Source organism: Gossypium hirsutum, chromosome D06 (genome assembly GCF_007990345.1).
Source record: "Gossypium hirsutum isolate 1008001.06 chromosome D06, Gossypium_hirsutum_v2.1, whole genome shotgun sequence".
In the NCBI taxonomy this organism is placed as follows: Eukaryota; Viridiplantae; Streptophyta; class Magnoliopsida; order Malvales; family Malvaceae; genus Gossypium; species Gossypium hirsutum.
The window spans coordinates 20,473,883-20,545,971 of record NC_053442.1 but is presented as its reverse complement, the minus strand read 5'-3'; the positions used below and the strand labels follow the sequence as shown (position 1 = coordinate 20,545,971).

Here is a 72,089-nt window from a genome sequence, read left to right as displayed (position 1 = left end):
AACCTATAATGGGTGACAAGGAAACACCGAGTGAGTTTATAACTCAGTAAGTCATAAGCAATGCACTACCATCCATCAATAACATTATCACAAGAGGAAACAAAATGGAACGAGACAATTACTCCATCCATACCGAACCATACCATAGTTCCTCCAACCTATCGATTCAGTTTCATATCAATTCATGCATTCACATTCCATATACTCATCAATAGGACATTGAAGCATTTTCATAAATCAATTTATTTTCGTTACAATCAAACGACTAAACGGCCTTTCACCCATCCTACGATAAATTTTATGCACGTGACTTCAAGTATATTTGTCACATAGGTTCAAACTTACCGAGCTCAACACCAAGTATAAGCATAGCACCTATTAGCCATGTACTCAAGACACTTACCCGATCCGCTGTCCGCGATCGACTCAATAGTGCCGCACACATAGTGTCCATAATGATTCACGAATGTATATTGAGTCCGCACACTCAGTGCTATATAATCAACTCGCACACTTAGTGCTACGTAATCAAATCGCACACTTAGTGCTACATAGTCAAACTCGCACACTTAGTGCCGCATGGTCAATTCGCACACTTAGTGCATCATATTCATTTCGCACACTTAGTGCAACATAGTCAAATCGCACACTTAGTGCTGTACAATTTAATCCCGCGCACTTAGCGCCAATCTCATGGTCATAAATGGTTATACCCGCACGTTTAGTGCCGAGACCAACAACTCAGTACATCTTACCTCTTTTCATTCAACAATTTCATCATCACATCCGTACATGCATATATATATGTATATTTATTCATTCCATTCAGCATCAATACATAAACATTATGACCATTTGAAATAATACCAACTACATGCTTAATGACTTACCTCGTGTTGGGTAAGACGGTTCCAACTTGGCTACTCGATGACCTTTTCTTTGCCTTTGCTCGATTCACCTCCTTTAACTCCTTGAGCTTAATCAATAATTTAACTAGTTTAACCACCTTGCTAAATATTTACAATCCAATTTCACATGTATATGTATGTTAGTATATTCGGCTAATAACCTCATGCAACTACCATATCATCAAAAATCTAATCACACATGCACATGCATTAGGTAAGTTACCTTTGCTAATTTTAAACCCAACATCACACAAGCTCTCAAGTGATGGCCGAATGCTTCTTTTGTTACCCAACTAATCATTCGACAATTTCATCCCCTTTACCACCCTTTTATGCCTAATTATCTAAATCAAGATAAGATCATTAACATGCCTAACCATAGCCGAATGTGCAACATTAATCTATCACCTCTATCTCTTAAATACTATCAAGTTCATTTACTTCTAATTTCTTAAGTTCAACATCTTAATGCCCATTATACATAATCAAATTTAACATCATCTATATATTTACTCATATGGCCGAATATACATACCCCCATATAATATCATTTTCATTCCATTTAACACTTAATTTCTACCACATAAACACTTGGCCGATTTTGCTAGCACACAAGCCTATGACCGAATGTCCTTGACCTCTAGTCACCTAGATTTTTATTCTTTAAGCCTCATCCAACTCATGTTTTTCATTGACAACCTCCTTAACTTCAATTTATTCACATCTTTAATCATGCTACATTCGACCATTATTTAACAATAATTCATGCATCCTTTTTATTAAACACTCAAAATCAACCATCTTCATACCTCATCACCAAAGACATCAAAATACCAACCAAGAATGTAACATTCATGGCCGAATATCATCTCCATCAATTAACAAAATTTGAACCATGGCTAGGTAGATTTTCACTTACAACTTAAAATATACATGAATCTCAAAGAATAATATCAAACATACCTTAGTCTAGCAAACCACCATAGCCGATTTTCTCAAGCTTTTCCCCTTCCTTTCTTTCCTCTATTCGGCCAAGGATGTTCAAGAATGAACACTTTTTTTTTTGTTTTCTTTCTTCAATTCACGGCAACAAGGGGGTATGGATGAGACCATGTTATTTTTTTTTCATCACCCTTCCTTTCATTATTTAATCACCATGCTCATTATTTTATTTTTCTTAACATACATCACTAGCATAACATGTTGGAGACATGTTTCCACCCATAGCATGGCCGGCCACTACATATTAGGGAGGGGGAATTTGACATGCAAGTCCCCTTTTTCTTCCCCATGCACTAATAGGTCCTCATGCATTGACCTATCACATTTTAAAATTTTCTCATATAAGTCCTATTGACTAAATTCACATGCAATCGACTAAATCAAAGCTTGAAATTTTCACACAATCATGATTACATATTCTAGACAATAAACATCACATTCAAACCTTTCGGTGACTCAGTTTAGCGGTCCCGAAACCACTTCCCGACTAGGGTCAATTTTGGGCTGTCACAAAAAACATGTCGATTATACTAACAAATAGGTTGGTTATTTTATACTTTACTATCTGCTTGGTGGTGTATTGTATTTTAGGTCTTTACTATTTTATTCTTGGTGTTCTATTGCATTTGAGTGGATTAGTATGTACTCTTCTTGTAATTGACACCATAAATTTTAAACCATTTTTCTTATGCACAATAGTTGTTCCTTTTATTCTATCTCAATACTAACAAAGGCACAATGAAAATTTAAACTCAAGGAGCCATAACCACCTAGCTTATCCAACTGTTGGTTATAAAACCAATCCACCTAGTATAAGTAGTTATTAAAACTCGACAACCTTTCTAGGAAAAGCTTTGAGCAATTAAGGTTGCAAAACCAACAAATCGGTCACTAAGCAAATTAAGCATGATGAATCACTGACATGAACAGAAGAAAACCAATGGCCATGCATCGGGCTTCCCTATAGGTAACCTAAGAACTAGCGACTCTTATCCGGATTATCTATATTTTTTAACTCTTTACTATTAGAACCAAAAAACTTTGATACAAAACTTAATAAACCAAGATCTATCATGTTATATCATTAAGAAAAAAAACTAGACGATGAAGCATACTTGAATCCATTGATATCTTGAAATCTTCAAGTCTTGTGGTTTAGACCTTTCAAATTAACACATAAGTATTTTAAAGAAGGTGACTCTCGTTTTTGAAGATGAGATGTTAGAAAAGTTATTTCTGTGTAATTTAGGGACCATAACCCTAATATATAACTTTTGCACATGAATCTTAATTTCTAATCAATCCATCATCAATTAAAAATTAGTTACTAGAGTATCTACACATATTTGATTCCTACTTTATCTAATAATTAATCCCAACAAACCTTAACCATGTTAGATCACTTTTAATTTGGGTTTAGGGTTTAGGGATAGTACATAATAACGTATAATTATTCTTATTATATATGTGACGTCCATATTATCTAACAATCTCACACTTGGACCAAACATATATACTAATTACCTTATAACTACATGTTATTATTTAACCTTTTGAACTCAAAACATTGATATCATATCCAAAAAGTATTTCGAGCAATCTTGTCCATCACTTACGTCTATATATATACTAATTACCTTATAACTACATGTAATACCATTGATGAAAAGCCTGCTTAAGCCTACAGATGGATTTCTTTAATTTGCAAACCATTGACTTTATATCATTAAACACTGTAACAGCCCCTTTTCAGTAAAATCGGAACAGTAGTTTCGGGACCACAAATCCAACGAGAAAATTTATATTTTATTAGTATTTTAAAGTCTATGGAATGTTAGTAATATTTTATTAAAATTTTGTTAAGAAATTTTGATGTTTGCATGATTAATTAAGTGAAAAGGACTAAATCACAAAAACTGTGAAAGTAGAGTTCCATTAGTTAAAAGGTTCAAATGGCTATGAAACTTTAAATTGAGTGGACTTAGATGGTAATTAGACCATTCAAATAGTTATTGGACTTTTATGGACACAAATTAAGTGATTCTTAAGTTAAAAGCTAAGCTTAAAATAGTAAATTAAAAAAATAAACTTAAAATTAAAGTAAAGAAAAGATGTATCATCTTCTTCATTTAATTTTTCCACTAAAATATTGAAGGGAAAGAATTTGTTTTAGGGAGCATTCGATTGGTTTTCTCTCTTGCATGTAAGTGTTTCCGAGGCCTATTTTTAATGATTTTTATGTTTTTGAAGTCGTTTTAACTTAATCTAGCTAGCCCGGGGGTCAATTTGTAACAATTTTAAAATTGAGGGTTATGCCATGAATGATTTTGTATGATTCTTGATGTTTAATAATAGATTATGAGTCCTTGTGGATAAATAAATAAGTTTTGTAAAGTGATTTTTGATGAAAATTGCAATTAGGGACTTGTTTGTAAAAATAGTAAAATTTCATGTTAAATTTATGAAATGATGATTGGTATGGGTTGATTTAAGTCCCTATAGAAATCAATTAGCTTGATAAGAGGATTAAAATGCTTAAATTTCAATTTATGAGCTTAAGGATTAAATTGTGAAAAGTTAAAATGTTAGGGGCAAAATAGTAATTTTGTATAAATATGAAATGTGGACTAAATTGAATACTAGGGATATTAAATGTATTGAATTTTTCTATTTATATCAAGATAGGCCATGTACGAATTTAGATCGGGGAAAAGCTAAAGCCTCGGATTAGTTCGACTTCGTTTCTACGCCCTAGTCGTCAAGGTAAGTTCTTGAGAATAATTATCGTTTTAATTTTGTTTCAAATTATATGTTATTTATCATGCAAATAAATGATGTATATCCAAAATAATGCTATAATGATCTATATCCAAAACAATACTATAACAGTTATTAAGTCTCGGTTGAACCTTAGGAATTTATAGGATACAAATGACATGTGATTAGGGACTTCATGTTTCGGGTGCTAGTCTTGAATGTCCTACCGATAGCTGAGGTCCTGTATTTGTTGTGGATACTCCACAGCTCGTGTGAGTAGCATTGTGTAGCTTACATTCTAACCCACACCTCATGTGGGCAGGCCCATTTCACAGCTCGTGTGAGCAATGATGTAAAGGAAAGGTTACGGTTATATGTTTAAGCACACTTCGTGTGAGCTTTCCCGAGCATCTGATGATATTCTAGTTGGTTCAACAGGTAAAAAAATGGATTGAAATGGTAAGTTACCAAATGGTATTATGCATATGTTCATGGAATGGATTAATGATTCAAATGATGTATTTTCATATGGAAATGACTTATCATGTGGTTAATCTAAATGAGTTATGTATAAATGCACTAACTTATGTATTGATGATGATATTTAGGCTTGTGCCAAGCTTGTGGTTGAATTACATTATGCTTATACTTCATGTTTTATAAATGAAATGACAAGTTATATTTCATGTTCTACGAACTTACTAAGCATTATGTGCTTACTTAGTTTCTTTCTTATGTTTTATAGATACTCGGAAGCTCGATCGATTTGGAAGCTTGTCGGAGATCTATCACACTATCCAACATATATATTGGTAGTTTTTAAATGTTTTTGCCAAGGTTATAATGGCATGTATAGTTTGTATTGTAATGTCATTATGATGAATGTTTGTTTGGTATTTTGGCTTGTAAAAGTTGTAAATGTTATCTTGTTTTGGTATCTTGATGCCTTAATGACTTGTGTTATTATGCTATTTCATGTTGCATGTTTTGAAAGGCTTATGTGGTATGTTTTGATATAGTTAGAATATGGTAAGATTATGGCATGTTTTGAAAGGAATTTGCACTAATAGTTGATGAATAAGAAGTGGTATAATAAGCATGTTTAGGTAAGTTTTGGATGATTGAAATTGAGGTGCCTTGAATGGCATATTGGTTGATTGATTTAGGACTATTGAATTGGTCACTATATGCATGTTTTGATAGGGTTTTGATGCCTTGATTATGTGCATAAAAGGCCTAAAGATGTATGCATGGATTGGTATTGGAAATGGCTTGATTATAGGCAAATTTATGTCCACACGGCCTGAGACACGGGCGTATGACTCAACCATGTGTCACACACGGCTTGGCGACACATCCATGTGTCTCCTGTAGGTTCCTTTGTATGCAAGTCAATTAGTTACATGGCCTAGCACATGGCCTGGCACACGGTCGTGTGACACGGCCGTGTGACCCTACTCAATTAGTTACACGAGTGAGGACATGGCTGTGTGTCCCTAGTTCAAAGGTTACATGGCCTGAGACACAGGTGTGTGTCTCAGCCATGTGAGGCACACGGCCTAGCCTCACGGCCGTGTGACCCCTGTAGTCAAATTTTTGTAACTTTTTCTTATATTTTTTAAATGTTTTCAATTTAGTCATGAATCATTTGTAATGCAATTTAAGGGTCTCGAGGGCTCGATTTAGGGACGATATGTATGTGAATGATTGTTTTATAATGTGTTTATGATAATTTATGAAATATATGTTTTAATGTTTCATTTGTACGGTAATGTTCTGTAATCCTAATTCGGCGACAGATACGGGTTAAGCGTGTTACAGACAGAAAATTTTCTAATGGCACCATATAAGTTGTTTCATCCATGTCGCCATTAAGAAATGCAATTTTGGCATCCATCTAATGTAGCTTAAGGTCAAAATGTGCTACAAAAGCCATTATAATCCTAACAGAGTCTTTCCATGCAAAAGGCTCTTTTTAATTGAAGTTTTCTTTCTAAATAAAGTCTATAGCAACAAGACGTTTCATGTACCACTCCACATTTCCTTTTGAATCCTTTTTGGTTTTAAATATCCATTTGTAACCAATGGGTTCACACCTTCTAGAAATGGAACAAGGTCTCATAAATCATTCTCTTTCATAAAATTTATCTCTTCAATCATGGAATTTATCCACTTTTGAGAGTTAGAACTTTTCATAGTTTGACAGAAGTTGATTGGATCATCTTCCATCACTCCAATGTCAACTTCATGTTCATAGAGAAATACAATATAATCATCTAATCTTACACATCACTTTTCTTTGTTATCTTCTTAATAGCATTAGTTATTGAGGTTGTAGAGTTTGTTCTTTTGAAACAATTTCTTGTACTTGATTAGGAGGTCCAGTAACATTGTCTTGATCCGGAGTTGTCGTTTGAACAATATCATGTATAATATACTATTCATGATTATTGTTAATAGCAATTAAAGAAATGTGCTAAGGAATATCAACATATTTTTCCTCAAAGACAATATCCTTAATTCTTTCTCCATGGCAAACTCAACATCCTTAAAGAATCAGGCATGAATCGTCTGAAAAACAACCTTATGCTGGAAAAAAAATCCAATTTGAAAATGATTTTCTTGCACAATGAAAAATTAAAATTTTGAAAATTGACACGACCTGTGATATTTATAACAATAAACCTTAGACCGAAATCGTACATGTCTTTTTAGATAAGCGGGTCCTTAATATTTTCTGGATTTCAACCAAGTAATCTTCTCTGCTATTCTTGTACCACAAACTGCTTCGAGTGTGGGCTCGGACCAATTGAATCAAAACACAAAACTAGGAAAAGTATTCTTTCTTTTGGGGGTGAAAACAAAAATTCTCTCTTCTTTAATAGAAACCGGTAGAATTTTTTTCTGGAAAAATATATTTAACAATTGAGAATAAATTCTCTCTATTTTTTAGTAGAGTAACAATCTCTCAAAGTTGTGCTAACAGCTCTACCAATGTCATTTATTTATAGGAAGATAAAGTAAAACCCTTATTGAGTTGTAGTGGTTTATTTCCAATAGAAAAAAAAACTTCCTACTTAGAGTGGAAGTATGGTGGACGACACACCTTAGTATTCCTACTAGGGTTTTCGGCCCCTTCAAGTTGCATGAGAGGATTTTGGGTCTCTCTCATATCGGGTCCAATTACGAGTACTTCCCAGAATTTTTGACTCAATACTTTGTAATTTGATCCAACCTGATTTTCTTTTTCTATTCCCCCAAATAAAGTTCTATATATTTATATTAAATAATTTTCTCATCTCAATTTTACCTCCGATAAAATTATGATGATTTTAACCCAAGTAAAATTTCAAGAAAATATGTTTAATATTTCACCACTCAACAAGTTCACTATGACCAAATGGTTTATTTTCATTTTTGAGATTTAAAATAGCTTAAAAATATAAACTCATTCTTCCAATCATTTTTTAGTGATCCATGTACATTTGCAAATGAATCATTTCTCATTTTCATTTACATTTCCATTTCCATTTTCATTTCAATTTTCATTTGGAGAAAACCACATTTATTTTCAAATGATTCCATTTCTCCATTTCAGAGAAAACCAAAATCATTTCTGAATGTTTTTCATTTCTCTATTTCTATTCATTCTGTTCATTTTGATTCAAACAGGCAATTTATTTATGGTTTCAATGAGCTAGTGGAGGGGTCAATTAGACATATGTAATTAGAACTTAAATGATTTATAATTAAGTTCTAGCTTTTCACCTGTTAATTATAAACTCATTTAGTCACGAAGTCATTCCACTATAGTATCATGACTGAGCTCTCCCTAACAACATACCATTACAAAAGTAACTACTCAATGTTCGCCCAATGACCTTGTCATAATTGTGTTACCCTTATAGGATATCCTTAATATCTTTGGGACAATATCCGTCCTCCTAATATGATCTTATTTTATCTCATTGTAACCACTACATCTTCCTTCATGAAAAGTCAATCACTATCAAATAGTGATCAAGTCATCCATCACAAATGTAATACCCGATTTTGCCCGGGTCTAACCAAATAATAAAAAAGGGCCCAGTAGGCCTATATGGCCCAAACAAGACAGAGGCCCAACGTTTCCAGCACAGAAGAAACCCTAGAGATCCTTCCATGTTCGCGCCGCAGCAAAGCCTCCGGATCTCCATGTCTTAGCCTGCAAGAAATAAACAGCAAAAATAGAAAGAAAATCAAAGATTTCGAAATCAAATCAAATAGATACTAGAAGATTTCTTTGTATTCTTTTTACGATTGCTATAAAAGCAATCTTAACATACTGTAATAGGGGATCGAAAATTAATACAAGAAAAGGCTATTATTTTTACAAAAACAAAATACTAGAAGAGCAAAGAGCAATCGGAAAATCCAAAGGTTGAATCTTTTTTTGGAACTGCTTTTTTTTATTTTCTTTTTCGCATTTTATTTTAAATATATAAAAAGAATAAAAATACAAGACAGAAAACGGGTTTGAAAACACCTGTGTTCGGGTCTATCTCACCGTGGGAAGATTGAGGGAGCCACCCCCAAGGATCGGTGGCCGGAAACCGAAAGGTTTCGGGTTCTTTTCGCGTTTTCTGTTGGTTTTTCGGAGACTTTGAACCCATATTCGGGCTTGGAAGGGTCGAGCGGATCGAAAGGGTTATTTTCCCCTTTTCCGTCCACTGCAGACGGCGGTGCTGTCGCTGGAGGCCGGCGGTCGGCGCGGTGCCCGACGATCGACCGGTGTCGGACCTAGGCCGGATGAGCTGGGGGGAAGAACTTTTTTTTGAAGGTTTTTTCTGTTTTTTTAAACAAAATGAAAAAGAAATTTTTTAAACTAAATTGTGGCTTAAATAACCTGACGAAACGGCGCTGTTTTGAAGGGGCCAGATTCGCTCGTTGACCCGACCCGCAAGCACGGTCCGAGCATTCTGGCCCTAAATGGGGAATTTTCGCGTTTGGTCCTTCCCCTTTCTCGCTCATTTTGATTCAGTTTTTGTTTATTTTTAATTTCGGCTCTAAAATTTTGTTTAATTTCGACTTAATCCCTACTTGTTATTATTATTATTATTATTATTATTATTACTATTATTATTATTATATACATATACATTATTTTTATAATAATATACATACATTATAAAAAAAACAACTTTTATAAATACCTGCACATATTTTATATATATTTTATCATTATTCTATTTGCATAACTTTTATTTTTACATATATACATTTATATTTTATACGCATATACATATTCTTTATTATTTTAATTTTTGTATACATATGTATTTTTTTAAAATTAATAATGTAATTATTTTTTTTTATGAAATTATTTTTGAATCTATATATAGATATGTACATTTATTGTTTCCTTATGCACATATTTATTTTCCTAATTAATACTTTTCTCATGTACACATGTTTATTTTTTATTATTTAATTAATTTTGATAATGTAGATATTATTTAATTATTTTTAACATATTTTATGTGTACATATATATATTTTCTAATAAATATTTTTATATTTATATATATCTATGATACCCATGTTGTTTTTTTTTTCAAAAATGCTTAAATATATACTTATATTTTTAACACATATTTTATAATATATATTTTTTATTTATTTTCTTAAATGCATTATGACTTTTGTTTATATAATTCTAGAATCCAAAATTTTATAAGTAAATCATTTTTTTCTCATAATTTCAACGTATATATTATGTACCCTTTTATTCTTTATATTTTTTGTTTATTTCTTTCATTTGTCTATTATTTTGTGTTTTCATTTACATTATTTTATCTTAACTCGTTTATTCGATATTTTGCATGTCATTGATTATTTTCTTTCTTATGTATATTAGTATAGTTTATTTATTTGTTTATATTATTTCTATGCCATTGTTATATTCATTATCATTATTTGTTAAAGCGGCATTTATACATGCATTCAATCTAATATTACATCATTTTTTTACTCGATTTTAAAAATAGAAAATTTTCAAAATAGAGATAATACTCGTATTTAGGATTTTCAAGAAAATTGAGCCCTAACGTATTGGGTTCCAATTTTCTTCATAAAATCTAACAATCGAGGATTGCTCTTTAATCAAACAAAATAAAACTTGTCATCGAGAATTCAACATGTTGTGTCCTAACGTATTGGATGTGACACGTTGATTTCTCGAGATAAAGTTTTTTTTTTTAAATAAAGAAAATATTGAATGTTTGAGATTTTAAGAAATTGTGCCCTAACGTATTGGGCTACGATTTTTTCATAATTTTAAACAATTAAATATTTTCTTAAATTTTATTACTCGAGTTTTTTTGGACTAACTCATCTTGAAGAGAATAAAGTGTTGTGCCCTAACGCATTGGGTGTGATATTTTTCTTTTCAAAATGAGAAAGTCTTAATAAATAACTTAATTTAACTAAGGATAGTATTTATTAACTCTCGACATTAAGACACTAATTAATCAACTTGGTACCAAATCTTAGGCGTTATGAGGGTACAATCCTTTCTCGTACGTAACTGACTCCCGAACCTGTTTTTCTAAAACTCGTAGACCAAAGATATTTTAGGTGATCCAATCACACCTCAATAAAAGATTAGTGGCGACTCCAAATTTTCACCGACAACTAAATTTTTGTTTTTTTTCAAAAAAATAAAAACGGTTTCAACAACAAAGATGAACAACTCGTGGCCACGTTTACTCTTCATCAACCATGTAATGCCAATGAGAGGATATTATTTACCCATGACTCGTGCTATAAATTCCATTATTTTGAATGACGCTACATATTGTAGAATTCGTACACCCAATGCACCAACTTTTGGTTCCTTATCTATTTGAACTCAAGCTTTTACTTACATCAAAATGTATGAGTCACGCATGCAAAATCCATCATCCATTCAGGATTTAGATATATCACACTATGAACATTACAAGTGAATAAATCCATAAACAAATTCAGGATCTATTCTTCTTGGGTCTAGTTCAATGCACTGCCAGTCCAGTCAGTCTTATCTATGTCTCTATCTTTTGAGAGTCATCCGCTCCAATGCCCAAGACAAAGCATCTCCCCAATTGGATTTGATAAACAAGATATTAGTCTTTCAATCAGTTTTCTCATTTCCAGTTAGACTAAGGACATGTTTAGGTTCGTCTACTAATACAAGTTGCCTTTGTGTATTACGATCCGACCACGTAATACCGCTTAATATTAGTTAAACAGTAGACAACCAATGAGCAAAATTTGCTTCCATTTTGCTTTGTGTTCAAAAACCATGTCAAAACAATATACAAATTATTAATATAATTCATCAATAATTTTATTAATCAATCTGTTCAAAAAATTACAACTGTACTTAGACACAAATACTACACTTAAGGCATTAGATCCAATACCTTAATGGTAGGATCATAAAATTTGTAACCCCTAAACCTTTCAAAGTATCCTAAGAAATAGAAACTAATAGTACATAAGTCCAATTTCCTTTCATTTGGCCTATAAGGCCTAGCCTTAGACATCCCCAAATTTGCAAATGCTTTAAGCTAGGTTTTTTACTTGTCTAAAGTTCATAAGAGGTCTTTTCAATTGCTTTAGTTGGAACACTGTTGAGTATATAAGCTATATCCTTTAATTTTTCTCCTTAGAGTAATACAAGCAACGTATAATGACTAATCATACTCCTTACCATGTCCTTAAGTGTTCTATTTCGTCTTTCAACAACACCATTCATAGTGGGCAAACTTAACATAGTGTACTATGGAATGATACCACTTTCCTTTAGGATTTTTGCAAATGGTCCTATACGTTATTCAGCTACATCGTCGTATCTGTCTTAATATTTACCACCACCTTCATATTTACCACCACGATTAGATCTAACACTTTTAATTCTTTTGTTGAGTTTATTTTCAAGTTTAGCCTTATATTTAAAAAAAACGCATCCAACGATTGCAATTTATCATAAGTGAGATAAAGGTAGCCATATTGGAAAAATCGTTTATGAACGTAATGAAATATTGTTGACCATTCCAATAAGTCGTAGGGAATGTTCCACAAATATCTGTGTATTAGTTTTAATACATCTAGTTTCCTATTGGCATCAAATCTCTTAATATTTGTTTATTTCCCCTTAATACAACACACATATCAAAATCCAAAAAAGTAAGGGGAACAAGAATACCATCGAGCACAAGTCTCTCAATTCTCCTTTTGGAGATATGACCTAATCTCTTGTGCCACAAAAAAGTCAAATTCTCAATGGTTAATTTGTGTTTCTTACCTATTATGGTATTATACAATGATTCATTAAATAAAGCAATAATATCAAGTAAATATAGATCACCATAACCTAATAAAGAACCAGAACCAACCAAATTTGAATTATGGAAAAAAACTAAAATTTTAATTTCCAAATGAATAAGGATAATTGAATTTGTCCAAAGTTGAAATGAAAATCGAATTCCACCTAAAAGATGGTACAACAAAAGTTCATTCTAATAAAAACAAAGTTCAATTCTTAATAATAATCTAAAAAGTTCATATTGCTTCAACTTCTACTTAATTATTGTCACCTATGCCGATGTATCTTTCACCATAATTTAACTTTCGATAGTTCTAAGAACCTCTCATAGACATAATGGTGTGAGTTGTTGCATCGGAATCTATCCACCAAATGTGTTTAGGTACCAAAGTCAAAATAACCTAAAAATTAAAAAGTGCATATGTCACACCACAAGATAAACAACCATCCTTAGTTGATTCCTTTTATTGTTGTTGTTGTTTTTTGTTTTTTTTCTTTTCTTTTGCATTGTTATATCTACAAATTTGTTTATTTTTCTCTGCATACCTCATTGAAGTTAGATTTGTTAAGAATGTACCAATCCCAACCTCTTTGTTCTTAACAAACCCGTTTTCAATGTCAATCATGAATTCCTTAGCCATGGTAATTTTATCAGACATAGTGCCCCTAAATATTTTTGGAATGACATTATTCATGATCATCATACACATGCGATTTGATCTCTCCCACCTTTTCATCCCCCTATTTTGACTAGAGGTACTCTCATAAGTAAGCGATGGGGGAGAATCAATCCTTAACTTAAGGTCGAGATTCATTACTCCTAGAACTATCATAAGATTCTCTTGTCATGATTAAAGGTCATACCATTCAACAGGGAAATATAATCAATGCATGTGGTGATATTAGCAAGTATATAAGTAGTTGAATAAAAAAAAACAAGTTCACTTAGAACTTCAAATATAAATTGAAATCTTCAAATATAAATTGAAATAATAATAAATTCAAATAAATGTAAACTCCATCTCAAGATACTAAGTACTTCATTAATTTCATCTTTGGATAAAATATTAACTTATGAGTGATATCTTGTTATAGTAATCAAATACTAACAATAAGAACATGTTGAACAAAATATATTTATTTTGACCGATTTATTACTCCATTTAAAACCGAAAAATCATCACATGTTTATTATCGCAGTTGCACATATAATTTTGTTAAATATTCACCTTCGTTTGGGCTAGTCAATATTAACATGGTTTAAGTTACATGCACACCATTTTTTATATTTTAAAACAAAATAATTTCAACAATATAGGTCATTCTAACAACTTATTATTTCAACTAAGTCATTTTAAAAATATATAAATATATTAATATTCAAATTAAAAATTTCTATAACATCCAAAAATCAAAATTGAAATTTCTAATCACACTGCAAATTCTAAAATAACAAAAAAAATAAATTTTAAGAATAATAATAATAATAATAATCAATATTCACACGAAACCATTAAAGCCGAATATGCATATCAGTTAAATTTTAAATCAAAATGGTGCACCAAACCAATTTTTATTGTTAAATTTGAGTGGCACCAAAATGATTCCTGGCCGAAGTAATTGTGTAAAAACACAAAATAATAATTGCACAAATAAATTTCTACATACGATTATAAATATTGAATTCCAGCTCAAGCGTCAGTTGTAATATATTGCACAACCATTCTAAGCTCAATTATAATTCAAATTCTTGATTAAAGCATTACAATCGAAAAAATCCCATATTTAATATCAAAACTCTCAAACTTTTATCATCCTATATATACTTTGAATACCAAATTAAAAAAACCAATTTGTTTCAATGATTCGACGCAATCATATCATATCTTCAAGAACAAAAATTAGATATAGAAGCGTACCTAAATCAATCGATATTTTAAAATCTTCAAGTCTTGTGGTTCAAATATTTTAAATTAACACACAAGTATTTTAGAAAATGTGACTCTCACTCTCTCTCTTCTGAAAATAGGATATTAGAAAAAATACGTCTATATAATTTAGGGACCATAACCTAAATATATAACTTTTGCACATTAAATTTAATTTAGAAATTAGTTACTAAATTATATACATATATTTGGCCAATATTTTATTTAATAATTGAAATCTAATAAATTTTAACCATATTAAATCAATTTTCTTTTGGACTAATATTTTATAATAGTAAATAATAACATGTATTTATTTATATTATAAATGTCGACTACAGATTATTCAACATTTATCACCCTATGCTATATCACCTCCTTCTTTCTACTTTATCTTTTACTTAATTAAGCATTATAACACGTATCAAACATAAAGCTCAACACCTCCAATCACGTTTATATTGCAAGAACATTTCTAACTCAATCGACCTCCTCCTTGAAACCTTTTTCAAACTCAGATACATTACCAAAGAGGCATTAACATGTATAACATAACACAAGAATTTTGGGTAAATGAGAAAGTAGTACTTGTCATGCACCACAAGATTTCAAAACCTCGGATACCTGATGAGGCAGAATCTAATACGAAAAGCATCAACCTTTGGCAACATTAGCAATAGCATCCCCAAAACATTATTGCCGGGGCACCAAGGACAAACTAAATGGCAATATTTAAGTGATAAGTAGTACTTTATTTTTCTTTTTCTTTAAAGAAAAATGAACCCACAATATGATTCCATCCCTATATTACTCTTGTGCCAAAAAATGCCAACCATAAATATACTTAATTATACATATAGTAAACCTCCCATTTCTGACCATAAATATACTCGAATTACTATGTCTTGTAGTGCAAAGGAATTCCACCAATCAAGATTCCGAATATTGTTTCCTTAACCTTCTAACTTTTGCTCACCCCCAAGCCGTCCTATAAATACCATATGGTATTTACACCCTTAGTTAAAACTATCACAAACCCTTTGTTCTTAAACACACACACACACTCTCTCTCTCTCTCTCTCTCTCATGGATTCCCTATGGTTTTCAGATATCTGCGGGCACCATGTTTCTCCCTTTACCATGTTGGATTTTGATCAATCCTGTCATAGAAAACATGGGTTTTCCTTGGAGAACAAGCTTGTTTTTGGTAGACTATACAAGCAAGCCTTAACAATCGCCCGAGTCGTGAGTCCATCGCAACTAGCGATTGTTCCGTCTCCGGATAAAGAACCCGTCGACCCGGATCACAACCATGTTGCGTGGACGAGTGTGAAACAAGAACGATGGGAAGGAGAGCTGGTTGTGCAAGGAGAAATACCTTTATGGCTGGTACGTAAATATATAAATTTTACCATATATATTTAAGGTTAATATTTGATGCTCGGATCATCGGACATCATCTAAAGAATCAAAGGAAACGTCCAAGCTAAATACATTCTGCTAGCTAGGTGTCATAATTAGGTGATACTGAAATATAGAATGCCATTAATTCATAACATTACGCCAGCTAGAATATTCTTAAAAAATCTTCAACAACTGATCATCACACATAATCATAATGTCCTTTGTCAGCTATAAAAAACTATAAACTAAATGCAATAAAATATCTTGACAACATCAATATTTTATTACATTAAAAAAATTTTGGTTGATCAATTTTTCGTTAATTAATTATTTATGTAGAAAGGAACGTACCTCAGAAACGGTCCAGGTCTATGGCATATAGAAGATTACAACTTCCGTCACCTCTTTGACGGCTACGCCACACTAGTGAAGCTCCACTTTGAGGACGGCCGGTTAATCGCCGGTCACCGCCAAATCGAATCGGAAGCCTACAAGGCCGCAAAGAAGAACAAGAAGATTTGCTTCCGGGAATTCTCGGAGGTTCCTAAGCATGAAAACTTCATGGCCTATGTCGGGGATCTATCAAAGCTCTTATCTGGGTCATCTTTAACGGATAATGCCAACACCGGCGTCGTGAAGCTCGGGGATGGACGAGTGGTTTGCCTGACGGAAACTCAAAAAGGGTCCTTGGTTATCGACCCCAACAGCTTGGAAACACTTGGGAGGTTCGAATATAGCGATAGCCTTGGGGGATTGATACACTCGGCTCATCCTATAGTGACCGATGCCGAGTTCTTGACCCTGTTGCCAGATTTGTTGAAGCCTGGGTACTTAGTGGTCCGTATGGAGCCAGGGACCAATGAAAGGAAGGTGATTGGAAGGGTGAACTGCAGTGGCGGACCAGCTCCAGGTTGGGTCCATTCATTTCCTGTGACTCAACACTATGTTGTGGTGCCTGAAATGCCATTGAGGTACTGTGCACAAAATTTGCTCCGAGCTGAGCCTACTCCTTTGTACAAATTCCAGTGGCATCCTCAATCTAAAGCCTACCTGCATGTTATGTGTAAAGCTAGTGGAAAAGTAGTAAGTTCCCAATTTTTTTTCTTTTAATCTTTCTTTGTTTTGAACGGATTTCAACACGAATCCTTTATGAACGGTTCAAATCTTGAAGGTGACGAGTGTGGAAGTGCCGTTATTCGTGACCTTTCATTTCATCAATGCATACGAAGAGGAAGATGAAGATGGAAGAGTGACTTCTATTATCGCTGATTGTTGTGAACACCACGCCGACACCTCCATTTTAGATCAGCTTAGGCTTAAAAACCTCCGGTTCTTCAAGGGGGAGGATGTTCTACCAGATGCAAGGTAAGATAATATATCATTTTTTTTATAATTAAGTTATCTTTTATATTCATGTTATAATTAAGGGAATTTAAGTTCTCTTGCCTGATTTATACATACATGTAGGCTATAATATTGTTAAAAAAATCTAGTAAACCATATATAATGATTTATTTAGATACCTTTTTTCCATCTATATTCCGCATGAATTGTTGATTCATGTCAAGTATTTTTATTAGAATACAAGTAGTCAATATGTATGAGGGTTTATTTAGCTAAAGGTTTTTTATTAATTTAAGCATACAAATAAAATATACATTCAAATGAAAATGAGCATGGCACGTCAAGCTCTGAATACTGCATGCATGTGTTTACAAGAATATGGGAGTCAAGCTCCTACGTAGCTTGTTAGGTGAGATCAAAAGATGGAAAAATCTCATCCTTAGGTCATATATAGACTATTTTACATTTTTTGCCTGTTTATAGGCTTATTAGATTTTTGTAAGAACATAGATTAAAGGATGTATTCAAAAAGGTTGAAATTAATTAAAAAATAATGAACATAATAGGGTGGGAAGATTCAAAATCCCATTGGATGGGAGTCGGAATGGGAAGTTGGAGGCTGCATTGGATGCAGATGAACATGGAAGAGGCATGGACATGTGCAGCATAAACCCTGCTTATTTGGGTAAAAAATATAGATACGCTTATGCTTGTGGAGCTCAACGCCCATGTCATTTCCCTAACACCCTCACCAAGGTATTTTAACTTTTTATCATCCATTATCACTTAATGCGAATCAGAATAATGGGGTTGAATTACATCCATTTAAATTTGAAAGTTTTCAACTTAATTTTTAGATCCTACTCCACTCTTATGTCAAGTTGGGTTTATTTTTGAATTCGTATGAGTGTGGTTTTTTACTCTCTCTTTTTTAATTTCATCCTTACAAATTTGAATCATTTTATATTCTCATCATTTACTTGTTTGGACGATTCCGAATTTGAATCAAAGATAAAATTAAGGTACAAATATGGGTCTTAACCTATTCTTGGTAAAGTTACCTATCTTAAGCATTAATCATTTAATTTAACCTTTTTAGTCATTTGAATAAATAAATATTTTGTATTTTCAGGCTCTCCTAAACATTAACTATATTTTTCTTATAAATATAGCAAGCATATAAATCTACATCTTAGTTATATCATAAGAAAAGATATAAAAATTTAGAAGAGAAAGTGGCCCATTATCGAGTGTCCGCCAAGTGATAGTCATCTCGAGTTGCCAGGTCTGTTGTTTTAACAAGGTTAATCAAATGTTTAATGCCAATGATCCATGGTTGCAACATTCAACTCTATTTTCCTACTATATAATCTAAGCTGTTTTGAAATAAATTTTTTAGCTTCGTCCCCTTGAATTTTAGAATTTTATCTTCCCAACCCCCTCACCCCACACAGTTTTTGGCTTCAGGTGTGAGTTTGGTGGTTTTAGGCTGTAAACTCTTATGGTCAATTTGGGTTTTTAAGTTATTTTAAGTTTAAATTATTTTTAATTCAAATTATAGGTTATTTCAAGTTGGTGTTAATCTAGAGTTTAAACTTGAGAGGTTTAGATTATTAGCTTTTTATGATTAAATTGAGTCTAATTTTTTATTTCAGTATTATGTTTCTCGCATAACACTTAAAAACCTCTAAAGATGTCCTCAATGTTTAATTATTTATGCCAATGGCAGCTTGATTTCGTAGAGAAAAAGGCAAAGAACTGGTACGATGAGGGAGCTGTGCCATCGGAGCCATTCTTTGTGGCTCGACCAGGTGCCACCGAGGAAGATGATGGTGAGCTAATTCAATCATTGTATGCTTTGCAGTTTCAATTTTGGTTGGACTATTTTATTTTACCTTAAAAAACACAAAATGTTGCAGGCGTTGTAATCTCCCTAATCAGTGAGAAAAATGGAGGTGGATATGCTTTATTGTTGGACGGTTCAACATTCAAAGAAATTGCAAGAGCAAAGCTCCCTTATGGTCTACCTTATGGCTTACATGGATGTTGGGTACCCAAGAAATAATACCTCTGCTTGGTTTTTTTTAATGAGTAGCGATTGTCTTGGTGTTAATTAAAGATTTGGACACATTCTTTGATCACTCCACCTTTGATTCAGTGCATAAATTTTATGGATATGATATTATTAAATTAGTGTGATTTATGTATATATGTCTATCTTAAGCAATTAGCAAGAAAAAAAAAAGAAAAGCATATATAGTGTAGCATGTGGAGGATGAAACCAGAGTGAATATTTGGATTGTAATATCATGAATTTATGTAAAGGAAATTTAGTGTATTTGTTTTCAAGGAGGATATAAAGAGAAGCAAATTAAGACTGTTTTCAGCCAGTTGTGTCGATTTTACATAAAGGCTCAATTCTACCAAGCGTCCCTAAATTGTTGCTAATATTTAAACTGAATCTTAAACTTCAAAATGTTCTAAATTAAGCATCAGTGCAACTGTATTGTATCAATCAAATCCTTCCGTCAATGCGGTCATCACTTTAGGTATTAAATACTAGTTCGAATCTAATGTGGAACATAATGAAAACACGCTGATCAATTTGTAAACATAAATGTACTACCAAAAGACGACGTTGGATCTGACTTGTTAAACAACTAAATAGTGCACACATATTTTTACAATTTGATCAATGTACTCTAAATATTTCACATATAGAGCATATTTAAGACACAATAATAAAATAATTTGTGAAGTCAATTAAAATATTTTGAAGTTGGAAGAGTAATTTAAAATCTGGGTCATCTTTGGTTGAATTGGCCCTTACATAGAATAGAAGATTATGGGAATTATGCGCAACTTAAAATCAGCCACCCCTTTGATTTATGCACTAAAACAAATTCATAAAGTTAAATTAAGCAGTTTAAATATAGAGTCAATATCAGCCACGTAGAAGAAAACAAAATCCTGAGTTACCATAAATCAAAGTCAGATTACATAAAATATCAGTATTATATAGATGACAAAATATCTCAGGAGTAACTCTGGTCTATTTAATATTCAAGTTAATTTTAGGTAAGAATCTAATTATTCAAGTAGTATTATCTTGAATTTAGATCACTTATTTTATTTCAATTATTTTATATTTAAATCACTGGTTCGAGTTCAATCAAATGGTCCAAAATATGGGACATTAAGGCCTTAACAATTGCATCGCAAAAAGAGTGGGACTTATATTTCAAGCCATAGCATGCAAATATCAAAGCCATTCTTTTTCCCTTTTTTAGCAAAATTAAAATTTTACTTTAAATTTATATCTATCAAACCCAACTCTTTTAGTTTCATATCATGTAATTACAAAGACTTCTCTCTAAAATATGCCAAGTTGGGTTTGCTTGTGATAATCTCAAACCTGAAAAAACAATTATGGAGGTGGACAAAGGTTACATACTTTAAGGGGCTCATTCCTCTAGGATTGCACGTCCAAGATTCGTGCCAAGAGCTAGTCTAACAGAGTTCAAGGCCTGGGGTGGTAACTCAGATTCAATAAAGTCCGGCCGAAGCCTTGCCATGGATAATTCTTGTAGTTTATTTAATAGAAGATTTGTCTGAGACACATTCAACAAAGGACGTTCCTTCCAATTAAGCAGCTTCAACTGTGGAAAAATTTAGAAAAAAAAAAATCAATACTGCATGGTACAATCTGTAATGAGATAGATATAAAAAACTTCGTGAAGATCATTGCTTACCGAATCATAAAGAAGCGGCAGCCAAAAGCGTTGAGGCGTAGAAGGGTTTTTCATAAGCTGTAGTAAGAAAAGAAAAACAGTCACATAACAATATTTGCTCTTGTTATGATTTTTGATAATATGATGGTAACTTGAAGTAATAGATTATAAGAGATGATATGTACTGATATGAGAGATTCCACAGCTTGCCGAGCAGAATCTGTAGCCTTTCCGTCATGAATCTGCCGAAGAGATTTCTTGAAATCTCTATATCTGTGACGCATCAAAGGTTATGGATTGGGGCTCAGAATATTGAAGAGAAACTAATGCAATGTGCTTTGTAATTATACATAATAATCCAACGGTAAGCAAAGATGGAAAATTCTTTACTTGTGTAGGAACTCTAGTCCACCAGCAGTCTTAGAATCTGAACCCAATAACTGAATTAAACCTTCCCATTGCTGCAAAGATAGAGGACGCACTAAATAATATCCCATAATCTAAATACCTTAAGAATATAAAGATCTTTTAATTACTGAAATGGAAAGTAAAGAAGCTTCAGAGGTTGTCTATAAAATTTACCTTGAAACTCTCATCAGAGATTGTTTTTCCAACTGAATCAAACAACTGCAGAGCTATCCTATTAAGACGATATTCATCCCGAGCTTGCTGAAGCCAAAAGACTCCAGAACCTTTCCGACCATGCTTCCAGTGGTGTACTCCAGCAATCTAAACATGGACGGTGAGAATCTTTAACTGACATGCTAACACATTCAATCATCATGTCTAACAAAATATTTTTCTACAGGTTATGAAACTGTGTTTCCAAAAACAAATGCCAAGCTTTATATGTTTTCCATCACCAAAATAAAATTATGCCTTCATGGATGCTTATACCTTCATAATATTTGAAGTTACACTATGGAGTTCATAAAGGCGGCAAATCTCTATGCTCTGCATACAACACAGAATTTGATCATCAATAAACTACTTTATAAGCCCCTGAAATCCAACACAATAGGGGAAAGCAAAATGATAATGGCAAAGATGAGAGGCATCAAAAAAAATGAATCAATGACCTTCAGCAATAACTGATTATCTTGAACAGGTTGCTTGGACAATAATATCTGTAACAGAACCATCCCGTGCTTCATGCATGATATAAGATAAATCGGAGCAATCTGTAGATGTTAAAGGAAAAGAATATATAAGGAATATTTATTCAAAGTGCTAGCGTTCCATTCAAATATTACATCTTATCCACTATAAAGATAATACTAGAAAATAGTATTAATTTACTCATTACTATGAATTATATCCAATAAGGTTGGTTAAGTTGCACTCCACATTTCATTTGTCTAGCTTAGAAGGGTAATCCTAAACCATACGATGCATAAAAGAAGCACAACTGCAGCTCCATATACCAATGAAGAAATCCACAGTTATTTACACTCACTTGCCAAGTTAATGGAAATGAAGATAGGACTTGAGCATAAACAAGTCGATGAAGCTCCTCTATGCTTATTCCCCCCAAGTTCTGACGCTCTTCATGTAAAAGCATTTCTGCATGGTCACTCCCAGCAGTCAACAACTCTATGGCATGCGCAACCATCCTGATGAAAAGAAAACACATATTTCTCAAAAGAATGTACAAGAAAATCCAAGCTTTAATTTCATGATAAGCTCTTATAGTTGTCAGAACAAAAATAAATTGAAATAGCACCCCATATAAGGCTCCAAAATTGCACTACTAACAAACAGAAATATATGAAGATGCAAATATGACAGCTCACCAAGGACCAAATCCTTTCAAGCATTCTGCTAATACAACCTGAGAAATGCCCATAGCAAAATTTAATTTAAAGTTAAGGAATCAAAAGGAGAATTAACAGAGAATGCAATTTGATATTATATTCCCATATGTCACCTCAGTATTTTCCCCAAGAATTCCAATTATAAGCCCCATCAACCTATGTGCAGAAGCCATTGGTTTCAATTGAATGCTTTTCTGTGCCAAGCTGTACATGCTTTCTAACCCCTAACAGAAGAAAAGAAATCAAGTGATCATTTCAGGGTCCAGCTATCATGCATAAACTATCAACACTACGATATATGTTATACGTGGAAGATACATACCACTGTTAATGGCCTCATGTATAGGAAGTGAGAAATATACAGCTCTATCCAGTTATATGTTGCAGAGCAGAGACTATTAGCATTACCCAGCATTATTTGTAACATACTTCTCAAGCCCTCCCGAGTCTGCTGGTGAGCACACTGAAACCAGAAAGCACTTGAATCCAGCTTATTTATCTGACCCCGCCATTTCTCCCATGCCTATGCAAGAGAAAAACTCGAATGACTTCTATATGGTGGTAGTGGATCATGAAGCAGAATGAAAGAAAAAAACCATTAAAATTAAGAGACCTTTACAAAATCAGGCTTGGCCTTATAGCATTCACCCAATTTCCCGGCTTCATGTTCCAAACGCATGCGTGGCATTTTTGAAATAAGAACGGCAACTGCCTCTACAAGACCATTCTCTGTCTGTTGATGTGCATGAAAAGAAAAATGCTTACTGTTCGATTACACTCAAAACATGCTACTAGAGGTAAATAGAGCTACAACTTTCAGATGCAATACATAACAACTAATCTCGTACCAACCTCACGATTGCTGAGTTGATCTAATCGATAAGATCCATGCAAGCGCAACATTTTAACCTGCAAGCGAGAATAAAAACCGTATCAAATGATAAAATTCCACAGAAAAATGTATCTACCATGCTTTCCTCTTTGTAAGCTATGAACCACATTAGACTATCAAACCACTTACTACGATATTCAGCCAACCAACAGCAAGTGCGGATGACATAACTTCCCAATATTTGGGATCATCCTCCACAACCTGCATTCAATAAACTGATTAAACATCATCATCTTAGGTGAATATAGAACCAAGTATCAGTTAAACAACTCGCAAGCCTAAACCTCCAAAACTGCAGAAGTACCATATAAAAGAAGTTAACTTCATAAGGAACATAGAAGGCTAATTATTTAACACCTGCAAGTTAACAAGTTCTTTTTGAAAATCAACAAGCTTTGAGTGGACTGTCGGGTGTGTTCCAGAGAAAAGGCTATCGTAATCCTGCCAAGACACAAATTGCTTACTAGTAACAAACAACTTTAAAACCAAACTAATGTAAAACTTAATGGTTATGGTAAAAAAAAAAAGGGTACGATATTTACAGCTAACCAATCAACAAGGCGTTCGGGTAACCATGAATGAGATGGCTTTTCTGCATAAAACATTTCCAATAGCTCCCACGCAGCCTTCAAGCTAGTTGGTTCCTCTCCTTTCTGAGAGGAGAAAAAAAAAGGTAACTTGAAATTAAAAGAAATTACCATTTAAATTAACACTTTCTAGCTTAACCATTACATTAACAAATTTTCCATCCCTCATACCAAGCAAAGAAAAAATGGCTCATCAAAAAAATGGAACTCACAGTTATGAATGACTTCGGGTCATCGAGAACCGGAACTGAAGCCGATTTCTGATTAACTAGAAGGGCATTTATGTCCTTGCTGTACTCCATTATGTAATCCCACCTGAAAACAGCGAATTCAATTTTTTTTCAGAAGAAAAGAAAATAAATTTCAAAGATCTATTGGTATAAAAAAATGAAATTTTGAAAATCAATTACCAGTCACCATCGTAAGGTGAAGAATTCATGGACATTTTGGACAAGCTGGAGACAGCATTTTTCCTGCTTTGGAGTAGAGCAAAAGGAGAGACCGAACCGTAGGCCATCCTCCGCCAATGAGCCTCGCTGATCTCGCCGTCTCCGCCGCCGAGCTTCACTTCCACTACTTTTCCTCCGTCACCGTCATTGACGGAGCCATCGGAAGAAGGAGCGGCGAAAACCGAGACGCGGAGGGAGTTACCGCGTGACCATGAGATGGAGAGTCTAGAGATTGGAGACTTGAGACCATGGCGGAGAGGATACACCGCCGCGGCCGGGGACTCGGGTGAAAGTGGAACCAAAGCGCCGCGGGCGGAATCAGAAGAGACGCCGGGCATTTCCTTTTGCCAATAAATCAGAGAGTGGGAGTCTGAAAGCGTTAGGGTTTTCGAGGGGGTTTGCAAACGTTGAGGAGGGATTCATTCGACCTGTGTTTGACTAAACTAAACTAAAGCACAATTCTTGCTTAAAAAAACACTTCCGACTCTAAAAATACTTTTTGAAAGAAAAGAGTAAATAATAAGCTGAAATTTTAGCTTTTCAGTCTGAAAGATGTAGAAGTTTTAATTTTTCCTCACCAGGCATCTTTGCTGCTTAATTACTTTTTCAAACCTCCAATAATATAATTTTTTTCTTTTTTTTCTTATTGCTTAATTATAAATGTGTTAAAATCATTAATTAAAAATAAAAAAGTATTTTTTAAAATACTAATTACAAATATTTAATGATTATATTTAAATATTTAAAATATAATTTATATATTCTAATTAAATTTTATAAATAATTAATATTTATTGCTTAAAAATATTTAAATTTTATATTTCATATATTAAAATATTAACAAGTTATAATAATTTTTTTTATATTCTTACTAAAATATAATAATATTAACTAATTTAAATATTATTTAAATGCATATTTGTTACTTGATAATAATATATCTAAAATGGATATTTTATTTCTCAAAAGTACTTTTTAGTACTTTTCCGCAGCACTTTTCAAAAGTAATGAAGAATTGGCCTTAAGAATAATGCATCTTAAATAAAATTCCCAACATCTATCTATTATTCAGATTTAAATTTTTTATTTATATATTAAATTCAAATATAATTTTTTTAATTTAAAAATAAAATTCTAGATTCAAGTTTTTTTAAGTCAAATTCGATTTTTAATTTAAAACTAAAAGAAAATCTCCAAATAAACTCAAAAAACTAAATTATAATTCACGCATATTTATTAAATCCAATAAAATCACTCGCATATGAATCTTGAACTTTTGGGTGATAAATAGAAAACAACAAACAGCTTGTTTTCTTGAAGTTAGACAAATAAAAGATTGAAATTGCATCAAATGTCGAGTCTATTTTAATCTAACATGCACCCCTTTTGTTTTAAATTAATCTCATAGGTATACTTGCATTAAATCCAAACATCATCTAATTAACCCCATAGTACAAATTCATGACATCATTAAATAAATTTTATTTATATCCACTACCCTATTATCCATTATCAGTTTCATAATTAAACATAAAGAATTCGTGATTATCAATTTTTTACCCTTCAACTATCGACCTACAACAATTTATCCAGCACATAGGCTACTGCCACCGTCGCCAACGTCGTCACGACCAATATAAGCAGCCAAATTCAAATACTTCTCTTGATCACTACTCCACCTGGCTCGACAAATTACACAATTAGCCGACCTCCTCCCTCGACTCCTCTTCCACCTCATCAAACACTCTTCATGGATTAGGTTCCGACACGTGGAACACGCTGCCACCTTCTCTCCTTTCTCCATTTCCTCCAAGCAAACGGGGCAAACCGTTCCTTCTTCTATCTCCTTAACTCCCCCGGACTCGCCTTGTGTTTTCCTTTGAGAGAAAAGTTGGTGGAACCTCTCGCGTACTCCTGCCCCGGCTAGAGCTTCAGGCAACGTCAGCGTCCCGAGGAGACGGCTGAGCCTACATGGACGGAGAGTTCGCCTCCGGAGACACGCGTCGTCGACCGAGACGCCCAATGCTCGGATTAGAACGAATAAGATGTGCTTGCATGGGGTTGTACGGTCAGGGCAGGTGCATGAAGGGGTGGAAGATAAGGTCACGGTGTAGACATTCCCCGTAGCACCTAACACGAAAAAGTCGGAATCGGATCGATGGAGGAGGAAGAGCGGGTGACGGAGCGCTCGAGCTATCCGTTCAGCAACTGGTTGAGTTGGTTTGAATCGATAATGTAGCCTGGTGTAATGGAGGTGATGATGATGGTTGTTTGGTCGTGGGGTTGATGATGACGATGAGGATGAGGATGATGATGAACTAGAAGAGAGGTCCATGATTGGAGGTATTGAAAAGTGAAGGCAAAATATGTGGTGTTTTAAGGGAAAAGATTATGGTGCTTGTAAAGAGAATTTTGGGGTTAGATTCTTTGGGGGAAATTGAAGGACAAGAGAGGAATAGCGGTATTGTTGGGGAAATACTATGACAATGGCAATAGCCAATATGGGCATATGGTATCTAAGGTTGATTCTGAAGCGAGTTAAAAGGCATGAATGGTTTGAAAAATGGTAGGTTGTGAGTAAGGCAAAGTAATTGCATGGTGTAAGCAAACCACACTTTTTCTCCTTTTTGGGATCAATTATATATTTTTATTTAAATTTCATTAAAAATGAAACTACTAAAAATAGTTTGATAAACAAAATTATTAAGAAACTTTAAAATTCTTGGTCCTATCGTTACAAATTACCTCACAAAATTTTAACTTAAACTGGAATAGTTCTTTTTTTTCATATTACTATTCCAAACATTCCTTTCTCTTGTTTTTGAAGATATGAGCATCTTACATTTTATTAATATTAACAAATTGAAAATAAAATTGCCTTGACAAATTTATTAAACCATATCGGGTAGTTCGGAAACCTACAATCATGCTCAAATTTTATTTAATGGGAAATTGTTGGATTTTATATAATTTATTGTAAAAAAAATTAAATTAACTCATTAGAAGTTATGTGATGGACTTGAAACTATCAAATATGTCTCCAATTTCCATCTGCATAACATTTATTTATAAATGGTAAGGAGTTCAAGAGTTGACCATATAACTTTTAATGTATATTAAGATCATTTGTGCATGAATGCTTTACTCCGAATGGCCATAGATATGATTTAAGTGGAAAATTATTTTCATTTAGGACATAATAATTGCTTTGAATATGATTTAAGTGGAATACCAATGCATGGTGAGATACGACTTTTTAGATGTAGGTTTGAAATTAATACTAAGGACGGATGTGAATTTGTATTTACACCTTAATTAAAATATAAGGATGTGTCGATAGAGTTTTAGTTCGATTGATATCAATATTATTGTTGGTGTAGGAGGATGTGGGTTCGAGTACGTTGAAGCGCATGATCTTCCTATTTAAGAGTTGAGGAGGGATTATGAGTAGTTCTAAACATTGTATCAAAAAAATATACAATACGAACCTATAATGATATTAATGTTCAAATATATATACCCAATGGATATAACGTAAATACAGGATCAATCATTTTATTCTATTGTACTATGAAATTAATAAATAGTCATAAAACATGTGAAATGTAACGGGAATTTATATTTTATTTTACTTTTTAAAAACATGTTTTTTAACTTTACATTTGTGTGAACACAAATATTTCTTAAAAACTTGTAATATAATATATATTAATTTTCACATTCTTGTAATAATTAATTGTATGTATTAATTAAAATATATTAAATTATTTTATAATAAAATTTATTTATATAAATTATACTACAACAAAACAAGTCTACTGCGACACCTTTTTTGACCTAAGACGACACAAAAAAGGTCGGCATAGGTTTCGCGACACTTCTCCCGACAGTTCTAAAAAGGTTGTCTATAGTACAGTTGTCGAACCTTATTGAAGGGTTGGGAAAGACCTAATCAAGGCCAACCTTTGAAAGTGGTTAGGATAGACCAGTCTAAGATAACCTTTTAAAAAAGTTGGGATAAACCTTGTCTAAGGCAACCTTTAAAAAAAATTGGGATAGACCTTATCTAAGGTAACCTTTAAAAAAGATTGAGATTCGTCTAAGGCAACCTTAAAAAGGTTGGGATAAACCTTGTCTAAGGCAACCTTTAAAAAAAGTTGGGAGATGCCAGTCTAAGGCAACCTTTTAAAAAAGTTGGGATAAACCTTGTCTAAGGCAACCTTCAAAAAAGGTTGGGATAGACTTGCCTAAAGCAACCTTAAAAGGGTTAGGATAGACCCTGTCTAAGGCAACTTTTAAAAAGGGTTGGGATTGACCCGTTTAAGACAACCTTAAAAATGTTGGGATAGACCTATTTAAAGCAACCGTAAAAAAGTTGGGATAGACCTTTTCCAAGGCAACTTAAAAAAAGTTGGGATAAACCCGTCTAAGGCAACCTTAAAAAGGTTAGGGTAAACCCGTCTAAGGTAAACTAAAAAAGGTTGGGATAGATTTTGTCTCATGTCCAATGTTTTTTTACGACGTTTTTCCCTTATTTTTAATAGCCTATTTTGGCGAAATATGAGCAAATTTGTATGTATTGGGTTTGGAAAAGTTTGAGACAATATTAATTGAACAGTTAATTAATATAAAATGATCATATAAATATAAAATTACAATTGAATAATGTAGTTCGTAATTTATATACAAAATCCTAATAGAAGTAGTCAACAAGTTGCGAACATGTTGTCAACTTGTTTCACGTGACATGAAAAAATTATACAAAATCCTAATAGAAGCAGTCAACATGTTGCAAACATGTTGTCAACCTATGTCCCATGACATCAAAAAATTATAGGACAACCGCATTCATCAACCACTATAACATATATATAATACATAATATGCAGCAAGCATCATTCTTCATCATCCGAACTAAAGACTTTATCATCAAACCCGCTACTCTGAAATTTAACTGCAAAAATAGCAATGTACATTTTCTATTTATACGAGTTAGATGAGAAACAACATGAACACGTAGAAAGAATATTTTAGTATTAACCAAAGAACCATAAATTGAAACTAAATAAAGAATTTTCATCAGTACATCCACTAATTATTAGTCGAGCAAACAATGAAGACATCAAATAAGAACTTAGCATTCGGTTACAACAATCAATGTCTATTAAACCATTAACAAACTTATTGACAATCTAGTTATAAAATAGTCACCTTACTATGCTTACTATGAAAAGCCTTGTACTTATTTGACATTCCCTTTGCCATACACTCGTTGAAGAGAGCCCTATGCTTCTTCTCACGAGCATCCATCATATCCATGAACTTTGCTTCTCGAATTTCAGTTAATTTCATAAATCTTTCTTCTGCCTCAGCTATCAAACAAGCTTCTCGCTCTGAGACCTCCATACGAAATCGAGATTCTGCTTCCTCGAGTAGAGTCTTCTCTCGAACTATTTATTCGACTTCAATTGTTTGTATTTGCTCGACATGTTTAGCACTCACCTCTTCAATCAATGTACTGATGGCTAATGTAGATTGGCTTCCTCGGGTGACTGAACCATAGCTAAACAACTTGGATTTGGTCATCCCACGTCCATATCCCAACATTTTTCCATCCTTGTCAGGGTCGAACACTTGTGTATACACTTCGTTTTCTAATGCAATATTATCTTGAGGCGCGAAAGAACTCTCAAGTGTTAGCATAAAGTCTTTAACTGTAACACCCCTAACCCGTATCCAACGCCAGAATAAGGTTACGGAGCATTACCGTACAAATAAAACAATAAATCATTCAATTCATACATCAATGCAAACATAATATAATTACATTCAATTACATTCATACAGTCCCTTAATCAAGCCCTCGAGGCCCTAAAAATACTATTGAAACAATTCGAGACTAAATCAGAAACATTTGGAAATTTTAAAAAAAAAGTTAGAAAATTTGGACTGTAGGGGTCATACGGCCATGTGGCCAGGTACTGCTGAGGCACACGTCCGTGTCTCAAGCTATGTAACTTTTGAAATAGGGACACACCGCCTTGTCCCAACCTGTGTCCTCGCCCATGTAACTTTCTGAGTTGGGTCACACGACCAAGCCACACGCCCGTGTGCTAAGCCATGTAACACTCGAATTAGCCTCATACGCCCGTATGTCAGGCCATGTATTAGGCCGTGTAACTCCCTGACTTGTGAGCCTTAAACCTACAAGGGACACGCGGCCGTGTCGCATAGCTGTGTGTCACACACAACTGAGACACACGCCCATGTCTTAGGCTGTGTGGACCTAAAATGAACCTTAAACTATAGGTTTACCCTTTCAAGCTTACTTAGGTCCTAAGTAAACCATTTACCAACCAAAACACCTATTCAAAGTGACATTAATCAAGCCAAAAACATACCAAATCAACCTATTAAGTGCCTAACCAATGTATCCTCATTGGTACCACAAGTATATACAATTTTATATCAAAATAAATCTTCAAACACAACTTATCACTTACTCAAACCTAACATCTAATTCAATATCATCTCAAACATACCATATCTTAGCTATACTATAATCAATTCATCACATGCTAATTTGGTCATTCTAACATACATCACATAGCCACTTTAACACAAATTATTAAGACATCAAAATTACCAAAAAGGGTATCAACCAAAACAACCTATACAACCAAGTTCATACTTAACTATTTGCATATCCAAAACATTAGTATCAATATTCAAACCTATTACATGCCATATAATCTAAAATAAACGTTCCAAAAACTACTGAGTTATGCTAGATAGTGTGACTTAAGTGCCGATCCGATCGTCCAACATTCTGAGTATCTACAAAAATATTAAATAACACAAGTAAGCTCAATGAAGCTTAGTAAGTTCAACATATCAAAACGATAAATCTTACCGGAATAAATACAACAATTCAAATAATATTAGTTCAACCATGAAGGTTCCTTGTCTCCCGTAATCTCAACCGATAAATCACATACATTCAATTTAATATTCAAATGTATAGCAAATCCATCAAATTCATTAAACAAATTACCTTACCAATATTTTCAATTCAAAGAACAAATTGCAAATAGGAGCACATCGTCAGTCCAACCATAACACGCCAAATGCTCATACGAGCCAATCCCTCCAAAAAACATCAAATGCTCACAAGAGCTAGTCCAACCGAAACACGCTAATGCTCATAAGAGCTAGTCCAATCGAAACACGTCAGTGCTTATAAGAGCTAGTCCAATCGAAACACGCCAAATAGAGAGTATAACACAAGAGTTCGCAACAAATGTTGAACCTCGGTTTACTCGAGAAATAAATATATACATCTCTCCAAAGTCATCTTCACACCAATCCCCCACAACACACCATATCACGACTGTACTCTATCCCGCGCTCAATCCAATCCGAATATCAAATTCAATAACAAATGTCAAATAATCATTCATTATCAACAATTGAATATATATATTGTATCATGTTATACTATTCAACAAATCATATAGATGTTAAATTTTAAACTATATGAACTTACTTGGACAAAATTGTAGTAGTTGCAAAAGTTTAGGGACTATTTCGTTATTTTTCTTTTTCCACGAACATCTACGGGATCTTGATCTATAATGTAAAATTTCTCAATTATCAACTAACTTTTCACATTTCAATCCATTTTACAATACCCTTTTATTTTTTGAATTTACACAATTACTCAAACTTTTATAATTTTGCAATTTAGTCCCTTAAATAGAAATTCATCAAATTAACTATTTTTTTTCAAATAAAAATTCTATCCAAACATACTAGGCCGTTAAAAAGTCTCTAATTAACATTAAATTCAAGATTCATCAATGGCAACTTCAAAAAAATTTAACAGGATAAAAAAACAAAGGTACAGACTAGTTAGACCTAGTTGCAACGATCTTAAAAACATAAAAATTACAATAAATGAAATTAAAATGTACTTACATGTAAGATTCCTATGCTAGCCGAATATGAAGCTTCAAAAATGGTGAAATCCTTTTAGGTTTTTCGATTAAACATAAAAAAAATGAGGACAATTTTGGTTTTGTTATATTAAACTTTAATTAATTTACTAAATTACATAATCACCCTTAATTAAAACCTTATAAAACCACAATTTAAAAGCATATTATGGTCCATTAATATCCAAATGGACTAATTATTATTTAAGTCCCTTTTCATTTCATATTTAAGATATCAAATCAATGGAAATTCAAGATTTACTAAAATTTTCACATTTTTCAATTTAGTCTTTTTTTCCTAAATTAACTATCTAAACGTTAAAATTTCTTAACCAAATTTTAATATGACTCTAATGACTCTATAAATATTCTAAAAATAATATTTACGAGTCGATACAATGGAATTTTGTGTCTCGAACCACTGTTCCGCCACCATTGAAAATCGGGTTATTACATTAACCCTCTTGCATGCTTCATCCTATAGTTCTCTTTCATTAGAAAAATCTATTTTGAAAAAAATAAAACTAATGTCAAAATAAATTAAAATAAATAATACCCATTTGTTTCTTACATAAACTTGTTCTACTGTCTCACTGCTCAATTTGTCACTCCTATCTTTCCGAAAATGTTGAAATCTAAATTGCTCCAAACGCAAAGGTTCACGGCATTCCTTATTAGCCTATTATACAACAAAACAATAGTTGTTAAAAATATTCACCAATGAGCGCAGAACTATTAATATAAGTTACATATTGATTAATATGTAATACTTACAAATTGTGCATTGAGGGCCGCATATCCTATGTTACCAGCGGTGTATGCATAGCGCACCTTTTTTCGGGATTCTTTCACCTTTTATGATTGTGCCTATTGTTTAAATTAATGAGAAAAAAATGCAAGTAATAGGAAAGCTAAGTTTATTGTGCCTTATTCAACAAATCACACATATATGCACCCCGTACTTTAATCATACCGTAAGTGGAAACAGAAAAAGTGGAACATTTAGTCTAATAAAAGTGCATACCACAGCTTGTGGTGTTCCCCATCGCTCCACCAGCCACTTCCATTTATTATCATGCACACCAGGAGGATTGTTTTCATATAATTCTTCAACTGGTCGACCTTCTTAGACCATCCCTTTGTAGTATCTAGTCTTCGAAGTCGATTTAAACTCCTTCCGAAGTTTTGCAACATGTGAGAAGATGTCGGAGTCCACCTTACCTTGGAGATCAAACTTTTCCTGCACATATAACAAATTAATGTAACAAGTATTCATTACATACAATTTCAAATAATGCAAAATTATTGCAATACATTAAATTAGAAAATGATTATGTACTACATACATGAACGATTTTCAATATGTTTTCCAACACATATTTGGAAAGATGTTTCCAATGTTTTGTATTCAAAGGACAGATAGAACGAGTCCTTGCAATTGTACCGAGAAATTTAGCCAATTTGGACGTTTCCTTCCCAATAGGTTGGCCATATTGGTTGGCATCTACTACTATACAAGTTCCAAGTTGAAGATTCCATATATCTTTCATGCTTGTAGGCCCTCGCTTTCTCTTAGTACCTTTAGTAGCCTCTGTCAAAAGCAACAATTATAGTTTAGATATGAAAATGGAACAAAAAAAATTATGTATCAATGTGAAAAAATAAATATGATGCAGGAGCAAATTGTGAATATGGTAAAATAAAAAAAACGTACCAATATTAATTATATAAAAGCATAATAAAATATGAATATAGATATTATACCGATTGCCTTGGGTGAATAGTGAGAAGTGAAATCCCATTTTCCAATATAAGATAGGGGATACACAGTATGACTTTGTATCTAGCAAAGCAGTTTATAGATAAAAAAAAGGTTCATGTTGGTGACAAAACAAGATTTTTGTGCATTAAAGTGTTGTTTCCAACATTTTGTATCTCAAGCGTAAACTAGTTTTTTATTCTTTAAATAAACCACACATTCCCACAGTTCATCTCTGTTCTCTTTTTTAGCATATAGTAACAGTTATGGAATCATTAGCAAATTGTAATTGATTAGCTTCATATTTGTTACTATTATTTCTTTGCTTGTAAAAATTTATATACTTAAATGAAATTAATGCCCCACTTTCTTCTTTGGCAAAAAAAAACTTAGTCCCGGTTCAGTATACTTATCTCACATAAATTTTAGAGGTTTGTGATTTTATACTCAATTGTTATCAGTACTTTTTTTTGCAATTATTAAACTCTGTCGTTTTTGTTTCATATTGAATTTACAAAAGTTTATAATTTATAATTTGTATCCAACAACTTTTAATTGTATATCAATCAATGGAGGGTTTGGATGGTTCAAACTATGATTCAGCGGACGATAAATGAAGTATAGGCTAGGGATTATGGCAGAAGTTTGATATAGTGTCCTACTGTGTAATGGTCAAATATCCTAACCAGAATGAGTTCAATATCCTGTAATTAAAAAGACTGATCTCATGGACAAGTGTATATATGGGAAGATTTAATGGATGAATTATAATAAGCCTCCTACATGTTTCATCCTCTGCGCATTTTCCGACCTGCATGGCACTACTCATGTGTTATACTAATGAAAATCAATGCCCATTATTTTGATAAGATTTCCTATGGTATTATGAATAGGATTGCATGAGAAAAATAAACAAATAAGGTCTAAACTTTCTTTTTTGATAATTAGAGGCTTAAATAGCTATGTCTATTAACGTAGAAAATCGACCTCCTAGTAATGAGGAAAACGGTCTTCATATAGTAAACTAATCCTAAGAGGGAAAAAAGGGTGTTAATTATTTAAATGTTGACATATCTTGTGTCAATTTAAACATTAACTTTTTCATCTATTTAGGTATGATTTGACAAAAAAACACAAATTTAATAATTAAAAAAAGATGAAAATTTAAAAGATGACTAAATTGGGAGAAAAAAGGATGTTGATTATTTTGCAAATAATGACATAGATCAATTATAAGCCAAAGAGTAAAAAATTCCCAAGAGTCCTCTATTTAAGAACTGAATATTTGTCTTCTAATTTCTAGGTGAAACTAAAACCTATCATATCACAACAATAAATAAAGACTGCAGATGCCAAAATCTATATACATCAAGAAAAAACTTGAACATATGTTGCATAAAAGTTGAAAACAGTCAAAAAAACTAGTTGAAGACCTAACCTTATAGCATAAACCAAAATCTATCTCCCATTCAAGCAGGAATTGTTATAAACCCTTATATGCTAACAAGAATCTATCAAGAAACTTAATTGGAAAAAGTGAGAAGGGGCATTTGTAGAATGTAATAAATGAGTCTAAAACCAAATAAAGAATAAGTGAGAAGGCAATGGAAGTACCAGACGGGGTTGTGGGTACTTCTTCCACTGTTTGAGTTGGAGTTTCTTCTCTCGTACTTTGACTATCGGTAGCAGCACTTCCTAAGGTGTTCGAACCCGTGGAAGAACCCCTTGAAGAAAATCGTACACCTTTTAATGTTCGCGCTTTGTCGATTATTTTCCTAGAAAAATTGAGCGGTAATAGATGACAGTTAACGATGAAGGACCCTGTAGAGCACCAAAAAGGTCATAGGTTTTGAAGAGGAGGAAAAGAACATGAGATTAGAACCAGAAAAAATATGAATTTTCAACTTCCTTTTATGGTTTGTCGCCGAGAAACTTAAAGCCGATGGTAAATTTGGAGTAAGGTTGGCTTATTTATTTGCTTACCTTTTATTTCGGCTTTTAGGGTTGGGCCGACAAGTTGATAGTCAAAAGAAGAGAGAACGTCCATCCCATTGCAAGGCTGAATTATAGCCAATATTATTCAAAGTGATAAAAAAATTAAAATAGTTTCTGTTAATTCAAAATTTTAAAAATCAATATATATAATGTGACACTATTAATGATTCATTAGATTTTGTTAATCCATTCTATATACACTTTTCGAGGTGAAACTTAAAAGGATTAATGTGAAATTTTATTAATGATTCATTATATTTTAATTCATATTTATTCGTTACTTTTTTTTAAAAAAATTGTATTTTTAAATTAAAAGTAAATTTTCAATTACACTTGAGTTAGTTATGTTATTTTACTATTTAATTGAATTTTGCTATGCAATTTTAATTTAATTTAAATAGTTTAGAACAAGATCTAATATTTTTTTATATTTTATTTTAATAGTTATTAGCAATAATAAGTTAATTGATATAGTATCAAAAATTAATAAAAAAATGTTATTTTATAAAGAGATAAACTTATTTTTTCTTTTAAATATATTTTAACTTTTCAAGTCTTTATTCATTAAATAAAAAATTTAAGTTAATTTATTAAAATAATTTACAACTCTCATGTACAATTCCTGAGATGTGTATATCATTAATGTTGAGTGACAAGTTTATCAAAAATACCAATCAAGTTCAATCATTAATGTTGAGTCACAAGTTTCAATATTAAATTATTAACACAAAAAAACCAAGCATAGTAATTTTCCAAATCTTGTGAATTAGCAGAGGTTTCTAATTTTGAAATCTTTTTGGCAAGTGAGTGGCAATGGTAGACCACCAGAAGAAAAAAAAAGACAAGTAAAAACATAATAGAGATAGTAACATTTACACAAAACCTCAGAATTTTCTCAATTTATCACTCATCTAAAGAAAAAAAAATTATAAAGTATACAAAAAAATGTTAAAAAAAACTGATTTGTTGGTGACCTCCCCATATTGGGTATAGTGGTGTATAGTGAAAAACTGAAGCAGCAAAGGAACAAGGAAGTTGAGTTCACTCTTTATATAACACTTTGAAAATTATAACTTTAGTTAAGTACAATTATAAATAAAGAGATGTTGAAACTAAAATTATTAAGTTACAATATGGTGATCACACAACGAATATTCATCATCTTCTACAGGGGTTTCAACGCCTAGATTGTACAAATCTCTTGGCTTTACTCCGATAACATGGAGCCATCCTTCACTCTTTCCATCCTTGACATAAAATACTTGTTTCACTTAAGACGCCAGTATGTATGGATCGTCCGAATCACGATTCCCTGTATGGATAAGCTCAGAAAATTTCACCATAATAAAACCATTTGCATCATTCTTCATACTCGTAGGAGATGTAATATTCACCCAATCACATCTAAGCATGATAACCCAAAACCTTTCATAATAGTTTAGCTTGATAATTTCAATGCAATTTCCATAATAGTTTCTCCCACAACAAAAACCATCACGCCACTATTTTGAGTCTTACGATGTTGCTCACGTTTTTTAGTATGGACACTAAAGCCATTAATTATAAGCCCATCATATGTGGAAACCACCTTATGCGGTCCTCGAGCAAGAGCAATTACATCAATATCAACTTGTTCAGCTTCCATCTTTGGAATCTGATCATATAGTAGGAAATCAATTAGCTCTTGTTCTATGAACAAATTTCTACAATGTGCCCTCATTATATAAATAATATGATAAATTATTTTAACAGTGACAATTTACCTGGTTCACAAGCCATTTTGGGAACTTTTCAACCAACCATTTGTCCTCTGTGTGTAACACCTCTAACCCGTATCTATCGCCGGAACAAGGTTACGGAGCATTATCAGAGTTTACAGAACAAATAGACAAAAATTTTAAACATTTCACATCATATAATATTCGTATAATAAACTAATCGAAATCAAACATATTGTCCCTTATATGAGCCCTCGAGACCCAAAATACGCATTAGAAACAAGTAGGAACTAAATCGGATGCTCAAATTTTTTTCGAAAAACACTAAAATTTTTCAAGCTACAGGGGTCACACGGCCATATGGTCAAGCCGTGTGGGCATCCAAAATAGGACACACGGCCGTGTCCCAGCCCGTGTTCATACCCGTGTAACTCTCTGACTTGGGCCACATGGTCAAGCCATACGCCTGTGTGCTAGGCCATGTGAGCATATTGACTTGCGCAATTTAAAAGATACAGGGGACACACGGACGTATCACCTGGCCGTGTGTCACACATGGCTGAGACACACACCCATGTCTCTGCCCGTGTGGACGAAAATAGGTCATTTTCCAAGCCACATTTCTCACTCAATTTGATACCAACCTAAACACAACAATTTTCACATCAACAAGTCATAACAAGGCATTCAAACAAGCCAAAATCAAGTCTTTAACATGAAATATCACCACATACAACCAATATGCCCTTAGGCACCTCAATTGACAATTTAAAGACATGTCCACAAGTATCTCATTTTACCTAAAAGACCAAATTCATGTATACATATTCAAACCACATTTTAATTTCTTTCATTCTACCATATCAAACACATAAAAAATATGATAAGGCCACTTATATACACATCAAAATATACCAAACACAAGCCATTCAAATGGCTAGTCTCAACAAAACATTTATATATCAACGTTGGCCAAAATAACCTATACATTCCATTATATCCGAGATTAATTCAATGAAAATACCAAAAGGACTGATGCATAGTGTGAAATAACTTCGACCAGCTTCCAACCCGTACGAGCTTCCGAATTACTATAAAACATGGAAATAACACAAAGTAAGAATTTAAGCTTAGTAAGTTCGTATAACATAGAATTTAGCTTACCATATATCCATAAAATAGGTAAGTAAACATAGCATATATCAACCAATTTGATCAAAAGCCTATACACATTATCACCAACATATTAGCCATGAAAATCACACATAAGATTCAACACACATGGTTGAATTCATCAAATAATCACAATTCATGTTTTTCATATAAATTCCAATAATAGTTCATATCGAACTCATATAATCTCGTAGGAGAACTGTGTCTGTTAAACCATTTAGAATATCGTTGAATACATGGGTAGTACACACGAAGTGTACTTAACTGTAATCCGTCAATTCATATACATGTATGCTCATACGAGCTATAAACAGTAAGCTCTTCCTAGCTGAATAGCAAGAAGCTCATACGAGCTGAATAATGGGAAGCTCATGCAAGCTGAATAATGGGAAGCTCATGCGAGCTGAAATCGGTGACCCTAATGACATGTCATTTGTATCCTACGGATTCTTAAGGTTTAAACGGGGCTCGGTAATTATCGAATATACAACCAGTGTTATTCAAGGTAATTGTACAATTCACAAAATAATAATTCAACTTAACACATATAAATGTACAATTTAATTACATGAACTTACCTCAACGAGTTTAGTAGATACAAAGGTGACTAATCCGATATTTTTCCTTTGTCTCGATCTAACTCCGTACTAGGTCTAACCGAATCTATAAGAATAAATTTAACTCAATTCAATATAATTCACATTCAATTTAGTCCAACACCCTTTTTGAAAAAAATACTATTTTACCCCTATACTTTTAATTCATTGCAATTTAGTCCCTAGGCTCAAAAAATGAAATTCGTACAATTTAATCCTTACTCAAGCCTAGTAAATTTTAATACATATTAATAGCAGCTCACATAATTCATAATTTCACAATTTTTACCATAAATTTATTATCTTTTTCAATTTAATCCCTAATTGATATTTTCATCAAAATTTTCTTTACAAAAGTTGTTTATCTAACAAAAACCATTCATTTTCTATTATTAAACTTAAAAATTCAATCATATTCATCAATGGAAAAACCCTAATACTTTAACAATTTTGAAAATTCATCCTCGAGCTAGCTAGATTAAGCTACTATGATATCGGAAACATAGAAATCATTAAAAACGAGACAAAAATACATACCTAATTGAGCAAAATAAGCTTGCTAATATTTCAAGCTTCCATGGCTAGGTTTTCTCTCTTTTTTTTTGGTGGTAGAAGATATTTTTTTATTTTATTAATTTATTAAAATTTTAATCACAAATTTCCAAAATTAACCTTAATATGTCATGAAATTTCCAATGATGACTATTCATGCTTAACCATTAAGCACTTTAATGACCTATTTACTATATAAGGACCTCAAATTTAAAATCCTATAGCTATTTAATACTTTTAGCCATGAGAACTCAACTTTTGCACTTAATGCAATTTAGTCCTTTTTTATCAAATTAGGCATGTAAATGGTAAAATTTCTTAACGAAATTTTTATACTGTATCTCTATCATACTGTAAATGATATAATAATAATAAATTTTTCTAAATTTTGATTTGTGGTCCCAAAACCACTATTCTGATTTCACTGAAAATAGGCTGTTACATTGTGTGTTTACTAATTTGAATGCCATCATAAGCAGCTCGTTGAAACTTCAAAAATTCCCTATAATATATTCAATATTTTACGAAAAATGTTGTCAAAATGCATACAAATTAAGAAATATTACTTTATTTGTCTATTGGTTAAGAAAAAGAAACGAATGACAAGATTTTCCTCAGGAAACTCATTGACGGTATGGTGATAACTTATCTCTATGCAATAAAACATAACGGTTTGCTTATGCAAGAGATCGCATGTCCAATATCTTCGTGTTCATAGTACCAATTGGACGTCCTCCAGAAGAGAAAATGTATCGTTTTTTAATATTCCCATCATTCCTGAGAGGACGGAAAAATTTAGTCTCCACATTAAAAAAATAACGGGAGAAAAATATAAGACATTCTAAAACTATGTACCTTTCGAGATAAGCTCTATTTCGCACCGAAGCTTTCAATCTCATAAGATACCTGCATCACATACATATATTTTTTCATACTTATTATATACTATATTAAAATAATAAAAATAAAATATTGTGAAATATTATTGATATATTTCATATACCTTTTGACCGGGTACATCCACCTGTATTGAACAGGTCCACCAAGCTTAGCCTCCATCGGCAAATGAATAATCAAATAAATCATAATTGTGAAGAAACTTGGAGGAAATATTTTCTCCATCTTAGAAAGTGTTAACACGACTTGTATTTGAAGTTGATCAACTTCTTGTGGATCAAGACTTTTTACAAATAATCTCTTAAAGAAATCTGATAGATTTGTAATAACACTTAGCACATTCTTTTCTACAACTCCTCTTAAGCATATAGGAAGCAAATCTTGCATGAGAATGTAACCGTCATGACTTTTGAGGTTGCTCAACTTGTGCTATTTCAAATTCACGCATTGAGATATGTTTGATGCATAACCATCGGGTACCTTCAAGTTCTTCACAATGGAAAGAAAAATATCCCTTTCCTTTGATGTAAGAGTGTAACATGCTTGCAGTAGGTACTCTTTCCCGTTTCTTATTTTTGGATGAAGATAAATTCGAATGCCAATATCATGTAGGTCCTTGCGTGTCTTGATGTTAACTTTATCACCACGTGAGAGATTAAAAAAGGTGCCAACGACATTGTCACGTGCATTCTTCTCGATGTGCATGACATCCAAGTTATGTCGAAGCAGATTGTAACGCCAATAAGGCAAGTAGAAAAATATGCTCCTCTTCTTCCATAAAGTTTCATCTTGATTTATGATATTTGCTTCATCTCTCTCTACCACAAATTCTTCAAAGTCGTTAAAAAAATCACACCCCTCGTCTACATCGAGTTCTACCGACCCTTCATCTAGTTTTTCTCTATCCCTCTTTCAGGCTTTTCCATAAATGAAATTGATACCTTCAACTTCCCTTAAGATATCTTCCTCGAAACGTGGTATAAAAGCTACCCCACACTCTATAGTGCCATCGAATTCACGACTCTATTTTCGAAATGGGTGTTCAGTTGATAACCATCAACGATAACCCATATAACAAAACTTTTGACTATATCGTAGCCATCGAGATTGAGTTTTTTCAGCACATACTAGGCAAACAACCCGACCTTTTATACTCTACCCTAAAAGATTAGCATAAGTTGGGAAATCATTGATTGTCCAAAGAAGACAAACCTGTAAAGTGAAAGATTCAAAAGCTGATGAATCAAAAGCATCAACTCCTGTCCACAATTGCTTCAACTCATTAATTAAAGGCTGCATGTAGATATCAATGTCGTTGCCGAGTCTTTTCTCACCAGGGATAACTATTGATAGTATCATCGATGATTGTTTCATACATGCCCAAGGATTCAAATTATAAGGAATAAGAAGTACAGGTCATGTACTATAACTTGTACTCATTGTTCGGAATAGATTGAATCCATTGCTAGCCAAACCTAGCCTAACATTTCAATGATCATATGCAAAATTAGGAAACCTCTTATCAAACGCATCCCAAGTAGAACCATTGGCTGGATGTCTCAATATACCATATTTGGTTCGTCATTCTTTTGCCATCTCATGGATTGTGATGTCTTGGAGGATTGAAACAATTAAGGGAAAGTACCGTAATACCTTGGAAGGCTTAGGACGGTGACAACTACCATCAACTTGTTCATCTGCATCCAATTCATCAGAAGATTGCCACCTTGAGCTTTTACAAACATCACAACTGACATTTTTACTAGCATTGCCTCAGTATAATATACAATTATTCGGGCATGCTTCAATCTTCACATACCCAAGATTTAGTGCAGAAATCTTTTTCTTCACTTCATAGTATGTAGTCGGGATTATGTTTCCATCTAAAAATGCCTCATTTAAAAACTCCAATAAGCATGTCAAAGGTTTTGCTGACCATTCGAAAAGTGCTTTGAAGTGGTAAAGTCGAAGTAGGAATGAGATGCATGAGAACTTGACACAACCTGGATAAAGCGGAACATCACAATCATCTAAAAGAGTAGTTGCTCTCTCATTAGTCTTTTGGGCCTCGTTAGCATCATATTCCAGACCATTATTTTGAAACTCGCTTGAAACTTCATTAAAACTCTCATTAAGAGTTGGGATGTTGATACCTAGTGCATCCGTTATGAGATTTCTTAAATCGGCTTCGTTGTCTATTTGTGTAATACAAAATGAATTTTAAAGAAAACAACCTAACAAACTTAAAACAGACTTTAAAGAAACAACAAAATAAATCTAAAACATAAAGGAAAATAAAGCAGAGTTATGTAAAGATGAATCGACCCCCTCTGAAGCTCAAGAATCCAAAACTGATCACCAACCTAAATAGAATGTATCTTCTTCCTCCTCCCTCTAATAACAACATATCTTCGTTGATTCTCTTTTCCTTTTGTTTGATGTGATAGAATCAGATTCCCATATCACTCAAATCCTCTAGAGTCAATATACCTAGATTAGCTTCCACCTAGCATGGCTCATCTATTTTTCTTTGCCTCTGCTTCCACCTCCCTCGGCGCTTCTTCTACCCAAAATCTGGGTAATGCAAGCCTTTTTCCTTCCTCGGCTAACAAGTTCGTTGTTTCATTCACCTGTCTATGTACATGTCTAAACTCAAATGAGGTAGATATCTTAACTCGTTATTTGATTTCATTAATCAAAAAATTAATTTTCGATTTGTTTTCCTCAAGAGAGTTTATCTTTTTGATAATCGTCAGCGCATCCCCCTCCACCATAATCTCTCAAAACCCAAGCTCCTCCATAAAGATTAGGGCTCGCAAACAAGCCATTGCTTCTGCCGTTGTTGAGTTCGCCACGTGCTCAAATGGGTAAGTGCATGTTGCCATCACAAATCCCTTATTGTTTCTAACTAGAATTCCAGTTGTTGCACTTTTTGTACCTTGATAAAATGTGGCATCAAAGTTTGCTTTCATGACATCTCCTGACGGAGGTTCCCATGTGTAAAAATTCTGTCCCTAACAGACTGGTCTTACCATATCCAAATTATCCAGTTCTTTCATATAGGCTCTAATAAAAACTAGTACCTCGTACACATTTTGATGAACTCCTTCATGATAGATATTATTGCGACTATGCCATAATGCCCAAAAAGTAATCACGCACAATTTACATGTATCCTGATTTCTATGAATAAACTCTTTAGCTAACCATATTTTCCAACTGCCTTCTCTATTGGAGGATAAGAACAACACATTCAACTCTTGCAAGATTTGACGCGTGAAGGGGCACTCACTAAACACATGTTGTACCGATTCTTCAGCCTCTCGACAAACAAGACGACAACTCACCATAAATTGCAATTATTTTATATTAATAAATATAACTCACATGGAAAATAATTGTTCAAAAATGGAAATTAAATAAGATAAATTCCTTTTCCTAAGTAATATAAAAATTATAAGGATTAACATAGTTAACAATATTATCATATTTCTAAAATTAAAATATTTTAAATTATGGGGACTAAATGGGAATTTTAAAAAGACAAAAGCTCTTTATAAAATAAATTAAAAACATTGAGAGGTTTTGTTGAAAATAACCCATCCGCATTTCCCATATATAAAAGGCATTTTCTTTTCTTTATTTTCATGTATAACGGGGTAGATGGAAATAAAAATAAAACACCGGAGTTCCTTTTAGGTTGACTTTAAATTTGATGCGGGGAAATTCAAATGTTTTAAATTTTCAATACTAGAAATATGGGTAATTTACCTAAACAAGCCATTTTTTTCAAAATTTACTGAAATGGGCCAGTTTTTTTATTATTTACCAGAATGGTCCATTTTTCGGGAAATCGCGTCCACGTCAGCGCGATGTCAGGGTACGTGTCAGGACAACGCGTCCACGTCAGCAGGTCGCGTTGACGTGGACGCGATGTCCCCCGCGCGTGAATAGTACCCCAACGGTCAAATTTTTGACCGTTGCCCCCCCAACGGTCAAAAATAAAAAACTATAAAACCCCCACCACTTTTATTTTTCACAAACAAATCCTATATCAATTTCCTTCCAAAATCCTCTCAATTTCCTTCCAAAATTCTCTTAAACTCTCAATTTCCTTTCAAAATCCTCTCAATTTCATTCCAAAAATCTTTCAAATCTATATTAAATTTCAATTTCCCCTCAATTTCATTTTTTTAAATAATTTCAAATTTTTTTATTTTTTTAAAATAATTTTAAATTTTTTTTATATTTTCATCAATGGCCGGATCATTGATTCGTCTTGATAGGAATCACATATCGGTGGAGCAAATGAAAATGGTAAGTATTAAATTTAAATTTTAAATATTATTTAAGATATTTTTATTTATGTATTTTTAGAAAATTATTAATTTATTATTTGTTATAAAAGTCTGAAGATCGGGTATTGGAATGCACTATCCGGAATATGCATGATCCTCCATCACCGTTAGTAGAGAACTACCTGCGGGAAACGGGTTTTTGGCATGTGGCGACGGTAGGCCGGGGATGCAAGTTGGAGCCGAAACTGATCAGTGCATTGATCGAGAGGTGGAGACCCGAGACGCACACATTTCATCTTCCATGTGGTGAGTGCACTATCACTCTAGAAGATGTCCATCTGCAATTGGGATTGCCGGTGGACGGGCACCCAGTCACCGGGTCTGCCCAATCTAGCAATTGGGAGGCGGTGTGCTACGAGCTTTTGGGCGCTGTTCCGGATAAAATGGATGGAGGTAAGGTGGAGATGGGCTGGTTACGTGCCACATTCCCCGATCCGAATGCGAATTCAACCGAAATTGAAAGAATCTGATATGCTCGATCATACATTCTTCAAATCATTGGAGGTTATCTGACACCCGACACGTCACGGAGCCGTGTACATCTAAGGTGGCTGCTAAAACTCGTTGATTTTAGAGGAGCCGGTGAATTTAGTTGGGGGTCTCCCGTCTTGGCAACATTATATCGGGAGATGTGCGGGGCGACGCGACCGAGGAGAGCAAACATTGGAGGTTGTCTGTCACTACTGCAATCATGGGCACGGTTTCGCTTTCCATTTCTATTTCCTCGAGTGAACCACCCACATACATTCCCACTCGTAACGAGGTAAATTTTATATTACATTTTGGAATTGTTATGTAGATTTTGTAAGAATAAAAGTATGCTAAAAATTTATTTAATTAGGTGGAACCATCCGGCATTATCGTGGATTACCGTCTGAACTTGAAGATATACGGCTTCTATTGGAGCAACAATCGGAAGCAGAAGTAAGTATTATTGCAAATAGATATTTCCATACATTCGCTAATGGGACCGGTATATAGTATTTAGTATTTAGTATTATGTATGTAACTGATATTTCTATCATGTTCATGTAGTTTCAATGGACACCATACGAGGATCCGGCAATCTGGGCAGTAATCCCGGAAGAGTTTTTACAAAATCCGAACGCTTGGCACGCGAAAGTGGTGTTGATCAACTATGCAACTGTGGAGCCCTACCAGACAGACAGAGTCCTACGACAGTTTGGATGTAGACAACCGATTCCTGCAGACCCTGAGGTGTTTGACGATCACCACAAAATCGACCTTCGGCTATTAGGTACGGATTGGCCTAGATACTGGTCAGAGTACACGAAAATGTGGAAAAATCGGCATGAATATCTACCTACTCGTGAAGAAATCATCGTTCCGGAGTTAGCGTGCATTCCAGAATACATGTCATGGTTTAAGATCCATGGGAAGCCGTATTTACTTACGCCAGAGGAGAGGCAACGGTAATTACGTCTCAGAAGGGGAAGGCGCGGGCCTCTAAATCCAAGAGGAGAAGACTTCGAAGGCAGCCCCTCAACGAGGCCCAGACAGTCACCCGACGCATCATCAGCGGGCTGCAATCACTGGCCCCAACGAGAGCACCGACGTAGTCACCTGACGCAGCAATTCAACAGATGATACCGATGCAATCACATTTCCCTATGATGCTATGTTCGTTTCCTAGGCCTTATATGTACCCTAACCCGTACATGTATCCTTTTCCGAATCCTATGGCAGGTTGAAGCCAAATGCCCGGATCAGCTCCATTTCCTGTTATGCCGAGCGGACCACCGATAACTAGGGCAGCGGCGCAGGAGGGGTCGCAAGGGGGGCCGTCGGGGAGCTCTCCTTTTTACCAATCGCTAGCAACGCATGGCTTTCAAACACCGTCGCTGTTCATGATGCAAACACCTCCACATACACTATTCTTTAAAGGTGGATCATCGTCCCAAGTTCGACAACCAGACGCCGAACCGGAAGAACAACAATCACCACCGGAGGAAGAACAACCGCCGCCAGAAGCTAGAGGAAGGAGGAATCCAGCGCGTAACCGTCGACCGCCGCCATGTGGAACCGAATCCCCTGGTCATAGACATTGATTACCGTATTAAAATTTATTATTTGATGTAATGAAATAGAAGTGTACACGATCTAATACGCATAGAAATTTTCCCGAGTTATTTTGATATTATTTGATATAATAAAATAGAAGTTCTATTTGATGTAATAAAAATCGTAATTAAAAACCCTAACCTTAACCTAATTTAATTAAAAACCCTAACATTAACCTAATTTAATTAAAAACCCTAACCTTAACCTAATTTAATTAAAAACCCTAACCCTACCATAATTTAATTAAAAACCCTAACCCTAACCTAACCCTAACCTAATTTAATTAAAAACCTTAACCCTAACCTAATTTAATTAACAACCCTAACCCTACCCTAATTTAATTAAAAACCCTAACCTTAACCTAATTTAATTAAAAACCCTAACCCTACCCTAATTTAATTAAAAACCCTAACCCTAACCTAATTTAATTAAAAACCCTAACCTAATTTATTTAAAAACCATAACATAATTTATTTAAAAACCATAACATAATTTTACCTAATTTGATAATCTTACTAACCATTAACACAATTTTTTGGGCTTAATAATTTTACTTAATTTGATAAATTTACTAACCATTAACAAAAGTTATTGGGCTTAATAATTTTACATAGTTTTTACATAATGTTAGATTTGGTAAAATGTTTTGGCTGGTACTAACAATTAAGAAATTAAAGTAATTTGATAATTTTACTAATAATTATCACATTTATCAATTAATAATTGAATAAAAATATAATTTTTTCTACAATTACATTCAACTATTGCGATTAGAGCATGATCGACTTGTATGGCCTGGGTTCTTACACAATCCACACAACTTCTGTTGACTGGTTTGCTCACAGATATCCATATTGTTCCGTATTCTAGTAGAGCAAGGTCGACCCTTCGGCTTGCGACGCAATTCTCTATCCGGTAACAGCTTAAAAGGAGCAAGAGATACGGGCGGCCACTTACGTTCATCTGCAACCGGTGGGAAAACGTGTCTCCATACGTTGTACATGTTTTCTAATTTGTACACTTCGTCCACATAACTCAGGGGATCCAGACGGAGTTTCTGACAAGCTGCAATAACATGAGCGCATGGATAACGAAGTGCATCAAACTTCCCACAGTCACACGTTTTGTTTCGCAAGTGTACACGATATTGCCTGCCAAAAACACCTTGGTGCGGTCTATCAAACTCCGTCACGCGAAACCATAAATTGTCTCGATCGTGCAACACTATGTGCATGATGTTTGCCCTCGCCTTGGCCTTGTTAATTTCTTGAACTACCTTACTGCACCATACATGGCCACCCTGCATCTGGCCTGCATAAGTTGCTGCTCGCTTTGGAAATAACGCTGCCAAACGAAAATATGTCTCACGCACAACCGATGTTATCGATAGATGGCGCGTTCATTTAAGAACAGAATTTATGCATTCTGCCAGGTTCGACGTCATATGGCCATATCGTAGGCCTCCGTCGTTTGCTTGTGCCCACTGTTCGAAACGTATGTTACAAAGGTAGTCTGCCCCTTCTTCGTTTTGGGATCGTAAAATTGCCAACATCACGTGAAAACGATCTTTATTTATTTCATACCCTGGAAATATAAGTTCATAGCGAATATTTTATACCACTTCTACCAATAAAACTAAGGTAAATTGACAAACGGAGTAATACAGTTATAGAGTAAATACCCATGTTGGTCACTTGTCGTTGTTCGCTCTTAGATGGATATTGCCTGTAGTAGTTCGAAGCAACGTGTCTTAGCCAATATCTATGGTGTGTGCGCTGCCACAAGCTTCCCTCTCGATCAAATGCAGCTAGTATACTGGCGCCCTAGTCTGAAATAATGAAAATATCAGGTTGGTGGCACACATACCTCCTTAACCTAGAGAGGAAGAAATCCCAGTCATCAGACGAATCCCCCGGTGTTATTGCAAATGCAATTGGAAGAATTCTCCCACCGCCGTCCTGTGCCACTGCAACCAATAGCCGATGAGTATACCTACCGAACATGAAGGTACCGTCAATTTGTGCCAACGTCTTGCAATATGGAAATGCGTCTCGACATTGCTTAAAGGTCCAAAATAGGCATTTGAACACTTGGCATCCACGTAGCAATCGACCGTTGTAGTACGCATGTTTCGTTTCAAGGTCTGTGATGGCACCTGGGACGTATCTCTCTAGCACCTGACACCACTACCATATTTTATTATATGAGGCGTCTCACCCACTATGCATCTTCTCCAACGCCTTTTGCTTAGCTATCCACGCCTTATGGTAAGAGGCTGTGTACCCCATTTGGCTACGGATATTGGTAATTATCACCGGCACTGAAGTCCTAGGATCTGCTTTTATCGTGATAGCTGAATCCATTTTGGGATGATCTTGTGAAACACCTACAGAGGGAGTACATTAAATAATGCAACATGGCAAAATAAAATTATTATTCAGATACATTCAATATTGTACCTGCAGCACATGTATGTGGACCTTTGTACTTTTTTATCTCCCACAACCATGTCATTTTCCTTAACGAGGCGACGATTTTCCATGAACATGTGCCGTCTTGCACCGCACACTTCGCCTCAAACTTATCAGATTTTGATTTAACGACATGGTAATTAACGCCGTTTTTGATGCTATGCTGTTTCAAAGCACCAATAAAAAAATCCTTATTGGTAAACTGATTACCAACTTCAAGTTCACCGAAATCTACCCCCCGAACTTGTACGATCGCGCAACCGGTGTGGTAGAACTGGAAACTCTAACGCATCATCTGCTGCCAGATCGACATTATGCATGTGGGCTGGAGGTGAGTATGCTCTGAATCGTGGACTTTCTTCATCATCTGAACTCCTTTCACCATTTTCACCTTCTGTTGGAATAGGCTCAGGTTCAGAAAATAATCCCACCTCTGCACCATCCGGCCCGGGCTCTCGAGGTGGATCTACATCGGAGTCATCTTCTAACCCACAATCATCTGCAGCGTACGACGTCCCCTCACTGGTTGATGTCGTAGGTAGTACGTCATCCCTTCTTCTTGGCATTTGATAACGTCCCCAATTGGATATAGCTTGCCATCCACTAGAACTTGATGCAGTTCCCCAGTACGTATTTTCAGCGTCAAACGCCGAGCCACCGACGTACATGTCCCATCCACCAACAGAGTGCCTTGCGGGGGATGTGCATTCGACACCGCTACCGAACATGGGCTATTCCGTATTTTGTAACCCGCTAACCGAGTGTCGGCCAGGGGTCGTGTATACATCTCGAACACCGGACGAAAGTACATCAGTTGGCGACGTAAATTGTACATATAACTCAATATAAGTTGCTCCGCTAGCAAGATGAGTCTGCACCATTGCCTCCAAGCTACGAGCACCTTTTATGCAGAACGAGTCATATGTCACCAGATCAACACAAGATCAAAATCGATACGTGATTGACAGAACTTTCATTGGCGTCGTTCCGAAGATTTTATGCCTAATTCTTTTACGAAGTTCTGTCAAATCTATGTTCTGGTTAAATGACAGTCGCACCGTATTCTCCGACAAAAAAACAACACCATTCTCGGTGTGGCAAACCTCACCATCGTAGTAAATAACAGCACTAATACGTTCACTTATTTTGAAACTCTTACTTTCTTAGCCTCTCTAAAATGTTTCTGCTATGACTTTATGCATTCTAAAAACATTTTCTGCTTAATTTATAGCCTCAGCCCAAACTTGCTACTGTAGCAAAATCGCGTCCACGAGGGCGCGATTTTATACTATTTACTCAGAAACGTCAAAAAAAATTATTTCTTACATGACCAACTGTAGCGAAATCGCGTCCACGAGGGCACGATTTTACAATTTCTTCTCAATTAGCATCCTCGAGGGCGCGATTTTATACTATTTGACCTGAAACATCAACTCGAAATAATTTATTCCGGGACCCCTAAACCCTAAAAAGCCTGCACCCTAAACCCTAAAAGCCAAAAAATGGAAACGTGAAATCAACGTCAAAATCGCGTCCCCGAGAACGCGCTACGTGGCAGGACATCGCGTCCACGTCAGCAGGTCGCGCTGACATGGACGCGATGTCCTGACACGTACCCTGACATCGCGCTGACGTGGACGCGATTTCTCAGAAAATGGACCATTTCGGTAAATAATCAAAAAACCGACCCATTTCGGTAAATTTTGAAAAAAAACGGCTTTTTTAGGTAAAATAGCCCTAGAAATATCAGTAATTATGTAGTTTTTAATATCAAAATGCTTATATTTTTTAAGAGAAAAAGTCAAAATACGATGTTTTGAGGTATCGGTACACAATTTCTGGTGTAGCAAAAATCGATTTTTTTTTACAAAAAAAAATTTTAATTATTTTTTCTTTTATAACTTGATGTCATTTTAGGTTTGATGAGTTATTTTCAACTTTAACGGTTAGGCTTCCAAAGTAGGTAATGCCGTTTCAATATATTGTTAAAATATAAATATTATAATATCAGCTAGTGTGAAATTCTACTTTTATATGGTTTCTAACTTAATTTTAACTATTAATTAGTGAAGGTAGGTTACTAATTAAATTTAAATATTGTGACCGCTAAATAATTTATTATAATTTGTATTTTTAAATATCTATTTCAATTTTAATGGTGTATGTAACTTTTAAAAAATAATGATGAACTTAAAAAAAAAACCTTTTTCAAATAATTTTAAAATTTATAGTGACTTATTATGTCAAAATATAAGTTGAATTATTTCATATAAGCAAACTAGAATAGAAGTGCTCATGAGCCAAGCCGGGCCCAACCAAAATTTCAGGCCCGTTTGTTTTGTTCGGGTCCGGCTCAAAAAATGGGCCTAAATTTTTGCCTAAGCTCGATCTGGATAAAATTGTTAAAACTCGGGCCCAACCCGCCTGTATTAATTTTTTATATAATTTTTAAAAAATATATAATACATAAAAAATACTAAAAATATTAAAATAAATGTTTCCTAATAAATTTAAAAAAATTATGTGTACTTAAATAACACTAAGATATGTGCAACTTAATAAGCAAATACATCTAAAATAGTAACAAAATAAATAATAAAACAAGAGTTATACAATAACAACAAAATAGTAGCGACATAATATTGAAATTGTAACAAAATAGTGAAAAAAAGAAAATAGCAAAAAATCAGTAAAAAGAAGGGTAAAAAAAACATATTCGGACTAGGTCGGGCTCAGGTAAAAAAAGTCTTACCCGTGGCTCGGCCTGTTTTCTAAACAGGCTTTATTTTTTTGTCCAAACCCATTATTCAGGCCTATATTTTTACTTAAACACTCCCATTTTTCAGGCCGGTATAAGCAAGTCTAAACTGAAAAGACTTATTATGAAAATATACCTTGTAGAACACCATTAAAATTTATAAACAAAAGGCGGAGGACTTTTTGTTGCAAAATTTCCCTTCTCAAATGCTTAACTTCTTTCATGGTCACATGTCAACTTTTTAAAGTGTTAACACGTTAAAAATTTACCATTTATAAAGAGAACCTTGTAATAAAATACACTAGTTTCTTATATCATGCAATGCATGTATTAATTATAATATATATATTTTAAAAATTTATGCATTTTTTCAAATAATATAAAATAATATAACATGTATAAAATATTATATATTGTTAAACCCATTCAATTGAATTAATGATTTTTTTATAAATTTTCATAATATTCTTATTTATTTCAAGCACTTCAATATTTTTTTTTGGTTAAATTTAAGCTACTCATTTAGAAATTAAAACAATAGGAATAAAATTTAATGATAAAAGATCAAAGAGAAAAAAAAAAGAATGATCCGATGTCAATTGTCGCAAGAACTAGAAGCTAAAATAATGCAAATGAAATGCATGAGAAAAAAATTAAAGACGAAGAACGAAAACAAGTAACATAGAGCTTTTGTGTTTATGTGCAACTCTAGCAATCTCACTTCCTCAAAATTTATTATTTTATTATATATAAAAATACATAATTAATTTATTAAAAATAGATTAATATTATTTTTAATATTAAATTTGGGATTGAATTTTTTATTCAAGTGTTAGTTCGAAATTTTTAGTTTGGGTTTTTTTAAGTTTAATTTTTTAAAATTTATATTTTTTTTAGGTATCCAATTTAAATAGGTGGGAATTCAAATATTTTCAAATTGAAATTTTGGGTTTGGGCTCATTCAACTTTTTAAAAATGGAAAGGTAAGTCTTCCCAAATTTTATATTCAAAGAAAGCAATGATAATTAATTTGATTACTACTTTGCATTAAATTATATTCCTAAGCAACAACAAGAGAAGGATTAGATATGATGTCCCCATGCATGTCTCCCATTTTATTTCAAACTTGCCTTTGTCTATATGCATGTCTCCACCTCTATCAAAACATCTGCATGTGGAGCCTCTCCAACACCCTCCCTTTCTACCTTCTTTTCTTTTTTTATTTTCTCTTGTAGACCATTTCCTACAGACAATCATGTGATTCCATCACCGTGCATGTTCAAACACAGTGCAATAAGCCCATCAAATAGGATATTAGTGGGTGAAATTATAATGAATGCTGTTCTACTAGGAATTAGATTATACTTATTTCCTTTTACTTAAAACATAGGCACATTAATTTTTTTATGTTAAACCATATAGTAAATTGGTCATTTCTATTAAAATATTCATTCATTTGTACGGTTGGCGTAGTTGATAGAATAATAAGACAGTAACACGTGACATATCATTTTATATCTCATGCTGACGTATAGAGACTAATTTTCAATAATAAAAATTGATACAATTTTTAATAGAAGATCAATCTACTCTTTGATTTAACATTTAAGAACTAAATTATCTAATTTTTTTAAGTAAAAGAGACCAAATGCAATCAGACTCTTAATACAAAACACTTTTATATGATACTTTTATCCATATTAGTGTAAGCAATTTGCATGATGGAACCGTCCCTTGTCTGGTTATCCTTAGTCTTTCCTGCCTGATTCCAATTAACCAACCGTGCTCATTTTGACGAATGGAAAAAATCTTCAAAACCTGTAAATTCTAACTCAAACTTGCAAGCCCGACCATCTGCACTCAACCCAATTTGATTTGACCTTTAGAACTCGAATCCAAAATCTCCCGCATCCCAAATAAACATAATTACTCCAAAGGTAAAGCATCGATTTCCATGTAAGCTTAATATCTTAAAGAAAAAGAGTGCTGACAATTGCCAAGTCATGTACAGCTGAAGTGGTTGTGAAAATGGGACAACTTCTTTACAACGGAACATGGGAACAAAAAGAAACCACTATGCATGGAAACCCATATTAATATGTATATATATGTTCAGTTCTTTCTGGAATATTCATAGAAAACCCCATTATGGTATATCACACAGCACCATTATTATTTGTTCCAATGTCTAAAATAATATTTCTAGTAATTTTATTAAGAAAATGTATTTGGTAACCTTTTTCTAGTAGTAAAAAAGATATTACAAAAAAAAATGGAGTTTACTGTCACAGCAAACAATTCCTGCGACTCATGACTAATAGGGTTCCGCAGTGAAACTTATTGAATGGAAACTTGTACATAAGAATTGTCAAACAATCGGGTGTTTAATCTTTAGAAAAAGAAAGTAAAAAAAATTAAATATTCTTATTGAAATGTGGTAAAGCATATGGAGTAGCTGCACATTTAAGCGCTGTAATGTAATGAGAAAGAGTCATGTGACCACCGCAAACTTTGCTACTTTTCACACTAAGTTTGCAGTGTAAAACATATAAATATATATATTACAAGAGCTGGTTTGTTTTAAGACAAAAGGTAAATTAAACCATTGGTTTGGAGAACAAATGATTGAAGTGTTGAGAGTATTTGTTTAACTAATAATGGTTGAAATTGGGAAGATTTTGGTCTATGGGATCAGCATTGCCTACCATCGTGCATATATATATATATCTCTTGGATCCCAATGGATTTTTTTAAGGAAGGTTTTTCAATTTTTATAAAGATTAATTTTTTTTGGGTTCGTGAATTTCTCCTTTAACAATTTTGTGTCTATTTTACCATTATTCTATATAAATGTTTATTAATTCATAGAATAAGGGTTAATTCAATCGTAATTCTTTAAATTATGATCTCAAATTTTAAAAAGTTCTAATTGAGTCTTCAAAATTTTATATTTATTATATTCTTCCATCAACGTAGTCATCAGCTTGAGCATTAAATGTGAGCTTAAATCTAACATTAACATTGAGCCTATTTAAAATATGTAAACTATCATCAAGCTAACAACCCTCCTATATCTTTTTCTCTCTAAATTTATTTTGTGGAGTCAAGGGATCCTCTATGTCCATTAAAAGGGATGACTCGAAGCAAGACAGGCGCAGACCTTAGTGATCCCTTCAAATGAAAAATTGCTATTTAAGTCTTTATAAAATAATTAAATTAAAAATTAATTAATGATAAAATTGTACTTTGGACCTTCTAAGATGAAGTCAATTGTGTTTAATCCCTTTAAAAATGATGAAATAATAAATTAGTACATTATAAAATTATGTTTTAATCTCTCAAAAATTTGTTATTTAATTTCATTCCCCTAAAAATATTTATAGATTTGTCCATGATCGCTATACAATCTGTGATGATTAATCCTTTCAGGATTTGTGACTATCCCTCCTAAATTTTAATGATACTAATTTAACATGACATATCCAAGTTGTTTATACAGTAGGTAACTAGGTATGCATGTGCATAAAATATGTTCAGTATTTAACACTTAAGCTAACAATTGTACTAATTGAAGGACTTGATTAATATGATATGATACTTTGATTACTCATTTAGAATGTTTTGAAATTTGAGATTAATCTAAAATTTAAATCACAATTTGCGAATATTTGATGACATTAGTCTTGTAAAATAAATAATTAAATTGAAAACTTTGTTTCTTCATTTTGCTTTGAAATCTCAAGTGTTGCAAAGCAAGGGTGGAAAAAGGAAAAGATACGGGCAAAAAGGGGATTCAAGTACAAGGCAGAAAACAATGTTAAGGAATCCACATTTAACTTGAACTACCAACATTCTCTGCTGCATGTAAAAACTACCCCTCCATTTCTTTTGCACTAAAATTTATGTTGATAGCTTCATTTTTCACTTAAATAATCATCTCCCACTCCATGATTTCCTCATTTACTAAAAAGCTGGAGCACTTGGGGTTTGGGGTTTGCAGATTTACCTTAAAAACATCAACTTTGTCCTTTAGGGCCAGTAATTTCCCTTTCAAAATTTGACCTAAACCCCTTTACAACTAGCCCTTGAAAAAGGTTTGCATTTAGCTTCCCCGGTGGGGATGGGATCTTCAAGTATGTTTCTTTTGCATATGAACTACGAAAACCGTCAAATTATGATTTTAATTTCATATTTTTAATTATCATTCATATTATGTACGTTAATCAGTCATGAGGTTACTTAATAATCATATTTTCACCTTTTAAAACACACAAACAAATTTGGGTCTTTAGTTTCTTCCAAAAATGAGATTTACCTAAAATTTTAAACGACAATTATTTTAATAAGCATAATATCACATTTAATTTAAATTTTGAGGCATAACCTTTCTAATAGTAGGAGATCAAATCATCCCATATTATACAAACTAAATCCTCAAGTTGAATCTCGTACAGGGATGAAAACTACAAGTTGACCATTATAGAAATTCATGCAAAATATTCATTAATCTAAGAATTCAAGTTCTGAAAAGAAAAAACACGGGTTTCAAGAGCTTTGCGGAATTTGTCAGGAAAAAAGAAACTGAAAAGGAAGATTAGAGTCTACAAAAATTTCCCTAAAATAACAACAGTTTGGAAGAATTACACCTAAGGAAAAAAAAAAAAAACTAAACTAGAATTTTCAAAGAACCTAACTCCTTTTTAAAGAACCTGAACTTTAATTGAACCTACTCTAGCACCACCCACTTAGATCAGCTGCCTAAAATCAGGGCTTACATATTGGTGGATCAAGTAATCATCACCATTGGATGCATCATAAACCATGTTCTGATGATGACGGTGTTGCTGTTGGGCCCTCACCATTTCCTTCTGCCGCCGAAGCTCCAGCACTTTCCGGTGAGAATTCGAGTGCTTCGTCAGCACAAATGTCGGGCTCGCGGCGGGTCGGTATTCGGGCACAAGCCGACCCGATTTATACCTCACTCCGCAAGCATTGCACAAAGTTTTCGGACCCATCGGGCCGGTCCGCCACTGCGGCGTCTTATCCGTAGCGCAATGCAAGCATTTCCGTCCATCCGGGTTAGTCGCCACTTCACCACCGTCTTTTTTCTTCGACGAGGTCTTTTTGGCCGGCTTCTTTCCGGTTTGGTTCGTTAGTGGCGGTTGAACCGGGACAGCAACATCCGTTCCCGGTTCAGAAGATGAACTTGTCAGGCTGAGAGCAAGGAGGCGGGAGGCCCAATTACACGGGGCAGCCCGGGACCTTTTGCTCCTCGCCTTGGCCGGTACTGTCATGTCCGGGTCGAAAATCGGGTTGCCGTTACTGTTACTGTGGTCACTGTCACCGTCAACGGCTTGGGTTTCTCGAGTTTCCGACGATTTGTCCGGTCGAGTTTTCAACCCGGATATCAGATGGAGCTTTTGCAGGTGCTCACAGGAAAATGATTCCTCAACGAAATTCGACAGCCATTCGAGCTCAGCTAAATCGTCGTACTGTTAAAAAAAGATACCATTGTCACTATTACATTCGGTATGCATATGGGTCTTTATCCATTTTTGGTTCCCGGGAAAATTTATCAAAAAAAAATGGTAAAAGAAAAACGTAAAACTGTAAAATGTCCAGATTTCACTAGCTTTATTTTCTCGAAATTTGAACCCAAGCTAAAATTACAATAATGAAAAAAAGAGCGAAACTTCGATCGTCGCTACATGTATACATACATAGAAAGTATTTTAACCTATCACACTATTGCATGTGGGGAGGAAATTACCGGCAGAGGTAGGTCACCGGCAAACTGATCGTGGTTGAGATCTCGGCAACCGATATCAGTCCCTATATTGGGTTCGCAAACGGAAAACAAGGAAGAAGTGCAGCTGTCGACGGGCGTGAAGGTGGAGGAATCAGTCGAATGGGCAAGGACTAGGGAAGAGTCGAACGTGCCGTCGGTAAAAACGGCATCGTCGTTGGAAAAATCTAGCAAGTCCTCCACAATAAAATGGTCACCGCCACAATAGCTGCTTTCTTGAATGAATTCCATAATAATTTCCAAATTTTATTTTCGTTTATAACTCAAATCAAAGCTTTAGCGTTAAAGGGAGATTATACTGAGGAAAAAAATATATGCAAGTGTAAGAGAAAAAGAGAGAGAGATAGAGATAAGTGTGTGTGTGTGTGTGTGTGTGTGTTGTGGTTTTTATTTGCGTTTTGAAGGGAACAGGGCGGACAGCCTAAAATGGAGGATTTTGAGTTTGAACGACGTGAATATCTTTCTTTTTTATAAACACAATATATATAATTTAAATTAAACAAATGAGCTAGCCTCTCAAACATTAATTTATAAATATAAATTTGACAACATTTCTTATTTTATTCCCTCGTATAACATTTTAAGATTACGTCACATCTTCACCTATTTCTTTTATTTACCGGTGATAATATGATATTCTAAAAAAAGTTTTACGTTATTATACTTTAATAAAATTCTGTTAGAAAAAGATTATCAAATTTTGAAATTAATGTGGACAAGGTTAAAAACTTTTTCAAAATCAATGTTTAAATGTTACTTTATTCCTTTCTTTTCGCACATTAGATCCAAGCAGTACGTCCATGACTAAATTGAACTGTTATTTAACATCAAAGCTGACTAAATGATTGATACAGCAGTGTTGGTTGGAAAGATGTAAATTTTGTGCCATAGTTTGGTGGAATTAACCCAAGAAACAAACACAAGTGAAATTTCAAAAAGAACTACATTTTGAGCTGGATTTGTTTCATTATTAAAAGAAATGGGAGGTGGGGGATTGGTTTGGTAAATTTAAATTATACCCATAATTGTTTAAACCAAGTTCATGTCAAACTTTAGTTGTTGCATTAATACATAGCTTACCTTTTTTTTTCTTTTTCTTTTTAAGACAAATATAAGGTAGTAATATTACAATACTTCGCCAAATTGGGTTCTAAATTTCCAAACATAGGGTTACACTTTAAAGTATGCACATTTGGTTACCAAAAAAAAAAAAGAAAAGGTGATATAAATTATGTAATATAAAAAGTTTAAAAAGTAGAAATCTATTGATGAAAAAGATAGTTGAAGTTATTTAAAATTTTATATTTCTTAATTTATGTTTGATATTTTCAAATCTATATTAAATTATACATCTAAATTCAATCAAACTCCAAGTTTCAATGGCTTATTCAAATTGTTTAATGCTTTAGCTAATTTTGGGTCCATTCTTCTTAAATTTAATTAAATTCTTGCTAACTTAATTCTTGGATTTTGATGTACTAAAAGTTAATTATTTTATATAATAGTTCAAGTTATTTAATGTGCAATTGTATACATGAAATTTTGATTTGATCTAATTCTTGTAAATTATTAACACAATTATTGATAAAACATTATTTTATGTTTATATATTGCCTACATAAATAATTATATTTATTAAATATAAAAATAAATTGATGTATTTATTTCTTTAAATGTGTATGATTAAATCAAAATTAAAGTTTCAAGTATACATTTGAACCATAATTAGTGTATAATTGCACCAAATTAAAATTCATATATACAATTACATATTATATCTATATTAACGTTAGAAAATTGTTGAGTAATGTTTTCTCGTGTTGTATTAAAGGAAACACAAGGGGTATTTATACATGTTCCTACTTCTACTATTACAGCTCACAATAGGGCTCATTGTTTTGTCTCGGCCTTTAGACTGAGGGTACTGACATTCCCTGTCCTTGGCGCTGACATTATTTGGGTCTCCTTCAGCTACCTTCTTCCGTTACGCGTCTTGGAAACGGGCTTCCACCTTCCTTTGCACCCCTTCTTCTGCAATATTCTCAACAACTATAGGCTTGCTCTTGGCCAACTTTTTGGTTTCTCCCGGTGGCTTGCGATGGCGTATTTTATTGATAGCTACCAGCATGGCGAGGTCTCTATGCTCTCCATCTTCCAACATCTGTATCAGTTTAAAGGGATTGATGTGGGGGAATTTGCGGGGTTTTACAATTTTTCCCCATCGTAAGGTGCAAACAATTATCAAAAACCAGTGCAAGAATCTTCACCTGAAGCAGAGGAAATACATCCAAGTTCATAGCTTATTCGGCAAAGGCTTTGGATTCCCAACTAGGTGGTCCTTCCCTAGCAAATACATGCGTGCCTTTCAAAGGAGTCTCACCACTGATGAGGCTATCGCACAGTTTTAGATGTTACGTGTTGGTCGCATACTGGCCTTGGAGGAGGTTTTAACTGCTAGAAATATCTTCAGATTTTTTTTAGAGGATCTTAGCCCAGATGGTTGGAGGGTTGGTGACAACCAAAAGGTCGCACGGTCTGTTAGTGGGCAACAAGCGAGGAGCACTTAGCCTCAAGACTCATGCGATCAGTTGGGGATTATATTAATAGGGCACTTAGAGGAGCCTGCGAACTTCTTCTACCATTTTTGTGGGATAACGCTTCGTCCATTTGCCCTCCCAGAGTTCAAGCTAGAGGAGAGTGTTGGAAGAGGTACTCACTTGTTACTTACTTCTATTGATCCTAGGATTGTTGGTGGTACAAAGGCCAATCAAGGTAGCGAAGGTAGTTCAAGTGACAGTGACAACATCTCATACAAGCTTAACAAAGCCATAGACATTGATGTTTTAATAAATAGTGGTCTGAAGAGGTGCAGGACTTCAGTTTGGGGCGGACGTGTCAATATTTCTAGCGAGGAAAAAGGGAGTGGTTGTCAACTATAACATAGACAGATGAGTAGAGCTAATTGTGGAGGCCCTGCTGCTGCGATCACCCCCATCTGCTCTTCTCTTTTCGTGAACTTGCTAACTTGCCTAGGCGAGCTCGCCCGTTACTATCACCGAGGACACTCCCCTTCTTCCTGCTCATTGGAACTCTCTGGTGGTTCCCGCAGCTGAAAGTGATACGAGCCAAGGAGGTGACACTCAAAGGGTTGTCTTTCCTAGTGGTCCAATCACTCGAAGCAAGACACGACAATTAAAATCAAAGATGAATGCTTTTGTCCAAGACTTTGTTGCGACAAATTTAATTCATCATGTTCGTGACATTGACAAATACGGGAATGCAATTCACTGGACCAATCTTGGAATAGTAAAAGCCCATAAATTGGTGGATTAAATTTTTATGTATCTTATTATTATTTACTTAATTCTCATTGGTTGGGACACATCATTTATGAGTTAAGTAATTTTATTGGTTAGGTTATTATTTATTTATTTTCTTAGATAATTTTAAAGAGTTTTATTAGGATTCAATTACTCTTTAAAGAGTTTTTATTAGGATTCAATTACTCTTGAAAGAGTTTTATTATGATTCAATTACTCTTGTAATTTGCCTATAAATAGGCTTGTTTTTTACACATTGGGGAGGAAAAAAGAAGAGTATTTGTTTTCTTTCAAATTTGTGTGAGGCAAATTTTTTAGAGTAGAGTGATTCTTCTCTTGCTATTTAGTTTGGAGTTTGTTACTTTTCGAGGGTATTTCGGAGTTGCAAATATTCAAATTTCTTTCCCGTTCATCGGTGTTTCTAGAGGTTCTTCTTCTAGGGGTTTCGTAGGGAGCCGCTCAATCATTGGCGTTTTTGGTTACAAGTTAACCAAGGGTTCCATAGGGCAAATCTATCCTTTTTATTTATTTATTTATTTATTATTATTTAACTAATTTTATTTATTCTCGTTTTATTTCTAATTTGTGTTTCTCTTGTGTCTAGATCCGAGATTCCACATCAGTTGGTATCAGTTTCAGGCCATTCGGTGTTATTTTTGACGCTAAAATCATATCTGAAACAAGTCAAAATATCAAAAACACTTTTCATCGATTTCGTCGATTTAAAAAAATTAGTTAATAAAAAAAAGCAAAAAGCGCAAAAAAAAATTTGAGAAAAATCTAAAAAAAAAAGGAAATAGCGCAAAAAAAAGAGTTGAGAAAAATCTTAAAAAAAAAAGCAAACAGCGCAAAAAAAAGTTGCCTACCTCTCATACGTAGGTTTCTTCTTTTCCTATTATTATTTTTTTATTTTTTCCAAAATTGAATTTTTTCCTTCTTCTTTTCTTGACTCAAGTATAATTAAAGCTTCAATTTTTTTTGAAAATCTTAAGACACCGAACGTTTCTGATTTTTGTTTTTTTTTAAATTGGGTAGAGTTTTCTTAAGTTTTCTTTTTATTAAAGCTTTTATTTGACTCTAAAGTTAGGGATCGTTGTAGGTCTACGTTTTTTTTTCTCTTACGATTTCTAACACATTGTTTCTTCTTGTGTTAGCAGATATTAAAGGCATGCACAATTCCTTCATCCGTGTAGCCTCCATTACAAATTGCATCGTCAAGTTTATTGGCCTCTTAGAGCAATTAGGGCCTTCATTGTTTCTTTGAAGTTTGCACCTTCATTATTTGATCTTGATTAGTAACCCTCTCCAAACATATTTACAAGTTTTGAATCATTCAGAGAGTTATTCTTTTGAGAGCTAACGAGTGAGGTTATTATTATTATTTCTTTCTTGTTCTTGTTTGTTTGATCTTTCACAGATACCATGCCGCTCATTAGATCTCAAACTAGTAAAAATGAAGAGGATGAGCAAAAAAGAGAGAACGATCCTTTGGTCGAGTTGTTACAAAAAGAGATGAAAAAGTTGCAAACTCAAGTCGAACATCGCATGACCCAGATGTTACAAGAGCAAAGGGAGTATCTTGATACAAAACTTACAACTCAAGAGAGATACATTGCCGATAATTACAAGAAGTTGAATGAAGCCTTTATAAGCCGATCAAATTCACGAGATCGAACTTTTAAACGAATGGAGGACCATGTTTTTGATGATGACTTTGAGTCCGAGTATGTACCTAGAGAAAGGGTGGAACGAAACAATGACACCCCCAAACCAAAATTTCCTTCTTTCTCAGGGAAGAATGATCCTGATGCTTACCTTGATTGAGAGGAAAAAATGGAAGCAGTCTTTGCTTGTTACAATTACTCTGATGAGAAAAAGGTAACATATGATGTCGCTGAGTTCATTAATTATGCACTAACATGGTGGAATCAATTATGTAAAAGCAGGATTCTTTATAGAGAACAACCATTACTACTTGGGTTGAAATGAAGCGCATCTTGCGAAAATAGTTTGTTCCACCATACTATTATCGAGAACTCCATCAAAGACTCCAACATCTTGTTCAAGGAGATAGATCTGTGGATGACTACTACAAAGAGATGGAGACTATTCAGATTAGAGCCAATCTTGTTGAAGAGGCTGAGGTAACTATGGCTAGATGCCTTGCCGGCCTAAAGCCTGAGATTGCAAATCGAGTTGAGTTACAACACTACATGGATGTTGAAGAGATGCTTCAAACCGCACTCACCATTGAAAAGTAATTACGAAAGAAAGGGATACCGAGGGGTGCTAGTTCAGTTTCTAATCCTGCTTGGAGAGTAAATTGGCAAAAACAAGATGATAGATTGTGGAATGGGAGAGATGCACGGTTCAAGCCAAATGAGCCTAGAACTTACTCCAAAGATAGAGGTATGCCTAATTCATTTAAAGGTTCTACTTCTACTAATCAAGCTCCATCTTCTTCTTCTACTTCTCCTAGTGCCATTAAGCAGCCAAAAGATATTACCTGCTTCAAATGCCAAGGAAGGGGTCACTATGCTCGAGAATGCCTTAATAAAAAGTCATTGGTGATTCGAGAAGATGGCGAGGTTGATTTTGAGTCTGATAACGAAGATGAGATGCCTCCTTTAGAAGATGCTGATGATATCCATACTCATGATGAGCATGAAGAATACTTGGAGTATGGTGAGAAAGCACTTGTTGCTCGAAGGACTTTAAATGTCCAGTTTAAAGAGGAAGGGCGCGAACAAAGAGATAACATTTTTCACATGAGATGTTTGATTGGTGGACAGCCTAGTTCATTGATCATCGATAGTGGAAGTTGCACCAATGTGGTGAGTTCTTCCCTTGTTGAGAAACTTGGCCTACCTTGTGTGAAGCATCCAAGGCCATACCGCTTGCAATGGTTGAATGATAGTGGGGAGGTAAAAGTATCTAAACAATGATTAGTTTCATTTTCCATTGGTAGATACTTTGATAAAGCTTTGTGTGATGTTGTTCCAATGCAAGCTAGGCACATATTACTTGGACGGCCATGGCAGTTTGATCGACGAGTAAATCATGATGGGTTCCTTAACCAATATACCTTTGTGTTCATTGGAAAGAAGTTTACTTTGGCTCCACTTCCTCCTCAAGAAGTCTACAATGATCAACTCAAACTTGCTAGTGAGATGGGTAAGAGAAGTGAGGTAAAATCATTGAAAAAGGCTGAGAGTAAAGAGGCCCTTAGTGTTAAAAGCCAACTTAAAGGCCCAACATTGGTGTGTGATTGCACACACAAGTCACGAGATGAGAAAGTGAGTTTATTCGCTAGGTTTCGAGATATCAAATTTGCTCTTTGTACAAAACAAACATTTGTAATAATTAGGTTTAGGGAAAACTTTGTTTTGACTAACCCTAATACATATTTTCCTAGTTGTTTTGTTGATCTTTTGCAGGATTTTGAGGATGTATTTCCTTCTGAAATGCCTAAGGGATTACCTCCTTTACGAGGGATTGAACATCAAATTGATTTTGTGCCTGGTTCGAGTATTCCGAATAGACCAGTCTATCGAAGCAATCCTGAAGAAACTAAGGAGTTGCAAAGATAAGTTGAAGATCTCTTAGAGAAAGGTTTGATTCGTGAGAGTCTAAGCCCTTGTGCGGTTCCTGTACTTCTCGTCTCAAAAAAAGATGGTTCTTGGAGAATGTGTGTTGATTGTCGTGCTGTCAACAAGATTACGGTAAAGTATCGATATCCAATTCCTCGATTAGATGATATGTTGGATGAGCTTAATGGTGCATGCATTTTCTCTAAAATTGACTTAAAAAGTGGTTACCATCAAATAAGAATGAAACAAGGTGATGAATGGAAAACTATTTTTAAGACTAAGTATGGCCTGTATGAGTGGTTAGTCATGCCATTTGGCTTAACTAATGCTTCTAGCACATTCATGAGATTAATGAACCACATACTTAGACCTTTTTTAGGAAAATTTGTCGTTGTGTATTTTGATGACATACTGATTTATAGCAAAACTTCGAATGATCATGTTGGGCATGTTAAATTAGTATTGGATGTGTTAAGGTATGAACGACTCTTTGCTAATCTTGAAAAATGCACATTTTGTATGGATAAGCTTGTTTTTTTGGGTTTTGTGATAAGTTCTACAGGAATCCATGTGGATGAGGAGAAAGTAAAGGCAATTAAAGAATGGCCTATCCCTAAAACTGTTTCTGAGGTAAGGTCTTTCCTTGGGTTAGCCGATTTCTACCGCAGGTTTGTTCGTAACTTTTCCACAATTGCTTCGCCTTTGACTGCACTTATTAAAAAGAATGTATCTTTTCATTGGACAGATAAGCAAGAATTAGCATTTAATGAACTTAAAGATAAATTGTGTAATGCTCCTATTCTTGTTTTACCCAATTTTGAAAAGACCTTTGAGATTGAATGTGATGCTTCTGGTGTAGGTATAGGTGCCGTCCTCATGCAAGATAGTAAACCACTAGCCTACTTTAGTGAGAAACTTGGTGGAGCACATTTGAACTATTCGACCTATGATAAAAAGTTGTATGCCTTGGTAAGGGCATTAGAATTTTGGCAACATTATCTTTTACCAAAGGAGTTTGTGATTCACACTGACCATGAATCACTTAAGCACTTAAAGGGACAAGGTAAGTTGAACAAGCGACATGCGAGGTGGGTTGAATTCATTGAATCTTTTCCTTATGTTATAAGGTATAAGAAATGTAAAGATAATATTGTGGTTGATGCTCTATCAAGGAGGTACACTTTACTTAGTACTTTGCATACTAAGTTATTAGGTTTTGAGTATCTTAAAGATTTATATGCCACTGATTCTGATTTTGCAAGCATTTATGACGCATGTGAACATGGTGCATTTCATAAATTTTATAAGCATGATGGCTATCTTTTTCGAAATAATAGACTATGCTTACCAAAGTGTTCAATGCGAGAATTGTTGGTTCGAGAGGCTCATAGTGGTGGTCTTATGGGTCATTTTGGAGTCACTAAGACTTATGATGTTTTACATGAGCATTTTTATTGGCCTAACATGCGAAAACTTGTTGAGAAAATTTGCTCTATTTGCATTACTTGTAAACAAGCTAAATCCACTGTGATGCCTCATGGTCTATATACTCCTCTTCCTGTTCCTAGTTCACCTTGGACTGACATTTCAATGGATTTTATAATAGGTTTAACAAGGACAAAGCGTGGACGAGATAGCATCTTTGTGGTTGTGGATCAATTTTCTAAAATGGCTCATTTCATTCCATGTCATAAGACTGATGATGCAACCCATGTTGCCGATCTATTTTTCCGTGAAGTTGTGAGATTACATGGAACCCCAAGGACTATCGTTTCCGATAGAGATGCAAAATTTCTTAGTCACTTTTGGAATGTGTTATGGGGTAAGTTAGGTACTAAATTACTTTACTCTACTACATGCCACCCTCAAACTGATGGTCAAACCGAGGTGGTAAATCGAGTTTTGGGATCTTTGCTTAGAGCCATAATAGGTAAGAATTTTAAATCTTGGGAAGAATGGATACCCTATGTTGAGTTTGCTTATAATCGTTCTGTTCATTCTTCCACAAGTTTTACTCCTTTTAAGATTGTATATGGCTTTAGTCCACTTACTGTTTTAGATTTGCTTCCTTTACCTTTGAATGAGATTGCTAATTTAGATGGTGAAAGGAAAGCTGATTTAGTGAAAGAGATCCATGAGAAGGCTCGTAAAGCCATTGAGAAAAAGAATGAGTCCAATGCACATCGAGTTAATAAAGGGCGAAAGCAAGTCTTGTTTGAACCTGGAGATTGGGTATGGGTGCATATGAGGAAGGAACGATTTCCTTCTAAGAGAAAGAATAAACTTGATGCACGAGGAGATGGACTATTCCAAGTACTCGAGAAAATAAATGACAATGCTTATCGCATTGATCTTCTTGGTGAGTATTGTGTTAGTGCTACTTTCAATGTTTCTGATCTTTCTCCTTTTGAATTTGATGTAGGTTCAGATTCGAGGACGAATCTTCTTGAAGAGGGGGAGAATGATACGAGCCAAGGAGGTGACACTCAAAGGGTTTTCTTTCCTAGTGGTCCAATCACTCGAAGCAAGGCACGACAATTAAAATCAAAGATGAATTCTTTTGTCCAAGACTTTGTTGCGACAAATTTAATTCATCATGTTCGTGACATTGACAAATACGGGAATGCAATTCACTGGACCAATCTTGGAATAGTAAAAGCCCATAAATTGGTGGATTAAATTTTTATGTATCTTATTATTATTTACTTAATTCTCATTGGTTGGGACACATCATTTATGAGTTAAGTAATTTTATTGGTTAGGTTATTATTTATTTATTTTCTTAGATAATTTTAAAGAGTTTTATTAGGATTCAATTACTCTTTAAAGAGTTTTTATTAGGATTCAATTACTCTTGAAAGAGTTTTATTAGGATTCACTTACTCTTGTAATTTGCCTATAAATAGGCTTGTTTTCTACACATTGGGGAGGAAAAAAGAAGAGTATTTGTTTTCTTTCAAATTTGTGTGAGGCAAATTTTTTAGAGTAGAGTGATTCTTCTCTTGCTATTTAGTTTGGAGTTTGTTACTTTTCGAGGGTATTTCAGAGTTGCAAATATTCAAATTTCTTTCCCGTTCATCGGTGTTTCTAGAGGTTCTTCTTCTAAGGGTTTCGTAGGGAGCCGCTCAATCATTGGTGTTTTTGGTTACAAGTTAACCAAGGGTTCCATAGGGCAAATCTATCCTTTTTATTTATTTATTTATTTATTATTTAACTAATTTTATTTATTCTCGTTTTATTTCTAATTTGTGTTTCTCTTGTGTCTAGATTCGGGATTCCGCATCAGAAAGGGTATCTATTGAGGTTGTGAAGGATTTCCCCTTATCTCTATGCCGCTAATTTTTTGAGGTTGGCACTCTCAGCCTAAAGTACACGGTAGCCCATGATAATGAGCTCGCTAATACTCAGGCTGAGCTAAATAAGGTGAGCAAGTAGTACAACAATGTAAGGGAGGAAAATAAGATAATAAATGAACAATAAGGGGTCCTCACTGAGCGGCTAGAGATAATGGAGACAAAAGCAAAAGAGTGCGGAGTTGAGCTCGTCGTAAAAAAAAGATATGCACATAACCGTAGAGGCGAAGTTGAAGAAGGTCACTGCGAGGCACTCCTTCAAGCTGGAAAGAATCATTAGAGAGTGTCAAGAGCAAGTGGATAGTGCCCTTCGGAACTAGGGGGATGCCTTGATAGCTTTCAAGCAGCAAATATCCTAGAAAATCTAAGGCTCCCTTTAAAGGTTCAAGTAGAATCTGCTTCTTTATACCCAAGTTGCCTACGGCTCCTTTGATATCCGCAAGGTGGATTTCGATGCGCTTGCAAATGTGAATGTGAGCAGCTTGAAATTCAATGTTTGTAATCATATTAGGTCTGCTTGGGATTCCTTCACGGCCACTTAGAAATGAGAGTTTTTTGCGGAGGAGAGGGAGGGCTTTAGTACTGCGAACTTGGCTCTATCTGTTATTGGTGAGGTTATGACTTCACTTCTTCTTTCGGTGACTGAAGATGTTACAGATGCTTCCCCAACTGTTGAAGATGTTGATCCTACTAATGAAGATCAGGGTGGTGGGTGATGATGTAGTTAAAAAATGATCTTGTTTTCCTTTTTTTTAATAAATAAACATAGTTTTGATTTCTAGCTTGGTTCTCTTTATGTTTTTTTTTACGAGCTATTTCATACTTGGAATTTTTTAAACAAAAAACTTTTATATGCGAACCTTGCCTCTACAGATGGGAGTTTTGCTCTCGCTAACTGTTGAGGATCGTGGTTTTTCACTTGCGAACTTTGATTTTACAACTGGAAGCTTTACTCTCGCTAACTGCTTTGTGGTTGTGGCTCTTTGCCTATAAACTTTAATTTTACAGCTAAGTGTTTTGCTCTCGTTAATTGCTTTAGTGGTCGCGGCTCTTCGCTGTTGAACTTTGATTTTATAGCTAGGTGTTTTGCTCTCACTAACTGTGTTAGAGGTCGTGACTCTTTGCTTGCGAACTTTGATTTTACAACTAGAATATTTGCTCTAGCTAACTATGTTAGAGGTCACGACTCTTTGCCTACGAACCTTGACTTTACAACTGGGAGTTTTGCTCTCGCTAACTATGTTAGAGTTCGCGACTCTTCGCCTACGAACCTTGATTCTAACACTAGGACCTTTACATTCGCTAATTGTGTTAGAGGTTGCGGCTCTTCGCCTACGAGCCTTGATTTTACAGCTAGGAGCTTTACTCTCGCTAACTGTGTTAAAGGTCGTGGCTCTTCTCCAGCAAACCTTGATTTTATATTTAGGAGCTTTGCTCTCGCTAACTGTGTTAGAGGTTGCAGCTCTTCACCTTCGAACCTTGATTTTACAAACAATAATTTTGTAAAGAAGGAATTTTATTCATATGATGGGTATTTATACATAGTACTTTTTAAGGTGTTGGGCATTCCAGGTTTGCGGTATCATTGCGCCTTCTATACTTGCAAACTTATATGCTCCATAGCATATCTTCTTTACCACCTTATATGGTCTACCACAGCTTGGGTCATCTTTCCGCGCTATGAAGCAGGTAAACTGGCTTCGATGTTTCTTAGCATAAGGTCACCTACTTGAAACTACTTTTCTGACTTTGGAGTTGCAATAGCGAACTACTTGTCGAGTACAGGTTGTGTGTTCTGTCTCAGTCGTCTCTCTTAGTTCGTCAATTAAGTCGAGGTTGAGTGTTGTGCCTCATTATTAGCTTTTTCGTTACAATGTTGCGTTCTATGCGATCTTAGACCTATCTCTGCAGGGATGACGACTTCTGCGCTATAAACTAATGAGAAGGTTTTTTCACCCATTGTAGTATGGGGCATGGTGCACAATACGCACAAGATTCCTGGTAACTCTTCCAACCAAGCCCCTTTTAATTCGCCCACTTTCTTCTTGAGCGCGATCAGACTTTTCACCGAGCTTTGAACCAAAGATATCCAGATGTTTGTGCAAAATTCGTAAACTTCCATTGAAATTGTGTGTCATTGTCTAGGATAACAGTGTAAGGTGTCCCAAACCTGCAGACAATGGACTTCTATATAAATGACTCTACCTACCTCTCTGTTATGGTTGCCAAAGCTTCTGCCTTAATCCACTTCGTGAAGTACTCAACAACTACTATGATGAAATTTTTCTGTGTTGTGGCTTTGGGGAATGGTTCGAGTATGTCGACCCCCCATATTGCAAAAGGCCATAGTCCTGTCATGATTTGGAGAAGTTTTGTTGGTTGTCGTTGTATTCTGGCGTTCATTTGGCAGAGGTCACATTTTCGGAACATGCGTTAGGTGTCTTCTTAGATAGTAGGCCAATAATATACCTGTCTAAGTATTTTCTACGCTAGCAATTTACCTC

General features: G+C 34.2%; 4 protein-coding genes and 1 long non-coding RNA gene across 5 annotated transcripts; 1 reads left to right on the top strand and 4 right to left on the bottom strand.

Moving 5' to 3' along the window:
* The first annotated feature begins 15,957 nt into the window (after window positions 1–15,957).
* On the top strand, window positions 15,958–20,076 carry LOC107901528 (carotenoid cleavage dioxygenase 8 homolog B, chloroplastic). Its single transcript, XM_016827583.2, has 6 exons — window positions 15,958–16,331; window positions 16,686–17,429; window positions 17,518–17,711; window positions 18,257–18,446; window positions 19,420–19,522; window positions 19,610–20,076. The coding sequence occupies exons 1-6, from the start codon at window positions 16,029–16,031 to the stop codon at window positions 19,753–19,755; spliced, it is 1,680 nt and encodes a 559-aa protein (XP_016683072.2). The 5' UTR covers window positions 15,958–16,028; the 3' UTR covers window positions 19,756–20,076.
* Window positions 20,077–20,950: 874 nt separating this feature from the next.
* Window positions 20,951–25,696, bottom strand: LOC107901527 (nuclear pore complex protein NUP85). The gene is made up of 18 exons (XM_016827582.2): window positions 25,125–25,696; window positions 24,927–25,029; window positions 24,670–24,780; window positions 24,485–24,568; window positions 24,257–24,328; window positions 24,088–24,144; window positions 23,849–23,968; window positions 23,558–23,758; window positions 23,349–23,459; window positions 23,215–23,252; window positions 22,878–23,034; window positions 22,501–22,602; window positions 22,319–22,375; window positions 22,004–22,150; window positions 21,812–21,882; window positions 21,607–21,694; window positions 21,443–21,499; window positions 20,951–21,349 (listed from the first exon to the last, which is right to left on the bottom strand). The coding sequence occupies exons 1-18, from the start codon at window positions 25,499–25,501 to the stop codon at window positions 21,155–21,157; spliced, it is 2,148 nt and encodes a 715-aa protein (XP_016683071.1). The 5' UTR covers window positions 25,502–25,696; the 3' UTR covers window positions 20,951–21,154.
* Window positions 25,697–26,552: 856 nt separating this feature from the next.
* LOC107900046 (uncharacterized) lies at window positions 26,553–27,626 on the bottom strand. Its single transcript, XM_016825769.2, has one exon. It carries the CDS (start codon window positions 27,496–27,498, stop codon window positions 26,749–26,751), a length of 750 nt encoding a protein of 249 aa, XP_016681258.2. The 5' UTR covers window positions 27,499–27,626; the 3' UTR covers window positions 26,553–26,748.
* Window positions 27,627–33,624: 5,998 nt separating this feature from the next.
* Window positions 33,625–34,391, bottom strand: LOC121218510 (uncharacterized). The gene is made up of 3 exons (XR_005914797.1): window positions 34,182–34,391; window positions 33,932–34,024; window positions 33,625–33,836 (listed from the first exon to the last, which is right to left on the bottom strand). It is a non-coding gene; the product is annotated as an uncharacterized lncRNA (long non-coding RNA).
* Window positions 34,392–57,993: 23,602 nt separating this feature from the next.
* LOC107901526 (GATA transcription factor 12) lies at window positions 57,994–59,749 on the bottom strand. Its single transcript, XM_016827581.2, has 2 exons — window positions 59,287–59,749; window positions 57,994–59,008 (listed from the first exon to the last, which is right to left on the bottom strand). The coding sequence occupies exons 1-2, from the start codon at window positions 59,551–59,553 to the stop codon at window positions 58,262–58,264; spliced, it is 1,014 nt and encodes a 337-aa protein (XP_016683070.1). The 5' UTR covers window positions 59,554–59,749; the 3' UTR covers window positions 57,994–58,261.
* Between the last annotated feature and the right edge of the window lie 12,340 nt (window positions 59,750–72,089).

Coding starts and splice junctions, on each gene's coding strand:
- LOC107901528 (XM_016827583.2), top strand. CDS start 16,029: ATGGATTCCCTATGGTTTTCAGATATCTGCGGGCACCATGTTTCTCCC. Junction 18,447..19,419: donor TCCCTAACACCCTCACCAAG/GTATTTTAACTT, acceptor TGCCAATGGCAG/CTTGATTTCGTAGAGAAAAA. Junction 19,523..19,609: donor TGCCACCGAGGAAGATGATG/GTGAGCTAATTC, acceptor AAAATGTTGCAG/GCGTTGTAATCTCCCTAATC.
- LOC107901527 (XM_016827582.2), bottom strand. CDS start 25,501: ATGCCCGGCGTCTCTTCTGATTCCGCCCGCGGCGCTTTGGTTCCACTT. Junction 25,030..25,124: donor TCACCTTACGATGGTGACTG/GTAATTGATTTT, acceptor CGCTGTTTTCAG/GTGGGATTACATAATGGAGT. Junction 22,376..22,500: donor ATAATCAGTTATTGCTGAAG/GTCATTGATTCA, acceptor TGTTGTATGCAG/AGCATAGAGATTTGCCGCCT.
- LOC107900046 (XM_016825769.2), bottom strand. CDS start 27,498: ATGGACCTCTCTTCTAGTTCATCATCATCCTCATCCTCATCGTCATCA.
- LOC107901526 (XM_016827581.2), bottom strand. CDS start 59,553: ATGGAATTCATTCAAGAAAGCAGCTATTGTGGCGGTGACCATTTTATT. Junction 59,009..59,286: donor CCGGTGACCTACCTCTGCCG/GTAATTTCCTCC, acceptor TTTTTTTAACAG/TACGACGATTTAGCTGAGCT.